General features: G+C 49.3%; 3 protein-coding genes and 1 pseudogene across 3 annotated transcripts; 2 read left to right on the top strand and 2 right to left on the bottom strand.

Moving 5' to 3' along the window:
* Positions 1–10,300: 10,300 nt before the first annotated feature.
* On the top strand, positions 10,301–13,167 carry LOC119247061 (60S ribosomal protein L10-like; annotated as a pseudogene).
* A 1,045-nt stretch (positions 13,168–14,212) lies between these two features.
* CCDC65 (coiled-coil domain containing 65) lies at positions 14,213–22,523 on the top strand. The gene is made up of 8 exons (XM_037514665.1): positions 14,213–14,559; positions 14,988–15,155; positions 18,164–18,333; positions 19,440–19,578; positions 20,325–20,522; positions 20,995–21,213; positions 21,875–22,027; positions 22,130–22,523. The coding sequence occupies exons 1-8, from the start codon at positions 14,428–14,430 to the stop codon at positions 22,439–22,441; spliced, it is 1,491 nt and encodes a 496-aa protein (XP_037370562.1). The 5' UTR covers positions 14,213–14,427; the 3' UTR covers positions 22,442–22,523.
* Positions 22,524–22,898: 375 nt separating this feature from the next.
* Positions 22,899–25,950, bottom strand: FKBP11 (FKBP prolyl isomerase 11). Its single transcript, XM_037514666.2, has 6 exons — positions 25,765–25,950; positions 25,567–25,632; positions 25,095–25,182; positions 24,799–24,832; positions 24,367–24,437; positions 22,899–23,148 (listed from the first exon to the last, which is right to left on the bottom strand). Exons 1-6 carry the CDS (start codon positions 25,891–25,893, stop codon positions 22,931–22,933), a joined length of 606 nt encoding a protein of 201 aa, XP_037370563.1. The 5' UTR covers positions 25,894–25,950; the 3' UTR covers positions 22,899–22,930.
* Positions 25,951–36,756: 10,806 nt separating this feature from the next.
* On the bottom strand, positions 36,757–52,987 carry ARF3 (ADP ribosylation factor 3). Its single transcript, XM_037514667.2, has 5 exons — positions 52,933–52,987; positions 39,001–39,242; positions 38,061–38,171; positions 37,706–37,830; positions 36,757–37,153 (listed from the first exon to the last, which is right to left on the bottom strand). The coding sequence occupies exons 2-5, from the start codon at positions 39,146–39,148 to the stop codon at positions 36,992–36,994; spliced, it is 546 nt and encodes a 181-aa protein (XP_037370564.1). The 5' UTR covers positions 39,149–39,242; positions 52,933–52,987; the 3' UTR covers positions 36,757–36,991.
* Between the last annotated feature and the right edge of the window lie 4,138 nt (positions 52,988–57,125).

Consider the following 57,125-nt stretch of genomic DNA (forward strand, 5'->3'; position numbering starts at 1 on the left):
AGATATACAGCAGTTCTGAGCTGTGGCACACCCTGCATGCATGCGCTGAAGGACGGGAAAGGCAGCGTGAGCGGTGGGTGGTGGCAATCTGGGAATTTTCAACAGAAAGTAAGAATGCAGAACTCGAAGGAGCCCCCACCCCCGCTTCCCCCCAGGGCAGGGGAAAGACGTGTCCCCACCCCTATGCCTATGAAGACTGAAAGCACAGGAAGGTGCTAGTGTATGAATTGTGTCCATTTTTTCCAAAGTCTAAAAATAACAGTGCAAAGGAAACACACACTCACACACACATGAATTAACCTAACCAGGAATGGGGAAAAGTATTCCTACAGCAGCAGCTGAGAAATCAGACGGGAATTTCAGGAACTACGATAACCCAGCCACCTGAGTTTGGAATTTCTATGACTAGACTTTCCATGACTAGACTCTTGATCGCTGCCAGCTTTAGGCTTCCCATCAGAGCCAGGATACTTCCCGGCAGGGTGGGGTGAGGCTGAGAGGGAAGAGGGGTAGAGAGGAAGTGACTTCTTGCCACTAAAAGGGCAGGCCTGTCACCTTGAGGGGGGGAGGAGAAATAGATAAAATAGGGGGTCCTCCACTTAGCCCTCTCCCCTACCTATAACTATCCCAATAAAAAACCCTTACAAAGTGCTCACCAGACACCAGCACTCTGGTGAAGAAAGTGTATTATCCCCACTTCACAGATGAGGACTCGGAGGCACACAGAGCTTGAGGAGTTAGGTGGAAGTCGCCGAGTGGGCAAAAAGCAGAGCTAGGGACCTTTCTGAGATTGTTAGGGGGAAAAGGCTGTCTTAAAGCTAATTCCATACAGGCTTTGTGGACTCCACCCCCACCCCAGGTCAAAGCCAAAGACACTGGGAACTCCAAATCCCATCCCCACCAAAGGGAAGGTGGCTGGGACCTGAGGGTGGGGTTCAGCAGCCAAGTGAGTATAAAGACAGACACGTGGGCTTTGGGGGGGGTCCCCCATTTTGGCTCTCCGCCAGCTCGCAGCCAGCTCGGAGAGTGACTTTGGGTTTCCAGGTCGTCGGATCGGGTAGGACGCATTAAAGACTTTATTTCCCTATTTTCTCCCTGAGTTGTACATTTTCCTTATTTCCTTTTCCCTTGTAAATAAACCTTTTATTAACCTTTTGCGTGTGTCTGTAGTAGAGTATTCATAAGTCCCTTTTAAGTGCGCGGATGAGGACCCACAGCCAGGAACCCGTTCAATATCGGGGCTGCCCTATAACAAGATCACAGATTCCTTTTGTGGATTTGAAGGAGGCTGTGGACCCATTGCCCTGGAAAGGGCAGATAATGAACTTCAATACATTTTACATTCCATCTCAGGACTTTCAGAGACTCGGCCCCCACCCCATGGTAAAGCAATTGGAGAGCAGAATCAGTTCATTATCTCCCACCTCACCCCTGACCCCACAGCTCTGCAAGCACAGCAACAGGGTGTATGGGGAGAGGGACTTACAATTGCCTGCCACCCTCTGTTAGCCTAGGACTGGGGTTTTCCCCTGCCTGCTCTGTGTGAGGTGGGGCTAGGGTGACCGGTGGGAGGGAGTGAGCTGGGGAAGCTATAATGGGCACCTTGGAGAAGCCAGAATTGTGTTATATTGGAGGGCAATGTTTTTCCCTCACTCCCTCAGGGTATCCTTTTCTGGTAGAGATTTGGAACTGCCCAGACTAGAAAAGATGAAGGTCTCCTCCCTTAATTAAATGCCCAGGGGTTGCTATGGAAACCAGAGCTTCCAAATCCTAGCCAGACAATGGGGAGAGGAGCTGTCTTCAGCCTAGACAAGTGAGGCTTCTGGGGCCTCCTTGGGGGCAGGAATGGGGGCCAGAGAGTGAGAGAAAGAGGTACCAACTAAGGAGCTCAGCCTCCCCACTCCCTGGAACTGTGTGCAGGGGCCTCTTGAAAGCAAAGGGTCTGCCAGAGACCCCGCAACACTCCTGGAAAGGGGGAGGGGGTGGCGCTAGGGTGGCTGGAGCCAGACATTGCCCAGAACTGAACACCTTCTTTGTTCCCAGGGGTGAAAGCCAGCCAAGTTGGTAAACAAAGGGAAGAGGCCAGAGGGCAGACAGCTAAGTGATAAGGCCTGGGGCTGGAAAAAGAGCTGAATAATGGAGCCTGGGAGAAGGAGGGGATCTCCCAAGTTACACTGGCAGACCCCACATTTGCCCGCAATGTCATCGGACACAGACTCTGGCCACACAGGACCCACACAGATAGCCACGTCTGCACAGATAGTGTACAGTGAAGGCCTAGTCTCTGTGGACATTCAGACCCCCAACTCCTTTGTCTCTCTAACTCCCCTCTGTGGGTCCCTTTTCATCTCCATCCTTTGGGGTGTCTCTTAGACTGTCCTCTGTGTAATCAGCTCAGGGCCTGTATTTCCAGAGCTACGTGATGGATGCAGGGACTTCAGCAGCTCATGGATTCTGTTACCTCATTCTGAGGAGAAAGACCACATGTTGAAAACATCACAATAGCTACCATTCATCAACATTTATAAGCCAGGCCCTCTGTGGAAGGCAATACAATCACTCTTCATGCCCCCTGCCAGGTGGGAATGTCTTCCTTCCCTTGGGAGGGGAATCTGAGGGGAACTAGGTGAAGCCCCCAGCTCAAAGAATGGTAGAGCTGGGGCTTGAGCTCAGCTTTGGCCTGACTGTAACGCTGTGTGCTTTGAGTGAAATGCCTCTTGGAAACTTTTCTGAACAAGCCCACTCTGTTCTCATTCCTTCACTCTCCCACTCGATGTTACCTAAATACTTCCAGAGAAGTTGTTCCCAGTTTGTAAGCTGGTTATCTAAAGGGTTTATATAAAACTTGGTTCTTTGGAATCCAAACACTTTTTTCACAGAGAAAAGATATTAAATGGATCCAGAAAAGTCACTTCACCCAGAATGTAGCTGACAGGGGTTCGTCTAGTTCGGGGCTAGCCTGGGGCCTCTGCCACCAGTAGGATGTGTTTCCTGGAGAAATTCATCCCCAGTTAGGTTGGTGAGCAAGAAATCTCTTTTTTTTTTTTTTTTTTAAGATTTATTTATTTATACAAGAACTGGGGTACAAGCCAGAGGCACAGGAGGGTGAGAGAATTCACCAGAGACAGAGCAGGGAGCAGAACAGGCAGAAGTACTGAAATACACTGCTGAAGGGAGCAGCAGGCGCAACAGGAGAGGTCTGCTACGTTATGTGGGAATCTCTCTGGCCAGCCAGGAATCCAGGAATCAAACCGGCACTGCAGAGGCTGCGGGACAGGCTCACAGCGCTGTGCTCAACCCGCTGTGCCACCAGGGAGGGCCAAGAAATTGTTTTTTCACCCCTACCCTCCCTCATCCTGCTGGACATGTATTCTAATTGGGGGAATACTTGGGGAGATGATAATCATTCATAAATCAGCTACATTCTGGGCACTGACCCAAGGGGGTATTTCTTGAGAAAGGGGACCAGAGTAAAGAAGGTTTAAGAAACCAAACCTTTCAAAGTTGAAAGACGCGTTTAGGTGACACAGAGAGCTTGAGGCTGCGGGGGCGAGCATGCTGGCTGCGACTGCTTAAAGGACTGTCTTGACTGCATGTAGCGCCAGAGACCAAACTGAAACCAAGAAATAATAGGGACTCCTATTTTAATTCAATAAGGATGACCGTTCTGTTAACCTTTTCAAAATGAAACGGGCCTCTTGGTGAAATTGTGTGTTCTCTACCACTGGGAGGATACAAGAAGGCGGGTGACTGCAGATTGGACACATGGTGGAGGGGAAGAAACACTGGACCAGTAAACATTTTTTTTTTAAAGAGTTATTTATTTATGCATGCAAGAACTGGGGTGTGGGGCCTCCCTGGTGGCGCAAGGGGTTAAGATGCAACCTATGAAGCTATCCATAGCCACTGAAGCACAAGTTTGATCCCCAGCCAGGGAGGTGACCCACATGGTGCAGCAGACCTCCCCTGACTCGCCCGCTGCTCCCCTCAACAGTATATTTCGGTCAGTCTGCCTGTTCTGCTCCCCACTCTGTCTCTGGTGAATCCTCTCACCCCCAGCACCTCTAGGCTGTACCCCAGTTCTTGTATGCATAAATAAATCTTGAAAAAAAAAAGAACTGGGGTATAAGCCAGAGGTGTGGGGGGTGAGAGGATTCACCAGAGAGAGTGAGGAGCAGAACAGGCAGCTCTACTGAAATGCACTGCTGAGAGGAGCAGCGGGCAAGAGAGATGTCTGCTGCACCATGTGGGTAGCTCCCTGGCCAGCTGGGGATTGAACTTGTGCTGCAGTGGCTGGCAATAGCTTGACAGCGCTGTCTTTAACCCCTGTGCCACCAGGGAGGCCCGGGACCAGTAAACATTTGTGATCCCTCTAAATTAATATACTCATTTAGCAAAATGTTACGGAGTATCTACCCGTTCCTAGCACTATGCCAGGAATGCAGTCTACAGGAGAGAATAAGGTGTCCTTGATTTAGGGAGCTTATTATCTAATGCAAGAGTCAGGCATTTAATAAAAAAACACAACTGAGTATATAATTTTGAATTATGATTTAAGTTATAAAGAAAAATAATAAGGTACAACTACAAGCAAATAATCAAAGGAATTTAATTTGAAGAATGGATCCAAGAAGGCCTTTCTGAAGTTCCCACAATGAAGCTATGATTGGAAGAATGAATGAGGGGGGCCTCCCTGGTGGCGCAGTGATTGAGCACTGGGTTGGAAGCTGCCCACAGCCTCTGCAGTGCCGGTTCGATCCCCGGCTACCGGGTGAGGGTCCCACATGGCGCGCAGACCTCTCCTGCCGCCCGCTGTTCCCCTCAGCAGTGTACTTCGGTCCTTCTGCCTGCTCTGCTCCCCGCTCTGGCTCTGGTGAATTCTCTCACCCTCCCGCGCTTCTGACTGTACCCAGTGCTTGTATAAATAAATAAATTAAATTAAATAAATCTTAAAAAAAAAAAAGAAAAGAATGAATGAGGGTCAGCCTGGGGATGGGTGGAGGGAGGCAGGGAGAGAGAGAGAGAGAGAGAGAGAGAGAGAGAGAATGTTGGGGTGGAGGACTGTTCAGGGCAGAGGGAACAGCAAGTAAGAAAGACCAGAAAGAACAGTGTGATGAGAAAATTGTGAGTAAGGTGACATTGACAAAGGAGGAAGGAGCTAGAGCTCATAAGCCATGGTAGGAATTTCCATTTTACCCAGTTCTGTGCCCTTACCTCTTAACTAGCTGCCCCTGCTACCCACCTGTAGTGGCAGGAAGGCACAGAGCAGTATCTCTGTGATCCAGGCAGGCAGGTAAAGGAGAGTCCTGGAGCCCCTCGGTGGCTTTTCAGGCTTTTGTTGAGCTTTTACCAGGTAGACGGCAGGCAGGGGTGCGGGGTGGGGGGCCGGGAGGCTGACCCGCGGCGAATCTTCACCCTTTCTGGGCTCTCTGGCATTCTCTCGTGGTCTCTGCTTCTCCTTTGCTGCTCTGCTGGTTCTGCTGTCCTTCTGCTATTCTCTTCCACGGCTGGCGGCCACATGAGGCTGCCCTTATTATTTTTTTTTTTTAAATTTTCTAGAGGCATGTCTTATTTATTTATCTATTTGTTTGTTTGGTTGGTTGGTTTATACATGCACTGGGTACAGTCAGAAGCGCGGGAGGGTGAGAGAATTCACCAGAGCCAGAGCAGGGAGCAGAACAGGCAGAAGGACCGAAGTACACTGCTGAGGGGAGCAGCGGGCGGCAGGAGAGGTCTGCGCGCCATGTGGGATCCTCCTCCAGTGGCCGGGGAGCAGCCGGGGATCGAACCGGCGCCGCAGAGGCCGCGGGCAGCTTCGCAACCCAGCACTCAACCACTGCGCCACCTGGGAGGCCTGAGGCTGCCCTTATAAGCCCAGTCTCAGCCCAGGTGCGCCCACCTATGCATGCCCACACCCTGCTCCAGGTGTCTGCCATCGGGCATGCGTGTAGGACTGCAGGGGTCCATCATTAATGCTAATGATGGGAGGGCAGAAAAGCCTGATAATTTTCACTTACCTACATGTTTAATTCTGAACCATTGCCATTCTTCCCAAGAGGTAGTACGGTTTAGAGGCAAACAGCACAGACTAGACTCAGACTTCCTGGGTTCAGATGGGGGAAGTGAGTTCCTGTCAATTCCTTGCTGTTGACCTCACCAAGTTACCTAACTGCCCTGTGCCTCAGTTTCTGCCTGTATAAAATGGGGATGACATTATAAGTTAGTGTTTAAGAGTTTAGGACAGGGCCTGGCACATAGTCAGTACTAGTACTATGTGGTGTGTGTTAAGTAAATAAATTGAAATAAACTGGCATTAAATCATTGCAACAGCTAATACTTTTCTGTCTCCTGCCAGGCTGTCCCAGTTCCATCTTTGGGCCTCTAGCAGGAACGAGGGGCCATGGGGGCCAAGGCCTCTCTCCCCTTACTTGCTTTTCTAGTCAAAGCTTTTTCTGACCAAAATTCTGGCTCTTAAAAAAATTAGGAAAAGGGCCTTCCTGGTGGCGCATGGGATTAAGTGCAGCACTGTGAAGCTATTCGCAATCTTTGCAGCACAAGTTGGCCAGGGAGCTACCCACATGGCACAGCAGACCTCTCCTGGCTCACCTGCTGCTCCCCTCAGCAGTGTATTTCAGTCAGTCTGCCTGTTCTGTTCCCCACTCTGTCTCTGGTGAATCCTCTCACTCCCCGCACCTCTAGCTGCACCCAACTCTTGTATGCATAAATAATCTTTTTTTTTTAAAGAGGCATGTATTATTTATTTGTTTGTTTATACATGCACTGGGTACAGTCAGAAGCGCGGGAGGGTGAGAGAATTCACCAGAGCCAGAGCGGGGAGCAGAGCAGGCAGAAGGACCGAAGTACACTGCTGAGGGGAGCAGCGGGCGGCAGGAGAGGTCTGCGCGCCATGTGGGACCCTCCTCTGGTGGCCGGGGAGCAGCCGGGGATCGAACCGGTGCTGCAGAGGCTGCAGGCAGCTTCGCCACCCAGAGCTCAACCGCTGTGCCACCGGGGAGGTCCATAATCTTTTTTTTTTTTAAGAAGTCTGCTGTGCTATGTGAGTAGCTCCCTGACTGGGGATTGAATTCATGCCGCAGTGGCTGCGAATAGCTTCATAGGTTGCCCCTTAACCCCCTGCACCACCAGAGAAGACCCAAATAAATAAATCTTTAAAAAAAATTAGGCAGAGCTGAGTTCACTTCTTGTGAGTCCTCCTCACCCTCAGAATAAAAGAGGTTCCTAATCATGGCCTGAGGTTGTCAAAGTGCACAGGTGATTCGCTCCCTTTTCTTCCTTCTGTGGTTTTCAGGGGCTAGGGTAGTCCTAGATACACTGACTATCACTGAACCCTTTCTCTTTTTTTAAGATTTATTTATTTATGCAAGAACCGGGGTACAGGTCAGATGTGTGGGAGGGTGAGAGGACTCACCAGAGACAGAGCAGGGAACAGAACAGGCAGACCAACCAAAATACCCTGCTGAGGGGAGCAGCGGGCAAGACAGGAGAGGTCTGCCACGCCATGTGGGTATCTCCGCGGCCAGCGGGGATTGAACTGGCACTGCAGACGCTGCAGACAACCTCCTGGCACTGCAGAGGCTGTGGACAGCCTCACAGCGCTGTGCTCAACCACCTGTGCCACTAGGGAAGCCCCACTGAACCCTTTCTCCTGGACCCTGGGCCTGAGCTCCAAGATTGAGTTTAAAGCTACTCCCAGGGCCTCCCCGGTGGTGCAGCGGTTGAGCGCTGGGTTGCGAAGCTGCCCGCGGCCTCTGCGGCGCCGGTTCGATCCCCGGCTGCTCCCCGGCCACCAGAGGAGGGTCCCACATGGCGCGCAGACCTCTCCTGACGCCCGCTGCTCCCCTCAGCAGTGTACTTCGGTCCTTCTGCCTGCTCTGCTCCCCACTCTGGCTCTGGTGAATTCTCTCACCCTCCCGTGCTTCTGACTGTACCCAGTGCATGTATAAACAAAACAAACAAATATAATAAATAAATAAATAAAAAAAAAATAAAAAATAAAGCTACTCCCAGAAGCTTCCATGTTACCCTATGCACATGCCCAATGTCACTTACATTCTACAGCATAACCGCCTGCTTTCTCGTCTGTGTCCTTGAGGACAGCAGTTACTCCCTGCTCTTTGTTGCATGCCAGGGCCCACATATGGCACTGAGCCCCCTCCAATCTCATTTTTCACCCTCCCTCGCCAGGTGTCTCTGAGCCAGTCACACAGGCCAGTTGTCAGTTTCTCAGACTTGCTGTTCTCTCTCTTCAGGAACTTTTCATGTGCTTTTTTCTGCCTGAAGTGTGCTTCCTCTGGTTTTTGCCTGGCCAGCCTCTATTTATTCTTTAGTTTCAGCTTAAGAAGCCAGGAAGCCTCCTGGAAGGCCTCTAGGCTAGGCGGGCACCTGAATTTCTCCACTCTCTTTTAAGCTTCTCTTAACTTCTCTGTGTCTCCTACTAATCTGCTAAGCTCAGGCAGCACAGCGATCACGTTTGTCTAATTTGTTCTCATGTCCTCAATGGCCAATGCAGAGTCCACAATAGACCAGGAGTTCATGACCTGGGGCCCATGGATGAGCTTCCAGGAATGAGGTTCCCCAAGTCATATGAAAATGATTGTAGATTTGCAATACTTTTTCCTGGGAGAGAATTTTTTTTATCATGACTTCAAAGGATATATAATATCCTTTCCCTCAAAAAAGGCTGAGAACCACCTTGTAGTTTCTGTAAACGCTTGTTTTTTTATTGGATGCATCTGCCCAGGGATTGATGATACTCAATAAACAGTTACTGAACAGATGAATAAGCCTCCTCAGAATTAAACATTTTTAATGTTTTTTTTTCCTTCATCGTTGTTCATTTTTGTAGAGCATTTGATTTCTCCCCTCTAGTGTAATCCCCATAAATCTCCCACCACCACATCACTGGAAACATGCATTGAAAAACCTCGGAAGGGGCCTCCCTGGTGGCGCAAGAGGTTAAGCACCGCAGTATGAAGCAATCCGCAGCCTCTACAGCACGAGTTCGATCCTGGGCTGGCCAGGGAGCAACCCACATGGTGCGGCAGACCTCTCCTGTCTTGCCCGCTGCTCCCCTCAGCAGTGTACTTTGGTCAATCTGCCTGTTCTGTTCCCCACTCTGTCGTTGGTGAATCCTCTCACCATCCACACCATTGGCCTGTACCCCAGCTCTTGTATGCATAAATACATCTTTAAAAAAAAGAAAAAAAAGAAAAACCTCAGAAGAAACCTTTGCCTGTAAAAGTTGAATACCCCTTTGCCTGTAAAAGTTAAATACCCACAGCTTACGACCAAGCTGAGAGGCTCATGGCCCCTGCCAGAGCCCAGCTCCTGTCCTGCGCCCATCTACTGCAGCTTTGCAGCCTGTCAGCGGCAAATAATCCTGTGAGAGCAGGCGGTAGTCAGAGCAGAGGATGGAGGTCCACAGAAACTTTGAATATGGGAGCCCCCTGCTGGCTGCGAGGCTCCCCTTCAGTGCCCTGCCGAGTCAGCTGACTCCAAAAATGAGGTCAGAGCAGGGAAGAGGCAAGCAAGTCAGAGAGACCAGGGGAAGGGGTGGCAGTCTTTGCCATCAAATTAAGCTTTGTCTTCAAACAGGTCAAGGCTGCTAGCTTCTGCTTCGGAGCCCCCACCGCTTCCCTTCCCGGGGTTCTATCGTCTACTCCAAATTAGGAGTTTAGGGAGAACAGGGAGCATGGTGGGGGTGGAGATACTTCTGGAGCTTAAGATAAGTCCAGTCGCTCAGACTTGGCTTTCTCTTCCTAAAGCCTGGCTACTGTTGACACCTTTGGATCCTGAGACCATTCTCTGCATCGCCTACACTTGGCTCAGGGTGCACCAGCCTCCCCACATCACCATGGAAACAGGAGCCTCTGCATCCATCCCAGAGCTGATTTTGAAGCTACGGGAAAATTATGGATTTCAGGGTGGCGGTGCCTAAGAAGGATAAAAGCTAAAGGGTTCAGAAAAATTATGGAGAGAAAAAAGAGAGGAGGGAAGAGAGGAATAAAGGAAGACGAGCGGGGAGGAGACAGAGCAGGGTGTGGAAGGGATTGCTTTATAAAGCTTATTGGAATAACTTGTCCCCAGTGAAAAGAAGCAGCTTCCTTGACAGACCATAAATGCAGACCTCTCATGGGCGACTGGCCAGTCCAAAATGACCAACCCTTGCCCGCAGGCTGTTCTTTGTAACTCTGTTGCCTTGAGAGAGCACTAAAGCCCTCTAAGCATTGTTTTTCCCATCTGTGAAATAAAAATAACAGCAGCACTTACTTCAGGGGTTATGGTAAGAATTCAACGAGGTAGGGCCTCCCCGGTGGCGCAGCGGTTGAGCGCTGGGTTGCGAAGCTGCCCGCAGCCTCTGCGACGCCGGTTCGATCCCCGGCTGCTCCCCGGCCACCAGAGGAGGGTCCCACATGGCGCGCAGACCTCTCCTGCCGCCCGCTGCTCCCCTCAGCAGTGTACTTCGGTCCTTCTGCCTGCTCTGCTCCCTGCTCTGGCTCTGGTGAATTCTCTCACCCTCCCGCGCTTCTGACTATACCCAGTGCATGTATGAACAAAACAAACAAACAAACAAATAAATAAATAAACATGCCTCTATAAAAAAAAAAAAAAGAATTCAACGAGGTAATGCATACGGAGCACTTAATAAAGTGCTCAGCTTAGTACTTAGCATAGTGAGCACTCCAAAATGCAGTTATTGTAAAACAGTGCAAGGTTGGGGACAGGTCCCTGCGGGTTCTCACTCATGCACTCACAATCGCAAGACACTCAGGCTCAGAGTGCAACAACACTGGGGTTTATTAATAAAGGGAAATTGGGAAAAAAGGAAAGAGTTTCTAAGGTCATGAGTGATTGGCAACCTCAACCCAGATAGTGTCCCCAGTGTCCAGTATTTCAAATCAAAGGCTGCTCATGCAAGATAGTGGTGTCCCTTCAATGAAAGCCTGGGCTGGTGGCACACAAGTAAGCAGTGGGTAAGGATCCAACTCAGAGAGGCAGATGGAGGACATCACGGTGGCGCTGCTGGCTGGACAGCACTGGAGTCAACAACAGCAGTAGACAGAGCTCAGAGATGACTTGACACAGGTCAGCAGTACTGGTCACCAGTTAGCAGTGCTGGTCAATATTGGTCAGTCATACTGGTCACTACCAGTCACCAGGATGCAATGCCAGAGACATCACTGTTACAGCTCTTTGTGAGCTGCTGACAGAAACTAAGAGCAAACGGTTCTTTTTTAAGAGACACACGCCCTTGCCGACAGCGCTCTTTTCAAGCGGTGCCAGAAGCAGGCAGGCGCAGTGGCCAGGCCTCTGCAAAGGTGCACCGGGGTGTGGAAGTCTGCAGGGGGGCTTGGGTCTGCTGAATCTTCCTCTGAAGCCATCTCCTGAATGAATCAAGCTGGCTGCTGCCCTGCTCAAATCCTCTTCAGGGTCCCTGCCTTTCAAGCCTGATTGGACCGTTTTTCAATCCTAGTTGTCTGATTGGTGCCAGTTAGGAACCAATCAGGTTGCTCCATTTTCAATTCCTCGGTGAACTCAAAATCTTGAATGGAAATGGAGAGCTTGAACCTCATTGATCCCTTCACGACTCTGGTGTCACAATCCAAAGGGAAACCCCAGCGACCTCCTCCACACTTGGCCTGCACTGAGGTCACGTCAGAGGGCTCAGGGGAGCCATCCCCAGAGCCAGCCTCAGTGGGGCTTGAGGGTTCCTGTTCCCCACATGCTTCAGCCTGCCAGGTGTAGCAATGCAGGGGCCCCCGCGGCAGGGTTGGATCACGGGCCCAAGTGGCTGCAGGGCTGGTCCAAGTGGCTGCTGCTGCTTGGAACCTGTGCTTTTGGCCCAGAACAGAGCCCTTTGGCCTCCCTCCCAGCGCTCAGGCCAGGCCAGGGTAGACCTCACTGCCACAGCCCTGGGGAGAGCTTGCTCTGGGATGTGTGTGGGGGGAGAAGAGGAGGAAGCACACCGCCTGATGCTGTCGGGACTCTGCCTTGCAGGCTGTGTGTGCTGGGGCCACCTGCCAAGCCTAGCTGCAGGAGCCCCAGTGGGGCAGCTCATGCTAGGGCTGTGGACTGAGGCAACCGCAGCCGTCATGGGAGTGCTGAGGCAGCATGCAGGGCAGGGTGGCCCCAACAAAACTGCTGTGCCCCACCACCCTAACAGCAGGGTCCCTGTTTCAATGTTACATGCTTATGTATCTGTATTTATTATCTCTCTCCTTGGCAAAATTGCCAACCCTTCAATAATAATATCTTCATAATACTTTACAATTTTTTTTAAAGATTTATTTATTTATTTATGCAAGCACTGGGTACAGTCAGAAGCGAGGGAGGGTGAGAGAATTCACCAGAGCCAGAGCGGAGAGCAGAGCAGGCAGAAGGACCGAAGTACACCGCTGAGGGGAGCAGCGGGCGGCAGGAGAGGTCTGCGCGCCATGTGGGACCCTCCTCCAGTGGCCGGGGAACAGCCGGGGACCAAACCGGCGCTGCAGAGGCTGACAGGCAGCTACGGGCAGCTTCGCAACCCAGCGCTCAACCGCTGCGCCACCGGGGTGGCCCAATACTTTACAATTTTCAAAGCGCTTTTACGCTTTGACATGGGGCAGAAGGTGGCAAAGGTGGATGAGTTCCCGCCACTGAGTCCACATGGTATCAGGTGAATATGAGCAGGCCCTTTCTGAAGCCCTGGAATCTGCTCATGTTTGTGACAGCAAGAACAGGGTGAAAAGCGGGGGAAACATGCTTTCACATCTGAGTGCGGCTCTACCCTTTCCACATCACCCACATCAGCCGGGTGTTGTGCTATGCTGGGGTTACTTGGCTCCAGACATGTGGGTCGCCTTTGGAAAGCCCAGGGCACCGTGGCCAGAGCCCACATTGGCCAGATTATTGTGCCAATCTGCACCAAGTTGCAGAACAAGGAGCGTGTGATTGAGGCACTAGGCAGTACCAAGTTCAAGTTTCCTGGCCACCACAAAATCCCTATCTCCAAGAAATGGGACTTCACCAACTTTAATGCAGATGAATTTGAACCTATGGAAGCTGAAAAATGGCTCGTTCAAGATGTCTATGGGGTTAAATTCATCCTGAGCCGTGGTCCCCTGGACAAATGGCAGGCCTTGCACTTATGAGACCCTCATAGTTGCCCCTTCCAAATAAAACCCAATCCCTATGCCCCCAAACAAACTTATTGATGCACATTTTTCATATTAGATAATAACCCTTCTCAAGTGTACAATTCAATGATTTTTAAACCCAATTCATCAAGTCGTTGAACATAAAATCATGCATTCTTAATATTAATCTCCCACCCTGTCCTCCAACCAATCACAAGTCTACTTTATTCTGTCTTTATAATTGTCTTTTCTGAACACTTCATAACAACAGAACCTTACAATATATAGTCTCTTGGGGGTGAGAGGATTCACCAGAGACAGAGTGGGGAACAGAACAGGCAGACTGACGAAATACACTGCTGAGGGGAGCAGCGGGGAGACAGGAGAGGTCTGCTGCACCATGTGGATTTCTCCCTGGCCAGCCGGGGATCGAACTCATGCTGCAGAGGCTGTGAATTGCTTAACCTCTTGCACTACCAGGGAGACTTGTGTCTGGTTTCTTTCGTTGAGCATGTTTTTTGAGGTTCATTCCTATAGTGACATGCACTCATAATGTGTTCCTTTTTATTGTTTATGTTCCATTGTATGGAAAGTACATACTTGGTCTACGCATTCTACACGTTGATGGCCATTTAGGCTACTTCCAAACGGGCTTTCATGAGAGTAATGCGAAGAACATTCCTGGCCAAGACTTTGTGTGGATAGGTTTCATTTCTCTTACATTGATGTCAAAGAGTGAAACTGTTGTATCACATGGTAAATTTGTTTTTAGCATTCTAAGTCATTGCTTAAACTGTTTTCCAAAGTGCACCATTTTACAATCTCGCCAGCAAAGTATGAGGGCTCGGGCTTGTCCATATCGTCTCCAAGATGTGTTATCTGTATTTCTTAAGAGGAAAAGCAAGTAAAAAAAACATTTATTTTTTTTTTTTTAAAGATTCCATGACAGCTAGGACTTTTGATAGGCAAAAGGGACATCTGGAAATCTGAAACTCCGAGCAGCAGAGGTCTTCCAGCCTGCAGAGGGCGGTCCAAGCCAGGGCCTCTTCTCCTCGCTTCTCCGCGCCATCTTAGCGAGATCCCTGTTGCTAGGAGACGCAAATGCGTCCGGGGAGCTCAGCCTCACCCTCTGCCCGGCTCGCTTGCCCTGCGGTCAGAGATCTAAGGTTTCCCGTCCAGCAGGTGTTCCAGAAGGCCTTTTCGGGGGCGTTTTCCTCATAGAGTGTACCTCCTCTAATGCTGGCTGAGACTGAGCCAGGATCCTTGCCCAGATCTAGTCTCCTAGGCAGCGATGTCTAAGAAAGGGAAGAAAGCCAAGGTACCCCTGTCTGAAGAGGAGCAGCTGCTTCTGTTTCAGCAGAAGCTGCTGGCAGAGGAGGAGATGGCCAAGAAGAAAGAGAGGCTTTTGAGCCAGTTCTTGAAGGTGATGGCTTTCTTTCTTGCTCTGTCCCCTGCCCCACCCACTCCCTGCACTGACCCTGTCACCTTAATTGTGGCAGCCTCGTTGTCATGCTGGTCTTTTGTTGACTGGAAGGTCCTTATGTGGCACATCGCTGTAGGTGCCATCAACTATATGAGCCTCCTGAAATTCTGATAATCCCCCTGGAGATGGGTTATTACAGGCAGCATCCTGCTCTGATGTCTCCACACCCTAGAATGCCACTGGGACCATTCCTGGCTTACTTTAGATCCTCCCAGAACAAGAACAGGAACTCTAAGCATTAGCCCCCTGGAACTTTGGTTTCTCAGAAAAAAACAAAGGATAAGGTGTCTGTTAACAAACTGATCTTGTTTGTGTTACCGTATGAGGGATTTTGACCTGTGGGGCACGACATTTGTTCCTTCACACAGGACAAGCTGGCCAAGGAGGAACAAAACAGTGCTCTGAACCTTAATAAGATTAACACACAGTGGAGAACTGTCCTTCGGGAGGTCAAGATGAGAGAGCTTCATAAGGACATCGAGATCCTCAGTCAGACATTCGAGCGAGTGGTGGACTGCAAGGATAATGTCATCAAGGTAGGTGATTTTTCAAGGAAACACTTAGGTATGAATGCCTTGATTTTGCCTTTTAACAGAAAGAATCTAGCGAATCAATAAAGCAGTCCTCAAGCCCTCTCAAGATGTAGGCTATGACAAAGCCAGGCTATTGGTAATCAGAGCTTTTTCTAAAATAAAAAGTAGAATATGGGGCTGTCATTCCCGTCCATCACCGAGAGGAGCCACTCTCCGTGGTCACTGCTGCCCCCAGCCAGTACCAAACAAATGAGAGTAGCCAAGGCCCAGGAGGCATCACCTGATCACTTGAACTTTGTCCCATACCTTCAGTTCAATGTGAAGAGGCTCAGATCCTGAGGGAGACCTGTTTGCCGACTGACACAGCTGTCAGTGAGACTGGAGCATGGCTTTCCCCCTCCCCATTTCAGTGCCTCAGTCAACCAAATTTTGTTTGGCTTCTTTGAGTCAAACTCAGTAGCCCTGGATGAGGCTGAAAAGATTTCTGTGAGTAAGAGCAGTTCTGGATCTCTAAGCAACCCAGTCAGACACCCCTATGCTCTTGGGAGTTCTTGAGTTCAGTCTGTACCATCTTTTTTCCTAAGGGGTTTTGCTGTATCCCTTCTTTCATCCTATTTTTTTTTAAAGATTTATTTATTTATGCACACAAGAGCTGGGGTACAGGCCACAGGTGCAGGGGGTGAGAGGATTCACCAGAGTGGGGAGCAGAACAGGTGGATCTTCTGGAGGGGAGCAGTGGGCGAGACAGGAGAGGTCTGCTGTGCCATATGTGGGTCAGCTCCCTGGCCGGGAATGGAATTCATGCCCAGTGGCTGGTGATAGCTTCATAGTGCTGAAACTCACCCCCTTGTGCCACCAGAGAGGCCCCCAAGCCAATTAGCTTCTTACTATTCAATGGCTTTGTAGCTTACAGTCCCTGCCTTAGGTAAATCACACATTGCTTATATTAAGCACCTTCAGCATCATTCCTGATAAGGTGAAACTACCATTAAATGTGCAAACGTTAGTGATCCCCACCTGCTATCTTCATGCCTTCACTTCCCATTTATTCTGCATCACACATCTGATTCCTGCCCTTCTTTATGAAACTGTTTTTGTAAATACCACCAGTTCTGAGTCATGGCTGCTTTTCATCATTTCGTCTTCATTTAACCTGACTCCTCCATGGCACTGTTACTCCTGGTCACTTACTGAAACTTCCCTTTGGTTTTCATGACACCTTTCTTTTCTGGCTTTTCTCCTGCCTCTGGGGTATGGATATCCAGTCTCCTTTGGGAGTTCCTCTTCCTTTCTCCATTCTTTAAACTTATAAACATTTCCCTGGCTTCTGGGTCTGGCCATCTCACCCTTTCCACAGGTGACTGACACCTAGACAATCTTATTATCCCAGCTTTAAATGTCATTTACATATTGATGACTCACAGGACTATAACACTAGCCTGAAATTTTCTTTTTTAAAAAAATATTTATTTATGCATGGCCTCCCTGGTTGCACAAGGGGTTAAGCACAGCACTATGACGCTATCTGCAGCCACTGCAGCATGAGTTCGATTCCTGGCCAGGGTGCTACCCACATGGTGCAGCAGACCTCTCCTGACTTGCCCGCTGTTCCCCGCAGCAGTGTATTTCGTCAGTCTGCCTGTTTTGTTCCCCGCTCTGCCTCCGGTGAATCCACTCACCCCCCACACCTCTGGCTTGTACCCCAGTTCTTGTATGCATAAATAAACAAATCTTTAAAAAATATTTATTTATGCATAGAAGAACTGGGGTACAGTCCAGAATGTGGGGGGGTGAGAAGATTCACCAGAGGCAGAGTGGGGAACAGAACAGGCAGATTGACAGAAATACACTGCTGAGGGGAGCAGTGGGTGAGACAGAAGAGGTCTGCTGCACCATGTGGGTAGCTCCCTGGCCGGGGATCGAACTTGTGCAGCAGTGGTACAGATAGCTTCATAGTGCTGTGCTTAACCCCTTGGGCCACAGGGAGGACCTCAGCAGGGTGATTCTTGCTTGGGATCTCTCATTCAGCTTTCAGTCAGAAGCCATTTGGGACTGCCATCATCTGAAGGCTTGGCTGGGCTGAGTGTCTGAGATGGCTGGTAGCAATTCTGACTGTTGGTAGGGAACTCAGTTGGGCTGTTGACTGGCATGCTTTTAGTGGCTCCTCCTTGTGCACTGGTTTCTCAAAACATGATGGCTGGATTAATGGAGGGAGCACCCCCCCACACCCCCAGGACATGCATTGCAAGGGACAACAGAAGCTGCCAGGTCAGATAGAGCCGTACCTGGAAGGGCAAGTGTCACTTCCACCATATTTTAATGGCCCAGGTGGTCATAGGTCTGCCCAAATTCAAGGAGATGGAGGGAGACACTACCTCCCTGAGGAGTGGCAAAGTTACATTGCAGATGAAAAGATGCTTGTGCCCATCTTTGGATGGGCACAATCCTCTCACCTGCCCCCCTACACCTCTGGCCTGTACCACAGTTCTTTCATGGAAAATAAATTAAAAATAAACATAAAAAAAATCCTACCCTTCTGGCAGGGGGCAGGGGATAGGGAAGAAGACATCTTACTTGTTATATTTTTATTTCATATATATTATCATATTATCGTAAGTCTGCTCCAGTGATCCATTTTTTGTTGATTTCTGAGTCCTGTTGGCATGATTCTATTGGCCTTTGCTAGCTTCTTTGCTAGCTTTTACAAGCTACCCTAGGTTCAACTTATTTTTTTCTGCCCCAGACCTGAAGCTGCCATTTCTCCAATCTCTGGTTCCTTTTAGTAGAAGCCCCATCACTCAACGTGTTATTAAGACACTGGCTGGCTCCATGGGGTTCCCTGATATTACCCAAATTTCAGAGTGGCAGCACCAGCACTCCTAGAGCCAAATAACTGCCATTAGAAACTTGGGAAATGTCATTCGTGTTATCCCTCTAGCCAGCTGAATACATTTAAATTTTCTTACACAGATTCCACTAAGCAAAGTGGTAACTCTCAATTTCCTACTCAGTCTTTAGCCAAGGACCTGTCTGAAGCCGAGGAGCAGTATGCCCATGCTCTGCGCAGCCACCTGCACAATGTTGACCAGCTCTTGGCCCTGCAGAGGGGCCGACTCAGCCTCCTCGAAGAAAGTTACAACATGGAGCTGGAGGCCCTAACCAAAGAGTTTGAGACAGAAAGGTACGGAGACCTACCAGAAGATGGGGGCTTGAGTTTGAGTGCGGTGAAGAATCCAGAGCCTGTGTCAAGGAGCTCATGTAGTAGGTGGCCAGTACTCTGCAGCATCCCCCTTGATGGCATAACTCCCAGCAGAGAAGATCCCAAGTCTAACTTGGATTTAAGCTTTTGGCCTTAGCCTCTTTTGCCCATGTCAGATCCCTATATCTATGATGTCCTTATCATCCATTTTCAGCAATCAGAAACCTACCCTTCTGGGCCTCCCTGGTGGCCTAGGGGTTAAGTCTCAGCGCTATCACCTCTGTGGCCTGAGTTCAATCCCCAGCCAGGGAGCTGACCCACATATAGCACAGCAGACCTCTCCTGTCTCGCCCACTGCTACACTTAACAGCGTATTTCAGTAGATCCACCTGTTTTGCTCCCCACTGTCTCTAGTGAATCCTCTCACCTGCCCCCCCTGCACCTCTGGCCTGTACCCCAGTTCTTTTATGCAGAATAAATAAATAATAAACATTAAAAATTCTACCCTTCTGGCAGGGGGCAGGGGATAGGGAGGAAGACTTCTTACCTGTTGTATTTTTATTTCATATGTATTATCATGTCATTATATTATGCAAAAATCAAAATGAAATAATCTTATTTATTCTTTCATTCTTTCATTTCATATTCTTTTAAAAAATCAATAAAGGGCCTCCCTGGTGGCGCAGCGGTTGAGCGCTGGGTTGCGAAGCTGCCCGCAGCCTCTGCAGTGCCGGTTCGATCCCCGGCTGCTCCCCGGCCACCGGAGGAGGGTCTCACATGGCGCGCAGACCTCTCCTGCTGCCCGCTGCTCCCCTCAGCAGTGTACTTCGGTCCTTCTGCCTGCTCTGCTCCCTGCTCTGGCTCTGGTGAATTCTCTCACCCTCCCGCACTTCTGACTGTACCCAGTGCTTGTATAAATAAATAAATAAATCTTTAAAAAAAAAAAATCAATAAAGCCTGCCTCCTCTGTGCTCCTCCAGTTTCTTAGTTTGTGGCATTCTATATAGTTTTATTACATACTGCTTTGAGTTGTCATTATTAGTCCATATGCTTTCCCCTCATCAGGGACAATGTCTTATATCTTACAGGAAGACAATAATTGACCAACATGAAAAAGAGATTCACTACCTACAAGATGTCTTCATGGCCATGGAACAGAACTATATCGATTCCGAGTATGAAAGCAAGCTGGAGTTCCAGAGCATGTGGGATGATCTCAAAAACAAGGTACAGAAGGGGAAGAGTGGGCAAGAGCTGGGAGATGAGAGAGAAAAATGCTTATGGCTTCTAGAGCTAGATGAGATCCCTTAACCAACACAGCCAGTAAAACATCTCAGCAGGTACCCTACTGCTTTTGTAACTTTGCAAAAATTGCTCAGAAGTGGGGGGCCATTCTCAAATGTCTAGGAAATGTATTTTAGAACTAAAACACACTAAGAAAATCAGCTGGCTTCATCCCAAAGAAGTAAAATGACCTGCCAAAGTCACGCTACTCATTTGCTATAGAGCCAGGAAGAGAATCCAGGTCATCTGGCCCTTGGCCCAAAATGCTTTCCACCATCCCAGAGCTTGCAGATTTAGCCATGGGGCATGGGGCTCTCTGTTTTTATTTTGCATCACAGTGTTTTATAAAACTTTAATAAGTTCCCTATATTTAAAAATCAAGAGATATATAAATTTTCAGCTCCCCTTGAAAAATGTAAGGGTCTGGTAACACTCAGCCACATTTCCAAGTGGGAACCTTCCTGTGGAGCCAAGCACTGTGTCCCACCACCTGGAGCATTTCCCTTCTGGCTCACTGCAGGCCCCTCTGGCCACACTACTTATTTATATCATCTGCCTGACCCTGTTCATCGGTGACCCCTGCACTGTATTATTCTACAGACAATGCGAGAGGGTGGGGTTGCTGGAAGGGGTGAAAGGGCACGAATAGGGTAACTCTACGCCCTGGCTATCTTGGGGTCACTTCCTAGAATTTAGAAGAGAAGCACTTTCTAAGACTGCAGCTGGAGAATACAGTAGAAGATCTGTGGAGAAGGTTCCAGGAAGCACTCAAGAATTACACTGATGCCACCGAGGACCGCAAGGTGGCCTTTGAGGCCCTGAAGGTGAAGGATGAAAAGAGTTCCAAAGAGATTGAGGCACAGATGAAAAAAATACAGAAACTACAGGTTAGTGCAGCTAACCAGAAATACTGCTTTATCTGCTCCCCTTCATTTTTTAAAGGTTTCTTTATTTATGCACACAAGAGCTGGGTACAGGCCAGAGATGCGGGAGGTGAGAGGATCCACCAGAGACAGAGTGGGGAGAAGAACAGGCGGATTGACTGAAGTACACTGCTGAGGGGAGAAGCGGGCGAGTCAGAAGAGGTCTGCTGCGCCATGTGGGTAGCTCCCTGGCAGGCTGGGGATAGAACTTGTGCTGCAGAGGCTGCGGATTGCTTCATAGCACGGTGCTTAATCCCTTGCACCACCAGGGAGGCCCATCTGCTCCCCTTTAATCTTCCCCCAGTTTCTACTGGGCCTCATTAACTGGTTGAAAAGATGACATAATTTGACTTCTTTCCCAGACAGTCCTTTTATTTGTTTCACTGAAGATCCTCAGCTAGACAAGTGTTTTCTCTCATCTGCTCTGTTCCTCCAGGACTCCATATTCACTTTAAAGAGCAAAATCATGATGCACAGCCATGAGAGTGAAGATCAGAATCAGTACATTCGTAATGACAAGGAAGTGGTCCTCGTACAACTGCGAAAACTTAAGGCCCAAAGGACTCAGATCCGGGGAATATCGCAGGAAAACTTAGTGAAGCTCACCATGGAAAGTAACGCTACTCTTAAGGCCCTGAAAAAGATTGTTAATAAGGTAATGATGGGGATAGGGCAGTTGACCAAAACCAAGGGATCTGGTCCCTTGCAAGGTAAAAGAAGTTCGGGAAAAGTAGAAAAGGAATCCCTCTTACTTCCTGCCTGAATAGGACTTGAAATACCATACCTTCTTGTGCCCTCCTCCCTCACATTATTATTATTATTATTTTAAGTGGAGTTCCACCAAAGCCCATCCTAGTTTACTTTTTTTTTTTTTTTTTTTGGTATAGAAGAGCCAGGGTGTAGGCCAGAGGTGCAGGGGGCAAGAGGATTCACCAGAGACAGAGTGGGGAACAGAACAGGCGAATGGAGTGAAATACACTGCTGAGGGGAGCAGTGGGCAAGACAGGAGAGGTCTGCTGCGCCATGTGGGTCAGCTCCCTGGCCAGGGATCAAACTCAGGCCATAGTGGTGATAGAGCTGAGACTTAACCCCTAGGCCACCAAGGAGGCCCTCCCCTCTCACATTAAATGAATACTAAATGAATGAATTTTGTAAGAATAGAAAATACTTGGGATAGTGATTAGCATCTTAGAAGGAGTCTGGGTTAGATGTATTTATTACTCTTGCCTCCCATTTGGATGAGTAACTTCCCTGGGTTCAAGCAGGGGTATCAACCTCCAGCCCCCTAATAGAAGGTCTTTTCCTACTTCTAATAGGGTGAAAAGATCCTTAAGCTTGCTGAAATATGTAGGAAATTTGAAACAGAGGAAGAAAAAGTGCTGCCTTTCTATTCATCTATATTGACTCCTGAGGAGCAGATGTCGCTGGAGGAAATTAACCCAGAAGAGCTGACTGAGGAGCTTGCAAAGGTAAAGTTCCCAGGGCTGGGGTGCCATTGCTCAAGATTGGGGACGACAGGGCACTGCTAGTGGGCCCCAACACAGACCTTCTTCCTTTAACTCAACTCGCAGGTGATAGTGGACTACAGTGGGATGGAAAATTTCTGGAAAAGGTACAATAAAGTGAGACTGGAGCAACTAAGCCTGCAACACAGACGTGGCCAGTTATTAGAAATCAACAGGAAACTACGGGAGATGCTCAAGCAGTATTTGGATGGCATCTCAGTGAGCGATGAAGTGCTGAACCAGCTCAACCCACTCTTCATCGTCAACCATCGAAGCAACTTACCCCAGCCCATACCCACACCTACCATCCAGCCTGCTGAAAAACCAACCACTCACAATGTCATTGAAGCAGCCCATGTGATCTCCCACATCTTGTGATACAAAAAAAAATATCTTTTCAACCCCCACAGAATTTTTTGAGACCTTAGGACTCAACTATTAAAAATTTCCATGGAATTTATGAACTCCTTGTATCTTTGCCTTATAGGACAGAGCCTCTACTTTGAAGACACTAGGATACTGCAGGTCCAGGGAGGGGAAAAAATAGCTAGCACCTTCCGGGAGGTTTACTACTCAATGAGGCCTTAAGAGTCAAGCCACCGTGGGATCCCAAACCCACACTTTCAGGACCTAGAGGTCCTATGGGAAGAGTCCAGGCTAGGACGTTGGGTTAAGGTAAGACAGGAGGAGGTGGCCAGGGGAAGAGGTGATCCAAAGCCACCAGCCACCAATCACCTCCACTCTAGGCAAGACCCAACTCAGAATGCCTTCTTCCCAGCCCTTTATCTCAGCCCCACTTGCAAAAGTAGCCTCAGAAGTTATTAGGTGAAGAATGCAAGGGAATTTTTTTTTAATTATTATTATTTATTATTTCTTTTTGCTCTTGTTTCGTTTCTCTTCCTTGAGCTTCTTTTTGGAGACCTTGGGTCTGCTGGCCTTTTTGTATAGGTGATACCCAATGAGGCCCAGGAGGGCTGGTACCATGGCCATGCCTACCAGAGGCAAAACGTCCTTCATCAGCTTTTGCCAGTAGTTGGCTCGGATCAGTGCAATCAGCTCCACGTCAAACTTCAGCACTGCATCCGCTGGAGGCAGAGAGGAGGTGAGGGTTAGAATCTCTGTGCAAAATGCTTAGATTCTGAATGACAACAGGGAGGAAGGCCACACCAAAGCAACAACTGCGATGCAAGATTTAAATGTGGAGTTGCGTTCCCTTAGACAAAGTCAGAAAAGGGTTAAGAGACTAGTGACAAGCTGGTCTCCAGTAGATTAATGTGATTTATATTCAGTGACAAGTCTCAGTGCATGGAAACTTCCTGTGAATCTAAAACATACAGGCTATTCTACATTTAAAAGTTGAGTACTAACTGTACTGCACTTCCAAACAGCCACATGGATAGAATCTTGCAGGGCTGAAATTAGTTGGATTTAAACTAGATTTTTTTTAAATGCCACCAACCAACAATAAGCACACTCACTGTGATTATCAGAATCGACAGAAGTTTGAACATAAGAGTTGGCGAGGAGGAGGGTTAAGATGCAAGGGGTTGGGGAAGGAACAGAAGTGAGTTGGAGGGGAAATAAAAACCAAAGCAGCATTGGAAATGGGAACAGACCTTTGGGTAAAAGAGTTTGTCTTTTGTCCCCCTACACCTCGTTGTGGGTGACCCTCCAGGGGAAACTAGAAAAAGAGCAATTATCCCTATATCCTGAAGTATAGCACATTTTGGCTAACAGAACACTGTTACAACCCAAAGCAAAAGAGATGCATTTTGGGAAATCTGTCTAGTCCCAGGCCTGTGAAGGCTTTTAAAGTTATGGCGTGGGCTTGGATTTTAAAAGATTTTTGTTTCATTGCATTTTGAATTACTTAACTATGATCATTTTTGGTACCTCTTCCCAGGTGGAGGCTGAGGGGTGGGGTAAAAGAGTAGGGAGAAGCCATAACTGTACAAATGGCACAGTTTGGGTTACAGGAAAGACTAGAATTCTGGCAGGATAGAAGTGCGCAGTTCTGGCAGCAGTGGCATAGGGGGCAGACCCATGTGACTCAAGCAAGTGTCTCCTCCCTAAAACGTCACTGGCTGCCAGAAGGCAAGCCAGGTGCCCTAAACAGGTTATAGATCTCGAATCCCTGTTGACAACTGGAGGGGAAGAGCGACCCTTTTCAAAAAGCTCCCAGTCACTCCTGAGCCTTCCAGCGAACTGGAACAAGACTTCAAACTAGAAACAGAGTATGAAGCTCCTGGTAGTTCACGGGGACCAGATATTGTGGTGGCCTAAGAGAGGCCTCGAAAGATTACCTGGGATAGATGGTGGGAATCCCCTTTTTCCATAGGCCAGGTGAGAAGGAATGATTGCCCTTCGCTTCTCTCTGGGGAAGGAATGTGAGTCACAGACAGAGGAGGGACTAGGTGGGCCCACAATCTCAGTGCATCGGAAGCCCCACCTGCAAAGTCTTCTGGATGTTTACACCCAAAACATGAACTTTCCCACCTGAGCACCAAATGGGTTGACGAGCAAAGATGCTCATCCCCCATATGCCTCAAGTCCAACAAAACCCACAGCCAGAGAGGCTGTGGATGCTTTCAGAGTCCCAACAAGCTCACCTACTCTGGGTGAAGCCAGGACCCTTTACCCAGCATTCTCCTGCCTCCTCTAGGAGCAGGGATGGCAGAGAAAGCCTCTAGCCACACAAAAGGGAAACCCAACTCCACCCCTGCCCAGATACTCACCCCACACACATGTCTAGAAGGCTCTGCTCCAAACCTTGAGGAAGAAAACACAACTGAATGCGAAGCTACCTACCACCCCCAAATCCCAGGAGCCAGCATGGAAGACTCCCCACTTCTCTCCCTGGTTTCGGTGGGGGATGGAGCAAGAGCAGTACAGGAGGTGGGATTTGAGCCTCAGGAGGTGGCCAATGGAGCCCTGGGGTCTCAACTCATTCTAGGGGGCATTCCCAGGGTGGTGTGGAGGCTGAAGTGGCTCAGGTTGGAAAGAGGTAGAGTGAGAGGTGCAGGTCACATACCTGGGATCACCTGCCTTTGGCCAAGCTCTATAACCAGAGGATCTCTGGTCAGGGAGGTGTCAATAATGCGCCCATCTATCAAGCTGCCCTGGGGGGAGAGAGCACCGAGAGCAGCTCCGGTCACCTCCCGCCGGCAGTCCGGCCACACACACCTGGGCCGCTGGGCGGCGGCATCCCGTGGCTGCCACAGCCCCAGGGCGCCTCGGGGCAGAGAGGAACAGGAAGCCCCAGGACTGCTCTCCTCGGGGCGCTCGCTCGCCACCCTGCGCGCCTCAGGGAAGAAGCTGGCGGGGAGGCAGGAAGGGGAGGCAGCCGGGAGAGGGGGGCGCCCCTCCCCCTCCGCGCCACGTGCTCGAGGACCCCAGAGGCCGAGCTCCTCCCGCACCGCCTGCCACGTGTCCCGCGGCGCTGACGTGTTCCAGCGGGGAGCCGCCCCCTCCCGGCTCCGCCCTGCCCCCAGCGCGCCCCTCACCGTGTAGTGGATGTGCAGCGTGTCTCCGAGAGCGGCGGCCTCCGCGCAGGGCTCGGGGGGCTCCACCTACGAGCGAACTCCACAAGTCACGGAGTCCCGGACCCCGCACCCCGCTCGGCGCCGGCCCGCCCTCGCCTCGCCTCCCCGCCCCCCGCAGGCCCGGCCGCGGGGCCCCCCGCGCCCAGCCCGTCTCCTCACCAGCGTCTCCACTTGGAGGGTCCGGACGGGACTTTCGGTTTCGGACCCGGCCTCAGCCCCGCGCACCGCCCTGGCGAGCAGCAGCAGCAGCAGCAGGCGCGGCGCGAGAGGCGAGGCGCCCGGGGGCATGACTGGACGCGGCGGGCAGGCGCGGGCTCTCCCGGGCAGGCTGCGCTGGCGGCGGGCGCTCGGCCGTCCCCTGGCGCCCCGGCCCGACTGGACGGGGCGGGGGGCGGGGCCCGGCGGCGGCTCCTCCCCCGCGCCCCTCCTCCCCCCCTCCCCGCCTTCCGGAGGGGGAGGCGCGGGGAGCCCGCCGAATCCTCGAGGATCAGGGGGTCGCAGACGCCGACTTGTCCTCTCCCGTAGCCAGGGAAGGGGCCTCATGCCAGCCCCCGGGACGGTTACCCATGGGCGCCGGGCACGCGTCTGTGATCCTCACGGGCACCCTGAGAGGGCGGCCTGATTGCTTCCATTTTACAGATGCGCAACTGGAGGCTCAGGCTAAGTGACTCGCCCGAGCTCGCCAGGTTTCAAACCCACGACGGGGTGTCTCCAGGGTCGGCCTTTTTCCCTCCCTGAGGACGGGTGTCCTCGCCCCTAGCCCCGCCCTGGCTCGCGAGCCAGCCCACCCCCGCCCCTGCAGTTTCTTTTCCTGGAGGTCACAGAGCAAAGAGGAGAGCGAGCTGCACGGCGCCCACCTGACGAAACTAACTGAAAAGAGCAAGGGGCTTCTTCCTTAAGAATGCGGTGACTCCCCATTCTTTTCTTTTGACACTTTTCTTCTGACACTACTTCCTTTCAACAAACTCCTCAAAACAGGCCTCCCAGGTGGCGCAAGAGGTGAAGCACTGCACTATGAAGCAATCCGCAGCCTCGAGCCCCAGCAGGCCAGGGAGCTACCCACATGGCACAGCAGACCTCTCCTGTCTCGCCCGCTGCGCCCCTCAGCAGTGTATTTTGGTAGATCCGCCTGTTCTGTTCCCCACTCTGTCTCTGGTGAATCCTCTCTCTCTCTCCCGCGCACGCGGGGCACACACACACACCCCACACACCTCTGGCCTGTACCCCAGCTCTTGTATGCATAAATAAATATTAAAAAAAAAATTCCTCAAAACAGCAGCTACCTGGGTAACCCTTTCATGCTTGTGCAAGGACTCGGGTTTTTAAGTCCTCACTGCCCACGTAGGTCTTGGCTTCTGGGTTCCGCTGTCAAGTCACTGGGGAGCTTAGTCACCTAAATCTTGAGTCATTTCTTGGTCCTTTGTGCTGTTTAGAATCTCTCTGCTATTTGACACCACTGAGCTCTTGACTGCCCTCCTAAGCTCTAGACAACTGCCTGTGGGGTATAGACCCCTGGATGTTCAGCCAGCACCTCAAATTCAATATACCCAATTCTGTGCTCATTTCTTTCTCCTTCCGTCCCATCGGCAGCAATCTAGATGTCCCTCCAATCTGATTTTGCCTGTGAATCTGCTGTCAGCATTCTCTGATGCTTCTCTCATCTCCTAGGTCTAGTCTTTGAATTCTCCCTCTACAGCTACTTGTTTTCTTTCTCTTCCCATGGCTACCACCCTAGTAAGCCCTCATTTTTTGGGTTGTTTAAAAAAAAGGGGGGCCTCCCTGGTGGCCTAGGGGCTAAGTGTCAGAGCTGTCACCGCTACAGCCTGAGTTCGATCCCCACCAGGGAGCTAATCTGCATGTGGCAGAACAGACCTCTCCTCTCCCCCACTGCTCCCCTCAGCAGTGTGCTTCATAGATCTGCCTGTTCTGATTCCCACTCTGTTTCTGGTGAGTCCTCTTACCCCCAGTTACTTACCCCCTCTGACCTACCCCCCAGTTCTTCTATGCATAGGTAAATCTTTGGGGGGAAAAAAGTCCACTCAACAGGAGAGAATTTCTGGGAGTGATGGAATGCTCTACGTATCTTGATGGGGATATAGGTTACATGGGTCTATGCATTTGTCAGAACTAATTAAACAGTATTCTTCTGATCTGTGTATGGCACTGCATGAAAATTAAGTATCAAACTTTCTAAAATAAGACATTTTTTAAACAGAAAACTACATTTTCAGATCTCCCGTAAAGCTAGATACAATCATATAACTAAGTTCTGGCCAATAAGACAGAAACAGAATTGTTGTAAATATTGTCCTAGACTTCCAGAAATACTCCCAAAGGCAGTTGATTTAGCTAAGAGGTGTATCATTGTGTGCTCCTCCCCATAATTTCCTTCCTCGTTGCCTGGAATGCAGATGAGATGAATTAAGCTCTGGCCATGAGGTGGCCAAGAAGATGGAAGGCATGTGGTAGGCTGGAGGAAGGCATGTGGTAGGATGGTGGAAGTCATGTAGTAGGATGGTAAAACGAAAGACAGAAGCCTACGTCCTTGATAACTTGATACCAATCCCAAATTTACCTACCACCAGACACCTCGTGAGGTAGAAATTAACTTCTATCTTGTTAAAACTAAGATTTTTATGCCTATCCTTGCCCCACTTCACCACTGTGTGCACTTCTGCTGTCTACTCAGCTCCAGTCACATCTCCTGCCCACTAAAAAGTCTGTCATGGTTCCACATCACCCAATAAATAAAATTCAGACTTCCCAACAAACCAATTGAAAGTTTTAAGATCTGGCCCTAATTTGCCTTTCCAAACTTGGGCTTTTATTCCAGTAAACGAAGTCTCTTAAAGATAGAAGCCTTATCTCTTTCATTCTGTATTTTCATTAGCTAGCATATTGTCTGACACATCGGTGCTTGATAAAGGCTTTCAAACCGAACCACAGGCCCTTGCTGCTCAGGGGCTGTAGGCTGGCATGAGACAAACCTGCATCGTATCTTTTTGTCTGTGTCCTGCTCAAGCTCTTCTATCACCTGTCACACTCCCTCCGACCCAAGCTCATCTTCTCTGTGACAAAGTCCTGCTGCCTCAGCTAGAAGTGACTTCACATTCCTGAACTCCAGGCACATCTTGGGGACATCTTTTCTGTGTGCTGCATCACTCCTCTCCCTACACTCCTTGACAAAGTCAACTCGCTGCCGTGGTCATGTCTGACGCCCCTAGGTACTAGTTGTGCAATACCCTCGGTAGGATAGATCGTAGACAAATATATTTTGTTTTGAATATTCAACTATGCAATCATGAAAAACCCATTAAAAAAGAAGCTCTATACTAATATGGAAAACTTACAAGACAAATGCATATACCCTTAAGTTTAAAAAAAAAGATGTGATTGATACAGGCCCATTTATAATTTTAACTCCTCCCCAATGTGTGTAGGTGTGTGCATTTACAAAAGGAACTAGGAGAGGGGGCCTCCCTGGTGGCGCAAGGGGTTAAGCACTGCTCTATGAGGCAATCTGCAGCCTCTGCAGCACGAGTGCAATCCCCGCAGGCCAAGGAGCAACCCACAAGGCGCAGCAGACCTCTCCTGCCTCGCCCGCTGCTCCCCTCAGCAGTGTATTTCAGTCAATTCCCCTGTTCTGCTCCCTACTCTGTCTCTGGTGAATCCTCTCAACCCCCACACACACATCTCTTGCCAGTACCCCAGCTCTTGTATGCATAAATAAATAAATCTTTAAAAAACAAACAAAGAAAAGGAACTAGGAGGATACATACCAAGCAGCTGACAGTGGCTACCTTTAGGGATGGGAGTGAGAAAAGTGGAAGGGAACAGGTTCTGCATGTTGCTCTGTGTACTGTTTGGATCTCTTACAATAAAAATCACTTTGGTTATAAAATAAATTTTTAAATTAAATAAAAACTAAATTAACAAGACTTTTGCAGGCTTCCCTGGTGGCATAGGGGTTAAGTCTCAGGCTATCACCTTGACTGCCTGAGTTCAATCCCCAGCCAGGAAGGTGACCCACATGGCATGGCAGACAGCTCCTGTCTCATCTGCTGCTCCCCTCAGCAGTGTATTTCAGTAGATACGCCTGTCCTGCTCCCCACTCTGTCTCTGGTGAATCCTTCCCCTGACCCCCGTACCTCTGGCCTACACCCCAGTTCTTGTATGCATAGATAAAAATAAATCTTAAAAGAAAGAATTCTCTAACAAAAAATAAACAAGATATATTGCAGTAAGAGGGAATATGTGGCATGTGAAATGAGTTGTACTAACAAAGTTAAAGGAGAGTGGTCATGGGCAGCTCTGTGGCTCTTAAAGGAGAGTGGAGTTTTTAAACAAGTGAGAAGGGGATAAAGGCTGAGGGCCAAATTAGATGTTTGGGGAAAATGAATGTACCAGTTTGGCTAAAGTCAGGGATTTAGCAGGAGAGAGGCAGTCGAAGAGGGCAATAAGGACCTGTTGTGGAGAGCCTTGAATGTCAGACTACAGCAATGAGTGGGAAGCCACTGGAAGCTTTGAGCAAAGGGGGGGCAGTGATTCCTGCCTCCGCCGATTGGCTGGTGTCCTGACACCAACGTGTCTAGGTCTAAGACTTCCTTGAGCACCCAAACGAGAAAGAGAACTGGGGTAGAGTGTGAAAGAATGGCCATGGGGATAGAAAGGACATATTCGAGGCAATGATACCACCCACAGAGGGCAGCACAGGCACACCTGGCCCAGGAGGGATCAGGGAGGAAGGAGCTTTCTCCTTTGATCCAGTTACACAGAGAAAGGTGAGCTGGTTCTGGCAGAGGGGAGAGAACTGGCCCAGCACTGACTGGAAACACAAGACTCACTCCTGGAAAGACCTTCACCCTCTGCTGGTGAAGAGGAAAAACTACCACAGCCCCCAGGCTTCCAAAATTCATGGGCACCCACCATGCCTACCACCAGAGAGGCCCTTTAAATGTTTTTAATGTTTAGTTTTAAGATTGTTAATAAAAAGTCTGAGTCATCAGGCCTCCCTGGTGGCACAAGGGGTTAAGCACCACACTATGAAGCAATCCGCAGCCTCTGCAGCACAAGTTCAATCCCTGGCCAGTCAGGGGGCTACCCACATGGCACAACAGACCTCTCCTGACTCACCCGTTGCTCCCCTCAGCAATGTTTCGGTTGATCTGCCTGTTCTGTTCTCCACTCTGTCTCTGGTGAATTCTGTCCACCACCACCCCCCCTCCACACACACACACACACACACACACACCTCTGGCCTGTACCCCAGCTCTTGTATGCATAAAAATAAGATCTTTAAAAAAATAAAGTCTGAGTCATCATGTACACATCTGGATTCAGAGTTCTGGATTCTAATGCTATATTTTCAAGGACATGCATAGCCGGCTGACCAGCTGTTTCCCTTTCAGGTACGGCTACACACACTCATCCCAGCGAGCAGCATTATCTTCTGTCCCTACTGCCCCCGATGACTGGCTGAGCCAGGGACCTATCATCCCATCAACGCAAGGCCTGGCATAGGCAAAAACAAATTTCCCATCTCCTCTGACCTCAAGCCAAGAGAGCGCCCTTCTTTCCTGTATTCAGAACTCAGAGAGAAGTTAGCACCCAATCCCCTGCGGTTCAGGGCCCCCACTCCTTAAAAGGTCCTGTGCTTAATTCTGTCCATAGCTCTCAACAATATGTGGGATAGAGGGCTAGAGGTTAGCTGGAAGGGGGTGCATGTAGAATTTCAATTCCAAACCCGGTCTGGCCTGGGCCTGCCAGACCTTCTCAGAGACAGCTCTCAGCATGCCTGGTTTGGAGGCAAGGTGGAGAAGTAAGGATGCATAGGTAGAACTGGTCAGCTCTGAGCACAGAGTTCTGGTTTGATTGTCCTCTCGAGTCCACCACATTCAACTCAGAAGCCAGATTTGCCTCTAAACTAGAGCCCAGACACTCTCTTCTGCAGCTCATAGCCAATAAGATACTCACCTCCAAGTCTTTTTTTTTTTTTAGAAGATTTATTTATTTATGCATACAAGAGCTGGGGTGTAGACCAGAGGTGTGGGGTATGAGAGGATTCACCAGAGACAGAGTGGGGAGCAGAACAGGCAGACTGACTGAAATACACTGCTGAGAGGAGCAGCGGGCGAGACAGGAGAGGTCTGCTGCGCCATGTGGGTTGCTAAGGTTGTGGAGTGCTTCATAGTGTGGTGCTTAACCCCTTGAGCCACCAGGGAGGCCCTCACCTCCAAGTCTTAATGGTAAACAGTTCTAACCCTTCAGTGGCATAGATCCCCTTACTATACCCAAGGCTTGGACTTCCTCAGATCTGACCTTCACTTCCCTTTGCCAAGGAACTGAAGTTCTCCTTACCCATCCCCGCAACCAAGGCGAGGTAATCAATTAGAATGAAAAGCCTGCCAAGGAGGAAAGTACCCAAGTCCTACCACTCCCTGCTGACTAGCATGGCATCGCATGCCTCCAGTTTGAGGTGACAAAGTAGAGACCGAGCTCTGGCCTTCTGACCTCCACACCTTTCAGAACTGTTCTTAGCATTATGACTGCTTGTCCAAAGACACCACTCCCTGACTGAGCAGCTGCAAAGGAATGGCATCCCCTACACAGTTACTCTCCACTGCCATGACCCCACACATGCGCTATGGATATCCCGAAGAATTCCAGACCCTCCCAGAAGTGGATTTCCAGGTTTTTCCTTCAGTACACTGGTTTGACGCCATTCTTAGAACATGCCTGGAAACATAAAAGGTGCTATATAAATGTCTAAATTTTTGCTCTGATCAATCTAGATACCTGAACTAGAAATGATGCAGTGAATCCCCAGAGCCCTCAGACCATATATCTCCAGGCTGAGAAACGCATACACATCCACATGCATTCTTCTTGTCACTGCCGCCACACTCGGGAATGAAATGGGCAGATTTTCCCTCCATCCTAATCCAAGGCCTTCTACTGGCTTTCGCCAGACTCACTCTGGAAGCTCCCATGCCGAGATTATTTTGCATTCTAGGCCCAGGTCTTCGGCCAAAACACGACCAAAGAGCTATTTGTGTTCTGGAGAGATAGAATTGCTGTCTGCCCTGTGAACTGGGTGCTAAGCATTTACCTTCCAGTTGTGTCCCTTTCACCTGTCTCCTAAAGACAAGCTGGAAGGTTTAAGCAACCACCACAAGAGGGCTCCCTCTGCCTCTTTCCTGGCATTCTAAACTGAGTACTAAAGGACCAGGCCTTCCTTCTCGCCAAGTTGTTCACGGATTAAAAGACCACCCCCACTCCCACCACACAGGCCTACAATTCAGCTAAAGTCTTCATCGTTACCTTATGAGAAGCACTCATTCTTGTATGCCAAATCCTGTGTCTTACCACATCAGGGCACTAAGATCTCTGTTCTCAAAGCTTAATAGAGCTAAGAGTGGGGAGGACCCATTTGGCTCACCTATTTATTAGTACATAATAGGTAACAAAGTAAGTAATAAAGCACTTGAGAAAGGTGCTCCTGACTTATCAGTAACCTGTCACCAAGCAGGCCTTTTTGAGGCGCCTAGAAGAAAAGTGTTATCTGATTTTTGAGGGGTAAGTGGGAAATGTTCAAAGTTTATGGGAATAATTAAAGTGATGTCTGGTGGGAGTAGTCTTAGGGTTTCATGAGGACAGAGCCCCGGTCCTGAGGGTGACGGCCTGTAAAGAACAGGAGAGGGACTGAAAAGGAAAATTACCAGGGGAGGCAGCAGGGAGGTAACTGAATGCAAATGACACACTTCACACTGGCACCCAGGGCTCTGGTTCCTGCATGCCAGATCCTGTGCCTTTCCACATCGGGGCACTGAGACCTCTGTCCTCAAAGCTTAATAAAGAGCTAAGAGTGGGGACAACCCATCGGGCTCACGTAGACCCAGGTACCTACTAGGGTAACACCGTCCCTTTCTCGCCTGGAGTCAGAGAGTAGCAGCAGGAACAGAGTAGGGCTGGGAGTGTAAGGGGAGAGATGAAGGCTTCAAGAGACCAGGTCTTTCCCCCAAGGCATCTGCGGAAACTCCGGATGGGGCTTGGTATCCTGACAAAGGGGAACCACGGACCTGAAGCAGAAGTGATGCGGGGCTGTCAGCCACAAGGAGGGCTGAGTTTATTGTACCACTGAAATACCTGCCAGGCTTATACACTGCAGAAGCCAGAACTAGATGGGGGAGGGAACGCCAATCTATGGACAAAAGGAGCCTGTTCCAACCAGAGCACCCAGTGCCCGGGGCCGGGGGCAGCCTGGGCACTCCCGCTTCAGGGCCTGCTAGCCACTGCAGCGCCTAAAGTCTATCAGCAGGTGATAAATATGGCTACAATCAGGGTTAAACCCTTTAGAATGAGAGGAGCAAAGACACAAAGCTCAAAAAGACTCTGGTGCCCAAATCATTTAGCTCCTTCTGGGGTAGGCTGGGAAGAAGAGAGGCCTGTAGGAGAGGGGCCTGTGCGGAGAGGGGTGGGCCTCAGATGCCAAGAGCACGGCGTTGTCTAAGTTTCCCCCACAACCACACTCTCCCCCAGTCAGTGTTCCCTTTCCGCCTCTGCTGAGAGGAGGAGCAGTCTGGAGGGGCGGGAGACAGAACACTCTCACCATGAAAACCACTGTCGTGGCTGCTGCCCATCAAGGATGAAGGTCTGCTCCAAAGCTGCATAAAACAAGTTTAATTTCCAACCAGGGTCACAGTCATTGCGTATCCCACATTTTGAGCAAGGAGAGAAGTGAGTTATTAAACATATACAGTCTACATTCCAGAGGAGAAAAAAGAGAAAAACCAGTTCTGAACTGCAGTTACCACTATAACACCACAAATAAACTTTGGGGGAAAGAGGGGAAATCCCCAGGGAGAAGAAAGTCTGGAACAAAAGGAAGCATAAAATTAAACTTACCAGAGGAGAGTCAGGGCAGGGGTGGACAGAAATGGGATGAAACACCCAATCCCAAAGAACTTTCAGGTGGGTGGGAATGCAGAAAGGCCCACCCGCCACGGGCCACGGAAAATGCCCAGGTCACTTACTGCCCCCTGCTGGGCAACATCAAGTAGCTCAAGGCAAGCTCCAAGGTTGCTGCAGAACACCCTCAGTCCCACCGGCCCTGGAAGGCCCCCAAAATAACGTGGGGGTGGGCCTGAAATGAAGAAACCCACTTGAGACTAGCATCTAACTACCGAGAGTCCGAGAGGGGCTGAGGCAGGAGAAGAGGCAAAGTCCCTCCAAGCGCAGAGAGTAGGGAGCCCGCACGGAGAGAAACACGGTGAGGAGAGACGGAGAGGCAAGGGCACTGAAGGAGTTCCAAGGCAAGGAGAGAGCTCGGGGAGGAGAGGCAACAGGAGCAGGAGAAAAAAAAAAAAAAAAAAAAAAAGGAAGTAGAGACAGAAACAAAGGAAAAATGAGGAAGGAAGCATCTGTGGGGTCCAGGGAGTGAATGAATAATGAATACATTTTAAAATGAAACAGAAGCTCCAACAACCCACCCTCGCCCCCCCCCCCCGCCCCAGTCACCAAACACACACATACACACGAAGGCCTACAGAGTAACAGACCTGCACACACCCACTGCATCTTGGGTAAGTGACACGTCACTAAGGAACTGGCACTGAGGGAGAGACCCTTGGAACCTCTTTCACAGTTCAATCTGGGGTGGGGTGGGGTGGGGTGGGGTTATACTGATCTATCTGTTGTAGACAACGGTGGCAGGAAGCCTGGTCCCTTGGAGTGGGGTCTGGGACAGCCCTTCTGGGAAGGGGTCCCTCAGCCATGGTGTGGGGGTCCTGGCTCCTGATCTTAGCAGAAAGGTTCTGGGCGGCTGTCTTGGAGCTCAGGCGCAGCCAGCACACACAAGAGCCCCCAGAAAAGCCATGCGTCACAGAAACTGCAGAAGTCAGGACCCAGGCCAGGACCCCAGGGCCAGCGCCCCCTGTAGACAGGGAGATGCAGTAGCAGCAGTTTCTAAACTACATGGTAATGGGGGACCCTGAAGACCACTGCATCAGAGCAGCACCAACAACCACTTCAGAGTTGTTTCCTACACTCTAAGCCCCAGCCCCATTTGCGGGACCCGGGTGAAGAGGACAGGGGCAAGCTGTTGGGAAGGAGAGAGGAGAGATGGCAGGATGGCCTGAGGGTCTGAAAACCGAATAGAAAATACTCATCCTTCAGCATATCCTGAACCAGAAAAAGAGAAATGGAGAATAGGGGGATTGCTATTGAGGTCTGTTAAGTCACCCCCACTCCCACACTCCCATTACACCACCCAACCAGTCTTGGTCAGGCCAGTGGGGCTACCAGGGGGAAGGAACTTCTGACAAAGGTCACATGACCAACCAAGTCCTCGAGATCAGAAGATTGGAGGGGAGGGGGGCATGGGAAGACAGGAATACAAGCGATCACTAGTAACAAGAGGAGGGAGATGGAAAACCTGAGGCCCTCTCCCCCATGCCCCAGGTCTCCACACACTGTGGTCTCGCTATTGCCACCTCCTCCTAAACCTCCTGAGGGAGAGAGCTAAAGACATGGGGGAGGAGCAGTTTAACACTCTGGACTGGTAAAGAGTGAGTGGGTTCCCCTCTCAAGGGAAGGCAAAGTGACATCTCCTTGGGAACAGTCACCTAGAGATAAACGCCACCCCACTGCCATCAGCAGGGCGGGGAGAGGGAGATGAGCAAAATGGTGATGGAAAATCCACATCTGTCCTTTCATCCTGGAAAACCTACCTGCAGAGAGGAGAGGAACACTGCAAAACCATGGCAGCCTCCTCCCCTCCGCCTTCTTCACCTGTATGTCACCAACGTGGGAGGGGCAAAGGGCTAGAGTGGGCAAAGTCCTGGCTCCAAGCCCTTGATCTGCACTCCACCCCCTCCACCCTCCCCTGGCCCCACATATATATCTCTCTATACATGTATATACACGCGCACACACGCATGCACACAGAGAGGCCCGTGCAATTTCCATGGAGAGCAGGGAGAAGGCGGTGAAGATGATGGGGCATAGGATAGGGGCCTGTGCGGAGAGGGGTGGGCCTCAGATGCCAAGAGCATGGCAACCAGAGCCAAACGAAGCAAACGGAGAGACTATCCCACCCTACCTCCCCAGAATATGGGGGCGGCACCCCAGGAAACCATAACAACCTTGTTTTCATTTTAAATCTGGTAAATTGGAATGATTCATCATCAGGACAGCAACTGGGGACTGGTCATGTTGGTGAACAGGAAAGAAGAGGGGAGGAGGGGAGAAAAGGCTCTTGTTGGGCATGGGGACGTGATATCCGGGGCCCTGGCCACACTGAACAACAGGAAAGAAGGGGTAGGGCTGGGGCAGGGAAACAGTAGGTGTGTCAGGGTGGGTAGGGTGCTCAGATAGGGTTGCCTGGCTCTCACTTCTTGTTTTTGAGCTGATTGGCCAGCCAGTCCAGGCCTTCATACAGCCCGTCCCCGCTGGTGGCACAGGTGGCCTGAATGTACCAGTTGCGGTGACGCAGGGAATGCAGGCCCAACTTGTCTGTTATCTCAGCAGCATTCATAGCGTTAGGTAAATCCTGGAGCACAAGGGATACACAAAAAAAGGAACCTCAGGATCTGACAGGTTTCTAGAGCACCCATCTACCAGACAGAGAGAGCCATACCCTCTCCAGCTCCTGCCCTGAGGCACCCAGAACAAGATCGTAAGGAGCTACTTTGGGGTTACTCATCCTGGGACTCCAGGTCCAAGGAACTAGAGAGCAATCCACTAGGGAGCTGGAAACCAAATGTGGGTTTGTTAGGAAAGTGAAGAGGTGATTCAGACTGGGCAAAGAATCAAGTCTGCCTGGCCAAGGAATGAGGGGTGTTCCGTGACAGCAGACAGCAGGGAAGACAAGGGAGGATTTGAGGTGCTGTGCATACCACACCAAGCCTTAGGAAGGAAATGTTACTAAGTACAGCTGGGGTGGGGGGCCAGGAGCAGTGCATGAAGTGAGCTAATCACATTTCCCACATCTCCAAAGCTGAGAGCACAGCCACGGGGCTTCCCACACAGTGAGCCCTGGGGCCCCATGAATTCCACAGCAGGGTTGCCCGCTCTTAAATCTAGGGGCAGGGGGGAGTCTCACCTGTTTGTTCGCAAAAACAAGGAGCACAGCATCCCGCAGTTCATCCTCTGCCAGCATCCTCATCAGCTCCTCCCGGGCCTCATTCACTCGCTCCCGATCATTGCTGTCGACCACAAATATCAACCCTAGGGAGACGGAGCACAGACTGCTCAGAGGTGACAAATGAGTTCCCCTCTTCCCCCCCCAAAAGACAAACACCCCCTCATACCCTCCCAACAGTCGCTCCCATTCCTCCCCTTCTCGCACCCCTGGGAGCAGGGCAAGGACTTAGGGCCCCCAACCAAGAATGACAGCCGCACTTTCTGCTCACACCCAGCCAGCCCCTGCCAGCCCCTGGGCGATTCACATTCCATACCTTGGGTGTTCTGGAAGTAGTGTCTCCAGAGAGGTCGAATCTTGTCCTGGCCACCCACATCCCACACTGTGAAGCTGATGTTCTTGTACTCCACTGTCTCCACATTGAACCCTTTGGGAAAAAACAGGCTATGGCCACTTGCTCTATAAATGACGAAGTCTATAAATGACGCCCCAAGGGGTTCCTTTCTATTTCTCCCACTTTTGGCCGTGATCCCAGCAAGGGAGAGAAAACCTAAGACCTGGTGTTCCTTGACTCAGGAGCCTAAAGTAAAAAAAAAAAAAAAAAAAAACCCTAAGAGAAGTGAAGAGTATGAGACTGGCCAGTCAGGAGGCTCACAGTAGCCTGGGTAACGCGAGTCAACTTTCTCCACTCATGCTCTCAGTTTCTGGATCTCTCTCCTACAAAGAAATGACTCATCCCCACTCCTATACCCTGACCAGCAGAGTCTGCCTCAGCTAAGAAGTAGGGCCTGCAAGGCAGAGTGAAGAAAAAGCAGCGAGCTATCGCCTGGAGCCCCAAATGCAGAACCAGCTGCAGATGATGATCTGGAGCCCCATCTACAAGGCAGTGCTCTCCCTCCCACAGGCAGGTCTTAACCAGGCTCAGGGCCACCGAGGATCTAAACTGAAGCAATCCCAACCCTCTGGCAGGAACATCAAAGCCCTTCACCTGCTTTCCAAACAACACAGAGAACAAACTAGCTCAGAGCTTGAGGGCAACTGATGAATGCCAGGCTGCGGAAGTTCCCGCATCAGAGAGGGCTGGGGTATGGGCAAACGGCAGTCCCAGCACCTGCTACTAAGCTAAATCGCCATCCTTCCCGAGGCCCACAAACTGCATGGACTTGCCTGGGGAGAAGAGGCCAGGTGGAGGATACAGGAATAGGCCCCCTGCCTGGTTACTGGCATGAACGCCTACCTCCAAGCTGTGGCCTTACCGATGGTAGGGATGGTGGTGACGATCTCCCCCAGCTTCAGCTTATACAGGATGGTGGTCTTCCCTGCGGCGTCTAGGCCCACCATGAGGATGCGCATCTCCTTCTTTCCAATCAGGCTCTTGAGCAGGTTTCCAAAGATATTACCCATGATCACAGCAGCTGCTCTTCTGAGGACAGTTGGGCTTAAGACGGGGCAGTGGCAGTCTGGTTTTAGCCTGGTCCCTGGTATAGAGGATTTGCTCCTATACAAAGAAATGTAAAACTTCGTTACCACTATCTGCTTGTAAGGACTTTGCGTTAAATGAAATTGCCCAAGTCAGGACAAACCGAGAGCCTGAGCGCACAGTGAAGATGAAGCCCACTCAGACTCGTCTCGAGCCTTTGGGAGCAAAGGAGTGAACTGTCAGGCTCCCCACTGTCAGTCACCCACCAGTGTGACTCTGGGCGAGTTACTGCACCTCTCCCTGTCTGCACCTGTACACGGAGGGAGAAGGGTTGAGCCAGACGATTTCCAATGTCCCTTCGGTTCTGACACTTGATAACCCCAAGGCACTGCACAATCATTGATGCCCCTCCCTCCCCCAACTCTCCCGAGGCTTCTGGAAAGGGTGGGAAAGGAGGTAGTGGAATGAGGAGTGGCTCTGTGACTCTTGACAAAGTTCAGGCTTGCCAGGTTCCCAAGGTTTATGCTGTCTGCTCTCATGCAGATTCTACTCCTTCCCTTCCTGTATTTCTGCAATCTCACCTTCCACGACCACCAAAATGAATGAGGCAGAACCAAGAAAGCAGTAACCCGAAAAGAAGCTGATCCTTTTGACTCTACGACACGCCAGCTGCTAAAGTTATGCTCTGTTCATACAATAAGTTGAGAGACGGAAGGAGGGGTGGGGAGCGGCTGCCCCTCATTTTCCAGGCACTTAAATCCTAGGCTCATGGTGGCCAATCCAAGGACAGCTGCTCCACGTGGTTAGCTGCCCGGAGACAGCCATCTCAGCCCTGCCTCTTCCCTAGCCCCCTCTAGGCTATTCTCCACACAGCAGCTACGTTGGTTTTAAATCAAAATCAGTTTGTGCAGTTCCTCTGTACAAACCTGCCTTTGGCTTCATATCTCCCTTCAGGACAAGCCAAAGCCACGCCATGGACCTCAGGGTCCCGCATGACCTGCAGTGGACCTGCTTCTCATCCAATGTCCTGCCACTCTCCCCTTCACTCCAGTTCCCCCAATACCTTCCTGTCCCAAAGCTTCTGCACTTGCTGTTCACGCTGCCTAGAAGAGCGTGAACAGTGTTTACTACCTCCACGCACTGCTTCAGTTCCTTCACGTCACCTTATCAGAGGCCCTCCACAACCACCTCTAGCATACCACCACCATCACCACCACCACTCTACCCTGGTAATTCCACTTTACTTTTCTTCACAGCACTCATCACCATCTGACACACTGCCTATTTGTTTTTTGCTGCATTGCTTCGCTCCTTCTATAATGTGAGTTCCTCATCTATTTTGTTCACAGCCATATTCCCGGGCCCTTGAATAGTGCCTGGCACATAGGAGTTGAGTAACTGGACTAATTCCCAGTGTCTCTACTGACCTCACCAGCAGCTCACTCAGGTTGGACACTAATGTCTGATGCAAAACAGGCATTTAACAACACCTGCTGAACAATGGGCTCAGTTAAAGCACTAAAAGTAAAAACAGTAAATATACTGTGAAGGTCTATCTGCCTATCGGAGCTATTGCCCCCACTGGACAGAATCAGAGTCACTCATTCCCTCTCTCTTTCCCTCGATTCTCTATGGCATAGGTCAGCCACAGAAAGGCATCTTTGAAACAATGAGATGGGGGTTCAGAATTGCCTGTGCCAGTCAGTTCTCTGTGCCTGCAGGAGACATGTGTCAGCGGGCAGCTTATTCAGCAATCACCATATGCCAGCTACTGGCATTCTCTATAGCGTCTGGGAACCAGAGACACACACACCCCAAACCCAGCAGGCAAAGAACAGGTCAAGACAGAGTGCACCCAAACCCACAATGTGAAAGGTGGATGGGAAGGAATTCTCTTTACAAGCTAAAGCATGGGGGTTTGGTGGGAGTTCAGCTGTTTTTTTTTTTCACAAACTTCTTCAGGTTTGTTTTCTCCTACACTCCTCAGTTTGCAGCAAATTCCAGAATCATACAAAGAAGCCAGATCAACAGCCCCTGGAGACCAAAGTACTAGTTTTGTCCAAAAACCAGAAACAATGAGTGCTTATGGAGTGTTTCATCTTCAAAGGCCTCCCCAGACATCCACTAATGAGGCAGGTGTGGTGCTCCCGTAGGTTCCCCAGATGAGCCCTGCCCTGACCCAGAGGGCTCACACCCCAGGGAGAGGATCTGGCTCAACCTTAGGAATCAACTTCAGTAAAGTCGCCCACTAACCATCCTCCCTGCCCAGCCTGCCTCAACCCACCCAGGCAGAGACTCCCAAAGATCCCCAAGGCAGGAGGGATACCTGCCCAGCCAACAAGGTCAGAACTGCATGAATCTTGGCGGTCAGACTTCTGGTCCTGTTACCATCACCTCCAGAAATTTAAACCTTTCTCCAAGTCTTCCTAGTCTTTTTCTTGTTCTTGCTGTGTTCCTTCTTTCAGTTCCAGATAAGACTGCGCTTTAAAGGCTAGGTAAGAAGCTTTGGCCCATATTCTGAATTTAATTACCTGCTGTCCTCCATGACTGGAACTATTGCTTATTAAATGATTACCAACTTTGAGTACTGTAGTGGCTGAAAAATATCCCCTACTGTAGGACATACACTGTCCTTTGGTTTGCTTCCTTGCTATCATGCTAAAGTTCAGGTTCAAAAGCTAATCCTAATATTATACTTATTTCTATTTCCTGGCATGGTAAATCAAGGCTCCTGGGCAAGTCAGGTGGCACTCACTACCTTATAGAACTTTTTTCTTCTTTCATAAGTCTGTACATTTACTGTTTTCCCAATTTAACTCTATTTTTCATGGGCAAGGAGTATGCCTTTTTACTTATTTTAGATCTGCCCTTATTCACAGTGCCAAACCCAATGCAAGGGTTCATTTGAGTCCACTGGCTGATTTAAGCCTCCTCTGAGGATGTCCTTATATCATTTCTTCTGTGCTAGCAGAAATACTTGGTATTTCCATGTAGTGTACAGATGGCTGCTTAGATATCCTGTCAATTCTTGGCCCCTTTCCACACATACCTGACCCTGGGACTGGTTTGGAAATGAAAGGATTAGAAGACTAAAATAGGTAGAATTTTCTTGTCATTGAATACGCAACAGGAATGATAGATAACAGATTAAATATTCAAGCAGTTATCATGTATCATCTGGGTCCTTGAAATTAATGCAACAGTATGACTCCTCTTGAATATAACAGGAACTTGACTCCGATGAGCAATGCAAAGGGTACACTGGCTTAGTTGGTTTTCTCTGTCCCTACCTACTACCAAACAATATGCTGCTCCTACTACCAGGATGACAGTAACTTTCAGCTTTATGCCATGAGTACGAATCTTTGGTTATATCACCAATTCTCGTTTTACCACAGTGCATTCCTGAAAGCGCCAGGAAACAGAATAGCAAAAAAAAAAAAAAAAAAAAAAAGGTTAAACCTGGATTACCTGGATTATTTCCTTACATACTGTATACTTTTACCACAGATGGCAATCAATACACAGGGCAAAATACCAGGGTCCCTTGAGCTGGTGGAAACCAGAAATCAGCAGTTAAAACTGAAGGTGATGGCTAATGATGAAAAAATGGGATAGAGTAATATCTCTATGACTGAGAATATCTCACTCTATTTTACAGTCACAAACTATGCTAACAATGGTAAAAATAGGGCCTCCCCTGGTGGCACAGTGGTTGAGCGCCGGTTCGATCCCCAGCCGCCGGTGAAGGTCCCACATGGTGCACAGACCTCTCCTGCCGCCCCCTGCTCCCCTCAGCAGTGTATTTCGTCAGTCTGCCTGTTCTGCTCTCCACTCTGACTCTGGTGAATTCTCTCACCCTCCCACGCTTCTGACTGTACCCAGTGCTTGTATAAATAAATAAATAAATCGTTAAAAAAAAAAAAAAACATGAACAATGTTCTTTAAAAAAAAAATGGTAAAAATAACAATAGAAACTTCAAAAATGTCTTCCAATATAACGTGTGGGGGGCACTGTGGGAATTCCATCAAGTACACTGACTGATCTAAGTCTCATCAGAGGCTGTGAACACTGAGAACCAATTACTATCCCCAGTCTCACCATCCCACCCTCCCACAAGAGATAAGCTGGCCACTCAGTCACTCGTGTATATTGCAAAAACACACGTTCTCCAGGCAATTCTAAGAATCACAGCTCAGCCTGCCACACATTCTCCTGCTTTCTACCGGCAACTCCAGTGACTGACTCAGGCATGTCCTAAGATACCTGAGGGGACTCCTAATCTGGTATCCCCTCCTCCTCTTTTAGGCTACTTGGGTTCAGGGAAAGAAATACCAGTTTCCCAAACTCTCTGACGCCAGGCAGGGTCCACTAAAAGCAGCTTTGTTCCCAGATAAATTTCAAATGGAGATATCATTAATAGAGATGCTATTTTTGGCACAAAGCAGCAGAGCAATAAAACTTAAGGAAACAAAAGCAGGGCTGGCTTGTATTTAGTTTCCCCAGCGCAGTTGGCTTGTAACCTCTATAAACTCCAAGTTTGTGTCTCAAGACCACTGAAATCGGCACACAAGAACTCTGAGATTAGCATCTCAAGGACACCTATTGGACTCAAAGATTTCCAAGAGTCAAGAAATAGTTCCTGATGCTGGCTTCCATCCATTCACTAAACATGTACTGAGTATACCGAACAGATACAGAGAAGACAGTTCCTACCTTCATGAAACTCAGTCAATGGAAGAGAAAGCCTAGGACATAGAGAACCATAAAACAGCATGAGGGGAAGAATAGGGTAAGCACATATTATGAGGACAGAAAGCTAGAGCAGGTAATCAAGATTGGGGGATACAAAAATGATTCACAGACATGATTCTCAGCTTACACCTGAGCTGACTTCTGGAGAAAGAGTAGGAAGTAATGAGGTAGTAAAGAAGAACGGAGGACTAGCGGGTATGAACACATAAAGACTTGAGTGAGAGATAGTGCTTTTTATTAGCCAAAGTCAGATGTAACTGGGAGATAGTTTATTAGGATGCAGCATGATGAGTAAGGTGAGTAAAAGGAAGTGAAGAGGTTAGGGGGTAGATCGTGAAGAGCTTAAAGGCCATACTGAGCAATATGGTCAGATACGTACCTTAGAAAGACCATTCTGGCAGTTTAGGGAATAAACTGGAAAGGAAGACTGGCTGGAGACAGAGAGATCAACTGGGAGGTACAGAAATACAGATGAGAAATCAAAAGTTGTTAACTAGAGGTTTCAATGGAGTGGAGAGCACAAATTAGAAACATCTAAATAGCAGAACCCACAGGCCTTAAGGACTGATTAAACGTAGGAAAGAAGAGGAAGGAGTCAAAGATGATTCCCAGGTTTTTTGAACATGGGTGACTTGTGGCATTTCTTTAAACAGGAAATACAAGAGAAACAGATCTAAGAGGGAAGATGTATGTTTTTAGGTTAAATGCTGATTTTGAGTTGCTAAGGTATGACGCTTAGGAGAAAAGTCTGGGCTGTGTATCTGCACAGATGGCAACTGAAACCATAGAGGAACTATGATGAGCCAAGATGGCAGCAGTTGCTGGCTGCCTACCCAGTCACTCTTCCCCTTCTTTCTTCTGACAGAGCCACTAATTTGCTCAGAGGCTTGAGTGGAGGGTATGTGCTACCTTCACCAGCCCTGAAGAAGGAAAACTGACCAGCTTAAGGGAGGTGGACATTCTATTCCCCTGGCCCGCAATGGAGTCATGAATGGTCAAGTACTAATTCTAGTCTGGAAAATCTGCTGGGAGTATCTGGGAAGTTTTCTTCAATCTTAAAAAAAACATATGGCAATGTTTTCTTGTCTAGCCTTTGGATGTTTGTGTAGAAGGATGAGATAGATGCTGGAGTGATCTTGAGACAATAAAGAGGCAGACATAAGAACTCTAGGCTGTCAGAACAGAAAAATGGAGAAAACCTGGGTGCTGCGTGACACTCAAGTTGGTGAATTCAAAAAATAAATAAATAACAAGAAATTGTTCTGTTCCTCCACTTTTTGTGTGTATGTGTGATAAAATATATATAACATAAAATTTGCCATTTTAAGCATTTTTCAGTGTATGGTTCAGTGGGATTTAAGTACATTTACATTGCTGTGCAACCATCACCACTACCCACCTCCAGAACTTTTTCATTTCTCAAAGTGAAACACTGTACCTATTAAACTATAACCCCTATCTCATCTTCCCCCAGACCTTAGAAACCGTCATTCTCCTGTCTCTACAAATTCGCCCAGTCTATGTACTTCACATGAGTTGAATCATATAGTATTTGTCCTTTCATGTCTGGCTAAATTCACCTAGATGTCTTGCTATATGTTCTAATAAATCCTCTTATTGTTTGAACCACAGGTGTGTCTTCTTTCTCTTGCAACTGATACATCCTAAGTAATCTATTTAGGAAAAATACGTACAGTAAGATCGGAGAAAAGGCCGAAGGCAGAAACCTGGGGCATATCAACATTTAAAGCAGTGGGCAGAAGAGGAGGCCAAAGAAAAAGAAGCAACCAGAGGGCAAAAAGGAAATTGGCACATGGGCCTCCCCAGTGGCGCAGCGGTTGAGTGCTGGGTTGTGAAGCTGCCCGCGGCCTCTGAGGCGCCGGTTTGATCCCCGGCTGCTCCCCGGCCACCAGAGGAGGGTCCCACATGGCGCGCAGACCTCTCCTGCCACCCGCTGCTCCCCTCAGCAGTGTACTTCGGTCCTTCTGCCTGTTCTGCTCCCCGCTCCGGCTCTGGTGAATTCTTTCGCCATCCTGTGCTTCTGACTGTACCCAGTGCTTATATAAATAAATAAATCTTTAAGGAAAAAAAAAATATTCTTAAAAAAAAAAAAGGAAATTGGCACAGTGAGACTTATAGATACCAATAAGAACTTTTTTTTTCCCAAAAGGAAGGAGGGCTAAAGAAAGGCCAAATTAAGATCTTAAAAGTACCCACTGAACTTAACTGCTGAGGAATCAATGACTTAGTTATAAATGAAAAGACATCTAACTAATAGTAGGCCCCACTTAACCCAAGTAGCAGTATTTAGGTTTAGGGCAGAACAGTCATGCAGTTTCCATTCTAGATGAGAAAAAAAGGGTCCTGGAGAAGATGACTCCAGTACAGGATAAGTTAAAGCAGTCACATGATCAAGTGAAGTAGGATCCTCAATGGCCCTGATAGACACCTAACCACTTGGGACCAGTCTGGCTTTTCCCATGGACGACCTTCATCAAGTGAGTCATAATAGAACATCAGACATGTTTCAGAAAACACAGCCTACCAAGATAAAACAGTGACCAGATAAAAACTAGACTCATTTATTTCTTTGGAACATTCTGGGCACTGCCCTCGAGCTAAAGCTTTTAGTTTGGCCCTCTCTGGTGGCACTGGGGTTAAAGTCTCAGCTATCAAGCTATCAGCAGCCACTGTAGCAGTTTAATCCCCGGCCAGGGAGTTAACCCACATGGCACAGCAGACCTCTTCTGTCTTGCCCGCTGCTCTCCTCAGCAGTGTATTTCAGTAGATCCGCCTGTTGTGCTCCCCACTCGTGAATACACTCACCCACCTACCCCTGCACCTCTGGCCTACACCCCAGCTCCTATATGCACGCATAAATAAATGAATCCTTTTTTTTTAATAAAAATAAAGCTTTCAGTTTACTCTATTCTTAGAATCTGACCCACTTATAACTGCCCCATCTCCTGATATCCAATGGTTGCTCCAATGCCCTCATCTATAGCCAGAGATAACCAATTGACTAAACTTTCCTAATTACAAAATCACTGAAATTTCAGTCAGTCTACAGTCCTAATAAACCTTCAAACCAAGCACAAAGCCATCTTATATTTGTGAACTCTTTCCAAATACTCCCCATGTCTTTTCATTATCAAAAAGCCTTTGAAGGGGGCCTCCCTGGTGGCACAAGGGGTTAAGATGCAACCTATGAAACTATCTGCAGCCACTGCAGCATGAGTTCAATCCCCAGCCGGCCGGGGAGCTACCCACATGGCGCAGCAGACCTCTCCTGACTCACCCGCTGCTCCCCTCAGTCAGTCTGCCTGTTCTGTTCCCCACTCTGTCTCTGGTGAATCCTCTCTTACACACATCCCCAAGTACCCTGTTCCTGTATGCATAAATAAATAAATCTTGGCCTATACATAAATAAATAAATAATCTATGGCCTATACCCTAGTTCTTGTATAAATTTTTTTGCATAAATTGTATAAAATTTTGCATAAATTTTTTTGGAAAAAAAAAAAAGCCCCTGGATCTGGCACCATTTTGCAGGTAAAGTTGGAGCTACCTGTGAACAGATGAAATAGGAAACCATGAACTGGACAAAGCCAGCCACTATGGAGCAACCTGGCTTACAGATAAAGTCAGGAAGCAGACCATCTCTGGTGAATAAGAGCAGACTCTGATTCCCTCACATGTCAAACACGCCTTGACTCTAGGATAATCACAGTATGTTTTATTCATGTTTGTCTGTTTCCCTTTCCAGAGCTGGAACTTCTCAAATGTGCTCTTAATCCATTACAGGTCAGCTGAAGATACTGATCCCACCAGTACTGGATGGTTAGACAAGGCTTAACTTGGGTGGTTTATCTCAGGTTGTAAGCAAGTATGTTTGGTCTATTACTGTCCTGTGCTTGCCATGATGAAAAAAACTTTGGGAAGTATTTCATTTGCCAGCAGGGATCAAGCCCTATTCACATTTCATGTCGCCAGCATTCAGCAGTATGACTAATTCAGAGCTTGTGATCAACATGCTTGTTGTTGAGAAGTGCAGTTCTACTGATGATGACAAAGCATTTGTGAAACTGAGGAAGACAGGATTTTACAGGTGGATCCTATCCCGGTATCTGACATGTTCTCAGAGCCCTGGGGTTCCTCAGATGAGATTCAGAAACTGCTTGGAGGAAAGGGGGGGTCCACATGAGAGGCTCTAATTATGCTCACCACTTGCCAACACCACCGGAGCGGCTCCACTTTTATATGTTTTGTTTTAGACTTCAAATCTTCAAAGAAGGTTTTATAAAAAGGTAAGCTTCCATTGCCTTTTTGAAAAAGCAGGACAAAACCTATTGCAATGGAAAGCAAATGTTCTCCTGCATTCTAGCCATGTTGAAGTTTAAACTCTCAAGCTTGCCACTCTTGTGCATCAACTCATAAAGATGGGTTATGCCAGGGCCTCCCCAGTGGCGCAGTGGTTGAGCGTTGGGTTGCGAGGCTGCCCGCAGCCTCTGCAGCGCTGGTTCGATCCCCCGCTGCTCCCCGGCCACCGGGTGAGGGTCCCACATGGCGCACAGACCTCTCCTGCCGCCCGCTGCTCCCCTCAGCAGTGTACTTCGTCAGTCTGCCTGTTCTACTCTCCGCTCTGACTCTGGTGAATTCTCTCACCCTCCCGCGCTTCTGACTGTACCCAGTGCTTGTATAAATAAATAAATAAATCTTTTTTTAAAAATTAAAAAAAAAAAAAAGATGGGTTATGCCAGGTGCTCACCCGTAATGGGCGAGCTAAAAGGTTCCAGGAGACTTGCCACACCCAGTCATCTCATCTTTCTTCAAGTATATGGTGATAATGGTGAATCCCTGAAATCTTGAGCTATTTCCTTTCTAGTCCATATGACATAACAGACCCTTTGCAGAAGACTATGATGAAATTCTAATGCGTTCATTGAATCTTTGCTCAGTCAGTTCTTTCCCAGATCACAATACAAAGCCTTCAAATATCTGTGAATTCTTTCTAAATGCTTCCCAGGTCTTTTCATGTCAAAAGCTATACTAGCACTCTACCTATATTTGCAACAAATGTTGGAAAAGGTAGAGCAGAAAGAATTACAGTTATCACCATTCTGGGTCTTAATACAGTATATTTTGAAACACATTCAAAGGCAGATATATAAAGCAGATATGAGTAAATAAAGAGTGGGCCAGGAAAAGGAGCATGCTGAAATACTGGTGAGACCTAAAATGAAATTTCTGTTCTAGGTTCATCAAGGTGTTCATTTATGAGAGAGTCAACCGTTACCTGAGTCACACTGACTTTTTAACATGAACACTACTCTTTAGCCCCATGTCCTCACCCTTAATGCATGTTGATGGTTCAGGGCCTCTGCCTTGCTCCAGCTTCACCTCCCACTCTGGCAGCAGGAGCTGCCTCTATGAAACTGCTGCTGAAAAAAAAATTTCACTGCTCAAAAGCCTACGAGCAGCACAGAAAGTCATGGTAACAATCATTTCTCTACACAGGCACCTTAGGAGGCAAACTGTTCTTTTGTAAACCTCTCTCCTTTTAGGCAGCCCTGAGTGCTCATATTATCACTACTATGATAATGATTATTAATAGCAACTAACATTTATTTGGTACTTACTATGTGCTTTGTACAATACTAAGTGCTTTACATGTATCATCTCATTTAATTCTCATGACAACACTACATACTCTTTACAGATGAGGAAAATGAAGCTAAGAGAAGACAATTCCACCAAAATCATACCACTTGAAATTAACAGAGGCCATCTCTAGATCAACTGTCTCTGATCCAAGGTTCACACTCGTAGTTACTATGCCATTTTGCCTCTAAATTTACTGTAACAAAAACGGTGAAGAGCCAAATAGTTTGAGTCTCTTGGCCTCCATTTCTAAAGGTATATGGGGAAGCAGATTCCACAATTATATCCTCAGTTTTAACAAAGCTAGTTTTACAGAAGTTCCTCCTTCTAACCAACAAATCCTGCCCCCTGTCCTGAGTTCATTTCCTCTTATGATTCCAGTGGAAAAGAGACTAGCAGAGATGAGTGCACACAATGTGGCCCTTTGTGCAATGAAGACTCCACTTCCACTCTCACCAGCCGACTATCCATCTCCTCTGTGCCCGCATTCAGTACAATAGCAGCTACCGTTCACTGGCACCAATTCTTACGCCAACCACCACAAATATCACTGGCTCCTTCGGCCATAATCTCCAGGCTCCCATTTTGCAGATAATGCTTTGAAGGAGTCACATCTAACGGAGAGACCCCTCTGCCCACAGTGGGGAAATGAGATACGGGATTTCAGATAGACACTCTGTGTTCTACTGTTATCTTTTTATTTACATTTTCATTTCCATTATTCATTCCCAGTTTGTGCCTCCGGGGAAAGTGAACAAAGACTTTCTTCTTCAAAAAGCTACAGGTCTTGGGCCTCCCTGGTGGCGCAGTGGGTTAAGCAACGCGCTATGAAGCAATCGCAGCCTCTGCAGCACGAGTTCGATCCCCACCTGGCCAGGGAGCAACCCACATGGCATAGCAGACCTCTCCTGTCTCGCCCACTGCTCCCCTCAGCAGTGTATTTCGGTCCATCTGCCTGTTCTGTTCCCCACTCTGTCTCTGGTGAATCCTCTCAGCCCCTTGCATCTTTGGCCTGTACCCCAGCTCTTGTATGCCTAAATAAATCAATCTTTAAAAAAAAAAAAAAAAAAGCGGGCCTCCCCGGTGGCGCAGCGGTAGAGTGCTGGGTTGCGAGGCTGCCCGTGGCCTCTGCGGTGCCGGTTCAATCCCCGGCTGCTCCCCGGCCACCGGAGGAGGGTCCCACATGGCGCGCAGACCTCTCCTGCCGCCCGCTGCTCCCCTCAGCAGTGTCCTTCGGTCCTTCTGCCTGCTCTGCCCCTCGCTCTGGCTCTGGTGAATTCTCTCACCCTCCCGCGCTTCTGACTGTACCCAGTGCATGTATAAACAAAACAAACAACAAATAAATAAAGAAAAACATGCCTCTATTAAAAAAAAAAAAAAAAAAAGCTACAGGTCTTGGGCCTCCCTGGTGGTGCAAGGGGTTAAGTCTCAGCACTAAGAAGCTATCCGCAGCCACTGCAGCACAAGTTCAATCAAGAGCCAGGGAGCTACCCACATGGCGCAGCAGACCTCTCCTGACTCACCCGCTGCTCCCCTCAGCAGTGTGTTTCAGTCAATCTGCCTGTTCTGCTCCCCACTCTGTCTCTGATGAATCCTCTCACCCCTCTCTCCCACACCTCTGGCCTGCACCCCAGTTCTTGCATGCATAAATAAATAAAACAAATCTTAAAAAAAAAAAAAAAGTTACAGGTCTTTGTATCTTGCTCTGCCACCCACAGGCATGCTCCCTGATAGCCAAGCCTTCTCCTTTCCTTAAACTTTTGTGGTCAGAAAGCTTGAGTTCTACCCATTCACACCTGCATTTATCATGAGTGCCTACTGTGTGCCCAGGCATTGTGAGATCTAATTCCTGCACTCAGAAAGCTTCTAGACTTTTTGGAAAAATAAGACATACACATGAAAATTATGACTATGCGAGGTAATAATTCCGTTCAGGGAGGCAGGAAGCATGTGAATACGTGATACACAGGGAGAGGCCCTTCCCAGCCGAATCCAAGGTTCATTCTGTGAAAAAATGAGCTCAACAGATCAGATTCATTCTTACAATAAGCTTGTACAGGGATGTTATTCAAACTCAGGTCTAATGTGCAATAACCAATCCATAGTCCCATGCCAGTCACAGCAAGTGGAGACACTGATCCCAGCAAGGAGCTCCAGACAAAAGGGCAGAAAAGATGGTCACCACCTGATTAGACAGGGAAGGAAGTTTGCAGAGACTAGATTGCGTCCTGTTGCACTGACCCAAGGAATCAGACTCCTGAAGCAGATCTACCAATAAAACTTTCATGCCATAGACCAGTGGTGACCCAATCCAATAGCAGCAGAGCAGGTTTTAAGTTACACTTCTCCCTCACCTCACTATTTCTCCTCACTATTTCTCCTCACTCCTGACTATACTCTTGACTCAGCCTGGCCTGGCCAGATGGGGACAGGAGTGAGACAACCCCAAAAGATGGGAGCTCCCCCAAAGAGGATTTACTACTTTGCTAATCAAGTGGCCTGTTTTAACAGGGGCTCCCCTCCCCCTCCCTCCTTGCTTCCCTCAAACATGGGTGCAAGCAATGGCTCCATTTTCTGCTCCAGGAATCGTGGCACTTCCTAAAGAAAGAAAGCGGATTAGAAGACAAACTCAGAGTCAGCGACAAGATGCTCCCTCCTCTTGTGAGGCCGCCCCCGCCTCGCCTGGGGGAGGAAGGCACCACCTCTCTTTTCCAAGCAAGACCAGGTCCCCTCCCCCTCCTCTTGCCTCATCGCCTCCCGCTCCCAACCTGCTGCCCTCTTCCTCTGCTGCGGTTCCCAAGCCCCCGAAGCGCAATCCCGACCAGAACAGTGTCCCTGGGGTGCCACAGCAGCCTGCCCAGACGGCTACCCCCTGAACCCGCCCGCACCCCGACCCCACGACGGGGGCGCTGGTGTCACCCCGCGAGGCTCTCCCGGGCCCCGGGTGATCAGGTAGAAGGGCAGCGGGGCAGGAGCGGGGAGCGGCGGCATTCCCTCTCCCTTTCAGGAAAGGGGTACACAGCAGGCATCGCCACCCCCGCATCGCCTCTCCCCGGACTGCCTGCGCCCCCCTCAGCCCCGAGCCCTGAAAACCCACCCCTTGCCGCGAAGGGAACCCCAGTGTGTCGCCCGCTTCCAAGAGGAGGAGGACAGACCCGCGAGCCCCCACCCCCACCCCGCCCCGGCTCCGCGTCCTTCAAACGCCGAGGCCGGCGAGGGGCTGGCCCGGCGCCCCCTCCGCGCTCGGGGGGAGACCACGCCGCCCGCCGCCCGCCGCCGCCCGGGCGAGGGGCGCCCTCCCCACCGCCCCCGCCGCGCCGCCCCCGGGGCGCTGCCCTCCCCGCGCCTCACCTGTCCCGGCGCCCAGCTCCGCGGCAGCGGCCGCCGCCTCGGCCCCGCAGGCTCCGCTCGCCTCTCGCCCCGCTGCCCCGGCTCCCCGGCCGACCTCCGCGCGGCTGCGCCCCGGCCCCGCTCCCGGCTTCCTCCTTCCTCCCGCTACCCCGCACCGGAAGCCGCGGCGGCGACAGGAGCTGAGCGCGGCGCCCCCACCCCGGCCGGGACACTTCCCACCTCCACGATCGCGCGAGATCTGCGCGGCCCCAGCGGCAGTTCTCGCGAGATCCATCACCATGGCAGCGGCTGCAGCAGAGGCAGCCCGGTGCTGGAGCAGAAGCCTGGGCGGGGGCCGATGTGGGGGCTGCAAGCTGCCGGCGGCAGTGGGGGCTGAGGTGAGAACCCCGAGCTCCGAGCCGTGCCTGGAAGGAGCACTGGGGCTGCGCGCTGGCCGCTCTGCGCACGGCTTGGACTGAAAGGCCCCCCCAGGGCTCCTCGGGCAGGGTAGAGGGAGCTAGCCCTGCTGCGGCCCGCAGTACCCCTCCACCGTGCACCTTTCTTTTTAACCAGAGTTAGCTGGTGTGAGCAATGGCTCCCGCTGAGAGCGCTCACTACGCCGCCGCCGCCGATGTTGCTGCTCACGACTGCTAACCCAAGACTAGGTGACTTTGGGATCTGAAGCAAGAGATCCTTGCTCATAGGGAAGAAGAAGAAGAGGGATGAATTTAAGAGACAGAAAGAAACAACTGGACCCTGGGCCAGTTGGGAAGTTGAACTTGAAAGACAAACAGGTGAAACCTGATGTGCAGGGATGTGATCTGAGGAAGTGTACCTAGAGGAGCATGCATTTTAGTATCCCAAGGAAAGTGAGGGACTTTGCACTCATGATTCTCTATTCTTGCCCACCCCCACTTCCCTCACACTTATTTCTGCACCTGGTCTAGACATGCAAAGCTGTCTTGGAACAGGCATCCTTGTCATAGAAGAAGGGCACTAGTAATGCTAAGAACAGAGGAAGGAACTTTAAGTGTTCTCTCTCATTTAGCAGTATAAAGAAACACATGGTTTTTCCTTAGGACTTGAGCCAAAATTTTCTGGATTTTTTTCTTTATTTCTTGTCTGCTCCCAAGAAGAATTAGACTGGAGATACCTATACCATATCTACCCCTTGTCCCTATCATTCCCAGATATAAGCATTCTCTGATTGCTTCCTCTTATCCCCATTTTCTTGCTTATTTTAACCTGAGAATAACATGACCCTAGAATGTGAAGCCAAGAGGGCCTTAATTTAAGATAGTGAGGGATGAGGTGGATAACAACAAGCATGTTTATAACAAAGGCAGTTTTCTCTGTCCCTAATGGTTGCCATTAAGGGCCTTTGTCCTGCTAAATTCTGTTTGTTTGTTTGTTTTAAAGATTTATTTATGCATACAAGAGCTGGGGTGTAGGCCAGAGGTGCAGGGGGAGGAGGTGGGAGGGGGGGCTGAAAGGATTCATCAGAGACAGAGTGGGGAGCAGAACAGGTGGATCCACTGAAATACACTGCTGAGGGGAGCAGTGGGTGAGACAGGAGAGGTCTGCTGCGCCATGTGGGTCAGCTCCCTGACCTGTGATCTAACTCGTGCTGCAGTGACCGCTGATAGCTTCATAGTGCTGAGACTTAACCCCTTGCTCCACCAGGGAAGCCCTAAAGTCTGTTTTAAATGGCCAACCACTCCTTCAGTCTTGTTACAAACGTCTAGAGTGAGCTCTGTGATACCGCCACATGATTTTACTCTTCTCATTTCTTTTCCTAGAATTTTCTAGGACTACCCCAACAGGTTTGCCCCCCACACTAACCACCAAAATTGTCTTACAGCCCTCTTTCTTAGTACCCCAACCATACCACATGCCTTGTGTGACGGGAAGTGGAACCTGTCAGTGTTCTTACTCAAGACTTCAGATCATCTCAAAGTTCGATGCCAGATGTGACAAAGGATGGAAATGGTGACAGCTGAATATGGTTGGCAGCAAGCACCATAGTATTTGAGTCAAAACTAATAAAGGGGACTTGAGAATTCCCCAGCCCTTCTGTTCTTCACCTCTCCAAGGCTGAGGAGGAGACTGTCTGTTGCAGCATCTCTGGGAGCTTCCCATGAGGCAAACAGCATCCCTGGAGGGGTGCTGCCCAACTGGCAATTAGCCAGCCCCTGCCACTCCACAGCTTCCCAGGTACCCAAAAGACTAAGGGAGAAAAACTCCTCCAGAGCTGAAGGAGGCCAGTCTCCCACCCTCCTCTGACTGCCACTGAAGCGAAGTAGAAGCTAAAATTGTAGCCACCCGCTCTGTGGGTTGCACACTCCTACTGTTATAGGGCAGCCCTGATATTGAACGGGTTGCCTGGCTGTGGGTCCTCACCCGCGTGCTTAAAAGGGACTTATTAATACTCCACTACAGACACACACAAAAGGTTAATAAAAGGTTTATTTACAAAGGAAAAGGAAATAAGGAAAATGTACAACTCAGGGAGAAAATAGGGAAATAAAGTCTTTAATGCGTCCTACCCGGTCCGCTGACCTGGAAACCCAAAAAGCACTCTCAGAGGTGGCCAGAGGCTGCGAGCTGGCGGAGAGCCAAAATGGGGGACCCCTCCAAAGCCCACGTGTCTGGCTTTATACCAACCTGGCTGCTGAACCCCACCCTCAGGTCCCAGCCACCTTCCCTTGGTGGTGATGGGATTTGGAGTTCCCAGTGTCTGGCTTTGGCCTGGGGTGGAGGTGGAGTCCACAAAGTCTGTATGGAATTAGCTTTAGGACATCCTTTTCCCCCTAACACTACTCCCATCACTGACCCCAGGCCTGGGCCTGAGCCCAGCACATGTGCCAGGAGCAAGGGTGGGGAAGAGGGGGTGTTGGTCTTGCTGACAAAATCCATTTGGAATCTCTCAAGGTTGTGGTTTGGGGCTTAAGTTTGCCACAGAGTGAGTCTGACAAAAGAAGAGAAAAAGCTAGAGAGGAACTAAAAGGAATCTAGAAGAATAAAACAGGGAAAAGCTAAAATATTTTTGCTGTGACTCGATTGGGGTTTACCCTCCTCTTCCTGAGTGTGAGAAATTCCCATTCTGGATATTCCTTATTGTTATAGGACAGGGAGAGGGGACATTATCATTAGTCTCTCTCACATCCTGTGTCCATTCTGGCATCTTCCCCTTCTTCCCCCACCCCCCATACACACACTAGGCTCCGTCAGTGCCCCAAATAAGGGTGAGCTATCTTCCTGCATCTGTATAAAAGTTTAAACCCCAAATTCTCAATGCTCAAGTGGAAATTTGGGCCATAACATTTTTCCATAAAGTACTGTCCTGACCCAAGACTCCACAAAATGCCCTTGCTATCCTGGTGCTGCCATCATTTCACTTACTCTTCAGGGAAATTGGGTAGCATAGCTCTTGCCTAGAGGTGTGGAAAGCCAAGGAGATGACCTGTCAGAGTCAGTGTCTTGCAACCCCATAAATGTCGGTCATTTAGAAAGTTCTAAATGTATGTTATAGATCCCTTTTCCAAATCAAAATATAATGGTTTGGGGCCTCCCTGGTGGCACAAGGAGTTAAGAAGCAACCTATGAAGCTATTCACAGCCTCTGCAGCTCCTGGCCAGGAAGCTCCCCACATGGCACAGCAGATCTCTCCTGAATTGCCCACCCCTCCCCTCAGCAGTGTATTTCAGTCATTCTGCCTGTTCTGTTCCCCACTCTGTCTCTGGTGAATCTTCTCACCCCCACACACACTCCTCTGGCCTGTACCCCTATTTTGGTATGTATAAATAAATAAATATTTAAATATATATAATGGTTTGTTTTCAAAGATATTGGGCTAATAATTAAATTAAAAGATTGGATAAAAGAAATTCTGCTCACTCTAGTTATGGTTATCTCCTAAAAGGTATTTTACTAAAATTAAATGCAGAAGAGCTCTGAATAAGAAAGAACAAAATAGGGGCCTCCCTGGTGGCTCAAGTGGTTAAGACACGACCTATGAAGCTGTCAGCAGCCACTGCTGCATGTGATCGATTCCTGCCCAGGGAGCAACCCACATGGCGCAGCAGACCTCTCCTGACTCACCCGCTGCTCCCCTCAGCAGTGTATTTCAGTCAGGCTGCCTGTTCTGTTTCCCACTCTGTCTCTGGTGAATCCTTTCACCCCCAATCCCACACCTCTGGCCTGTACCTCAGTAC

Source organism: Talpa occidentalis, unplaced genomic scaffold (assembly GCF_014898055.3).
Source record: "Talpa occidentalis isolate TD23 unplaced genomic scaffold, MPIMG_talOcc4v2.1 talOcc4.16, whole genome shotgun sequence".
NCBI classification, from domain to species: domain Eukaryota; kingdom Metazoa; phylum Chordata; class Mammalia; order Eulipotyphla; family Talpidae; genus Talpa; species Talpa occidentalis.

Bases quoted from the DNA above. Each gene is read 5' to 3' on its own strand.
- CCDC65 (XM_037514665.1), top strand. From the start codon at position 14,428: ATGTCTAAGAAAGGGAAGAAAGCCAAGGTACCCCTGTCTGAAGAGGAG. The intron at 19,579-20,324 runs GTACAGAAGGGG...GTCACTTCCTAG, and splicing joins GGGATGATCTCAAAAACAAG to AATTTAGAAGAGAAGCACTT. The intron at 20,523-20,994 runs GTTAGTGCAGCT...CTGTTCCTCCAG, and splicing joins AAAAAATACAGAAACTACAG to GACTCCATATTCACTTTAAA.
- FKBP11 (XM_037514666.2), bottom strand. From the start codon at position 25,893: ATGCCCCCGGGCGCCTCGCCTCTCGCGCCGCGCCTGCTGCTGCTGCTG. The intron at 24,833-25,094 runs GTATGTGACCTG...TTCTTCCTCAAG, and splicing joins CCAAAGGCAGGTGATCCCAG to GTTTGGAGCAGAGCCTTCTA. The intron at 23,149-24,366 runs GTAATCTTTCGA...CTCTGCCTCCAG, and splicing joins ATTCCCACCATCTATCCCAG to CGGATGCAGTGCTGAAGTTT.
- ARF3 (XM_037514667.2), bottom strand. From the start codon at position 39,148: ATGGGTAATATCTTTGGAAACCTGCTCAAGAGCCTGATTGGAAAGAAG. The intron at 38,172-39,000 runs GTAAGGCCACAG...TTTTTCCCAAAG, and splicing joins CACCACCATCCCTACCATCG to GGTTCAATGTGGAGACAGTG. The intron at 37,154-37,705 runs GTGAGACTCCCC...CTTGTGCTCCAG, and splicing joins TTGTTTTTGCGAACAAACAG to GATTTACCTAACGCTATGAA.